The sequence below is a fragment of the Arachis hypogaea genome, chromosome 3, assembly GCF_003086295.3.
Source record: "Arachis hypogaea cultivar Tifrunner chromosome 3, arahy.Tifrunner.gnm2.J5K5, whole genome shotgun sequence".
NCBI classification, from domain to species: domain Eukaryota; kingdom Viridiplantae; phylum Streptophyta; class Magnoliopsida; order Fabales; family Fabaceae; genus Arachis; species Arachis hypogaea.
Window position 1 is genome coordinate 12,381,295 of NC_092038.1, and position 72,089 is coordinate 12,453,383.

Below are 72,089 nucleotides of genomic sequence, written 5' to 3' on the forward strand. Positions count from 1 at the left end.
ACATTCATATGTAAAGTTATTTTTTACTAAAAAAATAATAACAACAAAAATCTCATCATCAAATATAATTTGATGATTGAAACTATTAAAATTATTGAGATTTATGAGGTCTAATTTAACCTAAAAACTAGTTTAAATGGTGAGATATCTCATTCTTATAAATTTTATATATATTTTATTTTTAAAAAATTGAGAGATTTGTTGTATTATATCTTTCACATTTAAGAGTGATCATCTGGAAAGCGTGAACATTTGTAAGTTAGTAGTCTAATAATATTAGATTAGATAGATTATAATATCTTATTAGAATTGAGATGGAGCGAGTCTAACTCAATTTTAAAAGCTAGTTCAAAAAATGAAGGATGATTCACACTTATAAACTTTTTAAAAATTTTATTTTTAAGAAATGTGAAACTTAGTGTTAGAGATGTAACTATTTATTTGTCTCTTTTTATATATTAAGTTAAACTTTTGGAAGATTTGATTTTATGACATAGTATAAGAGTTTTTAGGACTTAAAAGATAGTCAATTCTTGTTGATTCGAAAAAAAAAGGCATAAAACTAATAAAAGGAGAAAGAAAATTTATAAAAAAAATTAATGCAAAATCTAAAAAAGATTCTTGCGTAAAAAAATATATTAGAAATATAAATATTTATATATTTTTTTCTATCTGTTTAAATTTTTAAAAAACCTAATTTCAAAACGGAAACTATTCTTTTACACACACAATTGTACGAGTTTGCTTCTGTAAACCATATTATTTTTTCTTTTTTTTCTTAAATAAAGTTATTGTAATTTCATGATCAATAATTTCATGACCCAATATCAAAATTTTCAACTTAAAAAAATCCTACATAAAGAAACTATGATAAATACAATTATTTATGTAATTTTTTTTCTATTTGCATTAGGGATAAGTACAAAAATTGATGGTACAACTACAATTAGACATATGTGTACGCCATAATGGAAGAGCATGAGGCCAAAAGAAATGGATAAGGAAAAGCATTTAACTATGGTGCGCCCTGATGATGGTGGTAAGTGCACTATATGCTTTGAATATAATGGACAATTGAAATTTGCCACTTGTTTAAGATAGATTTTTCGTTTTAAAAAACAAAATAATTCATTCCACACCTTAACACGATTGAACAACAAATAATTTAAATTAAATCAACTTTTTTTATCTATACTATCTTGTTCGATATGCTGTCTAATTTGGATTCGAATATTGCAAAAGCCCATAACATATGTGATCTTCTCTGATAAGGTCTTAGTCTAGTAGTAATTTTTTTGTCTTATACTAAATGTATTCGAATTTAAAGTTTGGTTGAAGTCACTAATGAGTTAAAACTCTTAATGTGGATATGTAAGTGTATAGTGTGCATAAATATTGTGATATCATAATACCTCAAATTAAAAATTGTCTAATTTATTTTTCTAAAAAAAATTTAATAATATATTATGTCTTATTAAATAAATATTTTATTCTATTGTCATTTTATAAGGTCTGAATGCAAAATAGATAACTAAAAGACACAAACCTTTATCTAGATAATAATGTACCAACTTATTTTGATTAATTACATTTCTAATGAATCTTATGGACACGATCATGATATATATGAATATAAAATCGTTTCATGAATTTATTACATAATTGAAATTCTTAATTTTTAACCTATAATTTTTATTTTATAATAATAATAATAATAATAATAATAATAATAATAATAATAATAATAATAATAATAATAATAATAATAATAATAATAATAATAATAATAATAATAATAATACGGACAATAGCAATATACTAGTTTTTTTTTTTTGGTGTATGGAAAGAAATAAAGCAATATACTAGTTTAATATTGAGCAAATATTCCTTTTTTAATGCATGGAAGATTTATTACCTTATTTTATATTTCATTTACCAATAGAGTGGGAGCAATACAAACTATTTATTTTTAATTTGATCTCCTTTCCACATGGTTTGATTATTTATTTTGAATTGTTGGTTTCATCCATATTACTATTGAAGCAGTATCCATCTTTAGAAAGATTTATGAGACAAGAAACCAAGTTTGAAAAGACAATAACAAAAGAATACAAGAGAAACGTTGTAGACTTGGATTTATATGCGAAGCAGCAATAATAATTGTCACACCTATACCCTAAGTTGACCTTTCCAATTAAAGGTTCATCAGTATATAGTCATCATAAGTCGTCAAAGACAAGAAATAATGGGGATTGAAAGCAATAATTTTCGGATAAAATTGTTGCGTATATATAGCAACCCTTCTGTAGTTTGAACCATTCATGTTATAGACTTGGAAAATAGCACAGTTTTTATGAGTTTTATTTATTTATCAATAATACTCTTGGGGGAGTGGAATGTATAGACATAACGTGACGAAGATAGTGAGTTAAATAAAAACGACAGTAAAGACATGAGAGTTTTATTATTGGTCACAAATAATTGCATAAATTAAAATTTTAAATTCCCATTTTTTTAGACTAGTTAACAAACAGACGGAAGATGAAAAAGGACTACAACATATATAGGTATAGAAGACAACAACATGTATGTAGCCCGAATTTGACTCCATGCCACTCCTTTTATGTGAACTAGAACGTTGATGGTTTTCCCTTTTATCATTGAGAGAGAGAGAGAGAACACAATGCTTTAAATAAAGATATCATGGTATACTACTTAATCTAATTTATAAGGCTCTAAAAATATGATAAGACAAGACACTAAGAATAAGACATAAATAATAGAAATATAAAATTGTATTTTTATATCCTGTTTAGTGATAAACTAAAACAAATTATAAATATCTAATTTATTTTAATTTTTTTCATTCAAAAAATTTGAGATGAAAAATATAATAATAAAAAATATAATTATAAAAAATTAAACAAAAATAATAAAAAAATAAAAAATAAGTTATATTTTTTATTAATATTTTTATGTTTTTTCTGTCAAAATAGATATAAAATACATTAATTTAATATCTCTTGACACATTATTTTTATTTATATCTCTTTTAATAAATATAATTTTGTGTTTGTATTTCTGTCTCAATATCCTGATAAAAAAGCGCAAGCCTAAATGAAGAGGACAGTGGTTACGTAATTTTAAAATCTTTGCAATGATACAAGATCTTAATTAAGGAAAGTAATCTTTACGTGCAATTATGTGTAAGGCACAAAATATCATAACGATGTGATGATTTTTTTTGTTTAAATTAAATAAAGATATGAGTAAAACTCCAAATAAATTTTTGAATTTTTTTTTTAATCGACCCCTACTTTAGTTTCTAATCTTTGTTTATAAGAATGTTTATGGGTATCGGTAATTTGATTAATCGATAAAATATTAATGCTGTCCGATTTAATTAGTTCTATACCTATTGGGTATTATTCGATGTCATGTATTATTTCTCTTAAAAATTTAAGTTGATAAAAAAACGTAACGTAAATAATTATATCTTTAATACTTAATTACATCCGTCATTAATTGATTTGATATCGGTTTTATGATTGCAAAATTCAAACTAATTCAATTACCCAAATGGTTTTATATTACATTTAAAAAAATAAAATATATATACCTTAAAGATCAGTTTTAAACTTTCAAGATTTAAAGTTTGTCAAATTATAAAATTAAATAATATTTATTTAAGTATAAATTTGATCGATGATATATTGTGATTTATTTTTTTCACTAGTACATATATTTAATTTTGAATCAAATACCTAATTATTCGAACTGATTTGATCCAGATTTAATCGTTTTATATTAGTTCAGGTTCACTTAAAAAAAATCTTTTACTTTTAATCCACTCTAAACCGATTAAATTTCATCAATTTAGTTATTATTTTTACTAAATTTGTAAACTTGAATCAATCCGACCCATGAACATAGATATCTATTTGTTTATCAAGAATTAATCTTAGAATTTTAAATTAGGAGATTAATCTGAATTGTTTTAGTAAATTTTGATAGTTTATAATTGAAACTAAAATATTTTTATTAGAAACTGATGTGTCTTATAATTTAAAAATTTAAAGCCTATGACTAAACAAAAAAACCCTAAAGTAATTACTCAAAAAATGTAAAGATCAATTTAATTAGAATTTTATTCTAAAAATATAATTCAATTTAAAGAACACTATAAATAATTGTTTTCAATAATAAATATAAAAATATATAATTAAATATTTGTATAAAATTTCTCTAATTAAAAATAAAAAATTTTGGAAGTTAATAGTTTTTAGTCATTTTAATTAGAATAAAAACTAAATTATCTTCAAAAATAAATTTTACCAATTTTTTTTATTTGTTATATATGCTCTTAACTAAGTGTTTGATTTAGTTTAAAACTAGATAAGAGAACTCATAATAACATATTGAAATTGTTATGTATGCTCCAACTAATATCATATCCTTTACTTAGATATTTTTGAAAAGATGAAAAACCAGTTTTATAAACCAGTTTTAAAAATTAGTTTAACCAAATTGTACTGAAACTCAAATAAACCAATTTTATAAGTAAAATAACTAAACTGATCAAACTACAACAGTTTTTATAAACACTTGGTATCTATATGTTGTTTATTCTTTTCGTTCCTAATTGATATAAACACTTGCATATGTATATGTTGTTTTAATGGTATTGTGATTAGAACACTTATTATATAGTGGTAGATTGCTGTCTCTATTAGTTGTCAATAGTTTATTGTTGAGACTGTTTAAGTTAATGTGTCTTTTTTCTCTATTTATATTTGCCTGCTGTTTGTTTATGGTGGAATGAAGTTTTATGAGATAAAAGCGACCCTTGACACAACGATGAAGCATAAAATCCTTGATTTCACATGAAAATATTTATTTTTTTAAATTCATAAAAAAAACATATATTTTGTTTATTTATATGTATTTTTTATTTGACTTAATATATATATATATATATATATATATATATATATATATTACCTTATTTTCTCTATATATCAATTTAATTGAGTTTAAATATTTAAATATTATTAGTGTATGTATGTTATATATCTTTTAAATGTTATATAAATTAAGAAAAGCAAAAAAAAAATTTGCTTTAGATGTAAAAAAAAAAAAAAGCGTAAGAAAAAATTAATAAGGTGTTGTTTTAGATATGACAAAAAGATAACTCTAAATAAACTTAGACAAGTATTGTTTTAGACATAAAAGAAAACAAGAAAAATTATATAAGTGTTGCATTAGATATATAAAAAGACAATTTAAAAAAATTTAGATAAGTGTTATTTTATGTATTAAAAAATACATCTTATAAAAAGTGCTGTAATACAGTTTTTATTGTTGTGTTAACATTGTGTTTAAATTCTCTAAGACAATCCTTACATGAAGTTGTTTTTTTAATAGAAAAGACAACGATTTTTAAAAGTTGTCACGAAAAGAGTTTTTTTTTATGCCAAAAAGCGTTATCTTAGAAAAAATTATCTTTAATCAAAGACATCATTTTTTTTCTATTATGGACAACGTTTTTAAAAAGTTACTTGTATTACCTAACTGCCTTTAACTGAGTGAGTAATAACTCGAAGCTTAAGACAACAGCTATAAGTTGCATTAAAAATATGCGTGACAGTTAAATTGTAAAGATAAACCCCTAGGGCCTTAATGTGGAATAATGTGAACATAGATTGAATAACTGTAAAGGAAGTGTTCCTTTATTATATTGTTAGTTCCTCTCTTCTTTCGGCTTCATCATGGACCTTCTGATCAATGTTTTCGATTCATAGTCTAAAAGCTCTTTGAATCGTACTTAATAACGAATCCACTTTTTCTATTTCAGAATCAAATCTTACCTCAGCATATAGTTGAAAATTTCAGGACTACTGGCCAAGCAATAATAGTGTGATGTTAGATGCATATTATTTTTTTTCAACGTTCTTCTTAATCATTCGTTTTAACATACTCCATATATATTTTCCATTTCATTTTGTATTTTCTCCATCCAACGGTTGACATGAAGGAGATGTAAAACAGTGGATGGATAGCTCAATCGCACCAAGTAATTATTGCTTTTTAAATTTAAAATAATAAATCAGAATGTTCGATTCGTATTTTTAAATAATTAAAAAATTATAGCATCCACAACTCGCATAGTCTAGTATTTTCATAATTTTTTATAATTAAAAAGAATGAAATCACATCTTCAGTTTCAATTATTCTAAATTTTGAAAAATAATTGCAAAACGCATCTTTTAATTTTGCTTTTTGCAAAACAGTACTTATGTTTTGGAAAAACTTAAAAAATGATAATATTTTTGTTAATCACTCATTTTGGTCGCATATAATAAAAATTATGGTTGATATATAAATTTTCTATGCACAAAATATATCTTGTAAGTAATATTTATAAAAATGGTTAGAGATATAAGTATTTACGTATCTTTTCTTTCAGTTTAAATTAAAAAAAAAAATTTACAACAAAAATAATACTATAAAAATTTTGATCTCAATACGTTTTTAAAACAAGAATTCAAGTATTCTTAATTAATTATCTAAATAATAGGAAGCTATGGTTACTTTATCAACTAAATATTGATTATGTTTAAGATTTTAGAAGCTAAGTTTTATGAAAATAGAATAAAACTTTTATAAGTTATGAATAATAAAGTCAACACAATATTGATTAAAATTTTCAAAAACATTAACTAATATATATGAAAGCAATAATTATATGAATTGAGGAGTTGATACACCTCATCACTAACAACAAGGTAAATAATGAGTATGATTAGAATTACCGTTTATGGCAGTGCAAGAATCCCTTTACACTAAAAATGAACACAAACATGATGATCTATCATTGTGTTTGCAAAAGTATGGATTCTACTTAAAAGTTAGAATTGCAAAATCAGCTTTTCTTTTTTTTCTTCCTTTAATTTCCCCCATCCTTTTTAACCTTTTGCAATTTCTCGTTTGACTTTTACACTTTGGATCATTTGTATTTTTTTTGGCATGATTCTCAAGTATATACATACACATATATATTAAATATATTATTATAGTAGTAGATAATAATCATTTTAACATCCCTACAAAAAACAAAGTCAAGGAGACACCATTAATATCCGAATAGGCCAGGCACTAGGTTAACATAATAATGGTGATGGCTAAACGCATTCGTTGAACTTGCTCTCTCACACAACACAAATTTTACACATGCTACTATTGGTATTTATGATGCAGTGACACTAATATGGATATGGGATACGATACGATATAAGACATGTAAATACATAAATTTTAAAATATTATAAGACAGGAAGACATTGAATATATATAAAATATAAAATATTTTTTAGATAAAATACAATAATATTTTTATATTTTATTGATATTAAATTATAAAATAATTTTTTAATTATTTTTAATGTCTTTTTTTAAATGTATAAAGTATTTAAATATTTTTTATTTTAATAAATAATAATATATATTATTTCTAAACTCATTTCAAGAATACATGTTAAGAATAAGACTGAACACGCTGACACGTGATAGAATTTAAGTGTGTTCAAGTGTGTCTGGAAATTTTTTTTTTTAAGACACGGTTGGACACGACAAACACATATATCGAATGAGTGTCGATAAATATCGTGTTTAAAATGTATTTGACACGCGAACACGACAATTCAATAAAATGTCCGTACTTCATAAATTGGTATAAAATTTGGAAAAGAATAAGAAGTTTTTAATATGTTATTATATATAAAAGGAGAGATTTATACACTATAAAAAGTTTTAACTACAGATTTTAATTTATACTACTATGTTTATGTGGGAAGAAAAAAACATTTATTCTATGGAGTATTTTATATTTTTTGTCCACAAATAATGAATTTTAATAAATTTATCAATAAGAATTATTTTTGTCATTAATACCTAAAAATAATTTGTTATAACTCTATTCTTTATCTATTTAAAAATAAAAAATTGGTATTTCATTTAATTTATTTAAGAATATTATATTTATATATATTAAAAGAAATTATAGACAAACATACAATGTGGAATTCCTTGTGTGGGGCACTGCTCATAGACGTGTTAGAGTGGGATACGTCTTTCAAATTGGAGCAGTCCATATAAAATATCAAAGCAATAATTTAACATCACATAGAAATGAGTGAGTTCACACCATTATAATGTAAGTAAATTCATATATTATGATCATTGAGATAAACTTTAGGAGGCTCATTCTTATCAATTTAAGCATTATACAATTAAAGGCCAAAGGACTCCTTATACATATGAAGTATTAGAGCTGACTCTAAAATGATTACAAAAGTAAAATATTACTATTTATAAAAATTAAAGCAATTAGATGTTACATTTAGGTTTAACTCCAATTATACTAACATGGATGTAAATGAAGCAAAACTTTATCTCAATAAGAAAAGAGTTTTTACTTAGAAGTACCGCGTGCACCATGTTTCAATAAGGTTAGAAATATAAATTTAAAAATATAAATTTTAGAAATACTTTTTTTTTTTGACTAAACAAAAAGAAACAAAGAAAAAAAGAGATTATCCTAAATCAACAAGCATAAGATGCTGAAGCTCATCATAAGGTTCCGACCAAATAACATGAGTTGGATTGGTTTTGACCACATATCTCGCCAGCCAATCTGCCACAGCGTTAGCATCACGGGTAATCCATTCAAAATCCACAACTCAAGGTCTTGATAGAAGCTCCTGTATCTTCTGAAGAATATCAACCACATCACAATTTAGCCCATTTGTCGGATTTTTTAAAATGTGCAAAATGTCAAGAGAATATGTTTCGCACACAATATCTCTCAAGCCATAATCCCAAGCTAAAATCAAACCCCCTCCAAACAGCAAAAAGCTCACATCTGATGATAGGCCCTGGAGGATAGCTACTAGAACAACCCGAAATCCAACGCCCATTAGAATCTCTAATAACACAACCAATTCCTGCTAGGTTCTAATAAGAAAATAGACTCGCATCACAATTAACTTTAAAAGTGTCACCTGTTGGAGGTTTCCACCTCCTTCGATCCTTGAAAGTTATACACTTGGTACTGGCAGACTTTCTTAAATCATTAGCAGTAATCCGAGCCATAGCAACAACCTTATAGTTTGACCACTAATCTCCATTATTGAAAATATCATTGCAACGATGCCTCCACACCCACCAAAGACCCGCCCCTACAATTGCCTCATTGCCCGGCATGACCTTCCGAATCCAAAATTCCAAGAGAGTACCTTCAAATGAATCAATAAGCAAAGGATCCAACATTTGCCAAATGCATCTTGATTTCTCACAATCCCTAAGACAATGCTCCATTGTTTCCAGATCTGCATTGCATCTCGAACATCTGTCCGAATCAGTTAAATGACGCTTGAACCGGAAGGCATTTGTCGGAAGCGCATTTTGTAGACCCAACCACATCATCATCTTTATTTTCTCTGGCAAATTAAGGCGCCAAATCCACCCACAGTTGCTATTTTCGATCGAATTCACTTTCTTTATCAGGAGCCAATGATAACCTTCTCGAGAGCTATAGGCTTTTAGTGATGCGGGCCACCAAATTCATCCGGGCTTCGATTCTGACATTAAAGGAGGCCCAAGACTGTGAAGAAACTGTTTGACCTCATGAGAAATTGGCGTTACAAGCTTATCCCCCTCCCAAGTACCATTGCTCCACAAATCAGCAAGAGAAAAATTTGTTTCAGATATGTGAACATAAGACGTAAGCTCACAAAGTTTGCCAAGAGGACTCCACTCATCATACCAAATCGATTGTTGCATATTTCCCATCGAAATCCTTCTTTTAAGATATCATAAGCCTTTAGAATATTCCTCCAAGTAGTTGAGGCATTGTGACAATGAATGCTGCCCAAGTTCTTGGAGTTCTGGAGGTATTTGTGAGTTAGAACCTGCACCCACAACTTGTTCTTATTATTCAGACAATCCCAAACCAACTTGCCAAGTAGAGCCATGTTCGCACAGAGAGTATCTCTAACACCCAAGCCACCTGCCTTCTTAGAAGTTATAGCAATGTCCCACTTGACCAACGGCAACCCTCTCCCATTCGCTTGACCTTTCCATAAGAACTGACGCATCAAAGAATCAATCTTGTCGCACGCATACTTCGGAAAAAGGAAAACTTGCATATTGTAAACCGGAATAGAAGCCATCACCGTATTCACAAGACAAAGTCTGCCTGCCTTGTTAAGCAAGCACCCTTTCCAACTAGCAAGTTTTCTCTGTATCTTGTCAATGACCTCCTGCGCCATCTTCCTAGAAGCCCTATCATGACCAATATTAACTCCCAAATATCTTCCCAGATCTTGACAAAATCGGATACTAGAGATCCCTGAAAGCACCTCTTTTCTTCTCGCTGAAACATTCTTAGAACATTGAGCCTTAGATTTATGGATATTCACCTTCAGTCCCGACGCTTGGGTAAACATATCCAGTGTCTTCATAACCTCTGTCACCTGAGTTTTTGTTGCTTTACAGAATAGTAAGAGATCATCAGCAAACATCAAGTGAGAGATTTTTGGGCCATGTCTAGAAACAGATACGGGGATCCAGGATCCTTAAGAGACTTTATGCGATATAAGACAAGAAAGATTCTCCATACAGAGCACAAAAAGGTAAGGGGACATGGGATCCCCCTGTCTCAGCCCCCTCATGGGTTTAAAGCTTTGAAGCCTATTACCATTCCACAGAATAGACAAAGAGGACGAAGTCACACAAGTCATGATAAGATTAATAGTAGCCACAGGAAAACCAAATTTGATCAAGGAAGTTTCAAGGAATCTCCAGTCTACTCTGTCATAGGCTTTTTCAAGATCAATCTTAAATGCCATAGAACCCTTCTTCGACTTGGTTTTCCTCATGAAATACATTATTTCTTGCGCAATTATTATATTTTCCGTTGTTCCTCTCTCTGGAATAAAACCACCCTGAAGCGGTCCAATGATCTCAGAAAGAAAAGGACGAAACCTATTAACAAGGACTTTTGTAATCATTTTGTAAATCACATTACATAAACTAATAGGACAAAAATCTTTCAGGTAAGACGGAGCTTCAACTTTGGAGATCAGAACAATGAATGTGTCAAACACAGCCGCACTGATGTTCTCACCTGCAAAGGCTTTCTTCACTAAGCCCCACACATCACTGCTAAGAGATTCCCAAAATTCTTTATAAAAGAGAGTTTGAAATCCATATGGACCCGGAGCCTTGAAAGAATTCATGCCGGACACAGCTCTTTTCACCTCTTCGAGAGCTATTGGTTCAACAAGCTTTTGGTAGGCCTCTCTACTAAGAGAAGGACAAGGGAATTCCCCCATGGCATCCAAATTAACTGCCTCCCTTGTAGAGAAAAGTTTTTGAAAGAAAGAGTTTGTTTCCGATTCCAAAACCGTCGCCTCAGAAGACCAAGTGCCATCTTCAAGAAACAATCCATGAATCTTGTTCCTTTTTCGCCTGATATCGTGTGAAGATGAAAAAATTTAGTATTTCGGTCTCCACATCTAATCCACTTTTCTCTAGATTTTTGGTACCACATTAGCTCTTCTTGGAGGAGAATAGAGTTCAGCTCCTCATGCAAACCTTGCTCTTTAATCCGCTGCTCCGGGTCTTCCCATCTTTCCAAAGACACTTGAATATTATTTAGTTGTCTTTCAAGCTCCCTCTTTTTAACAAACACATTTCCAAAAATCTCTTTATTGAAATTAAGCACATCCTTTTGGACTTCAAGCAAACTCTTAATAACATCTAGGGCTCCTTTACTCCAAGCTGTATGAACAATATCCCGAAAGAGGGGGTGGGTTAACCAAGCAGCCAGGAATCGAAAAGAACGGTTACCTTTCTTAGCAGTCCCTTCCTTCTTGCATCTAATGAGCAAGGGGGAATGATCAGAATGAAGACGCGCTAACACCTCATTATATGCCTCCGGGAATAAAAGGCGCCACTCTTGATTGATCACCGCTCTATCCAATTTTTTTGCTACCTACAGCCCACCTTTCACCTTTCGAAACCAAGTAAAATTTCTCCCAATAGCCTCCATATCAAACAAATTACATTCAGCCAAGGTTTCAGCAAACTTCTCCGATCTTGCATTATAAAAGGAACCTCCTCTCACCTCGTTCTGCATCAGAATATCATTAAAATCACCTAGCACAATCCAAGGGCCTTGAATCATATTAGAGACCCTGATCAAATCATTCCACAACCTCATACGCCGATGAACATGAGGATTAGCATACACAACACTACAAAAACTAGAAAAAGCACCCATCTGAATCTCAAGGCTAATACACTGATCAACTGCATCTAAAATTTTCACTGATATTGAAGGATTAGAACATAAAATCCAAATTTCTTTACTGTGACTACTTGCCTCTACAACACCAACATCCCGATAACCAAGCTTGCTCCAGAAATATTTCAAACGCTCAAAGAGTACATGAGTTTCCAGAATAATAAAAAAAGTTGGATGATATTTGCTAACTAACTCTTTGCAGTGAACTCGGGCCAATTTGTTAGAAGCCCCTCTAATATTCCAGAAAAGAAAATTGATATCTATATTATCCATAAAACTAAATTATCAAAAAAGACACCAACCTCAGGCGAGGACCTTTATGAAGAAGTAGACGGGCCGCCAGAATTTTTTGAGAGTCCTGTTTCTCCATTCCCAACACTTGTTCTCGAGCACTCCCCATCGCATTAGCCTCCTTGCCATGCAATGTAACCTCATCTTTCTCCACATAATCTGTAACTGACGTGGACAAATTGGGATTGTTACCAAATTCAAAATCTTTCTCCATTTGGTTTCCTAAGCGTTGGCCACTCAGATCCGTTGCCTTCCTCACCGCCCCATCACTGCGAGTCTCATCCCCGGACTTAACATCTACTGCCTCTCCCTTGCATGTGACTGCGGTATGGCCGAAACAGTTGCACTTCTCACATAACAACTGCAGGCATTCGTACTCCACATCATATTCATAGCCATCAACAATAATCTTCCGAACAACCGGTAATCCAAGATTTACTTGAACGCAGGCACGAGCAAATTTGCCTCTTTCTGCCGATTTAGTCGCTAAATCAATCTTTATGGGTTTACCAATAGCAGAAGCAATTCGCATCATAGCTCTCTCGTGATAGTACCATATGTTTAATCCAACAATTTTTACCCAGACCATCGTATCCCCAAAAGAGTCTTCGCATGGTCTAAAATCTGACGACCACGGCTTAACCGCGATGTAGTGGCCTAATATCAACCATGGACCTCCTAACAGGACCTTCTCTCTGTCCTCGTTGTGATCAAACTTGACTAGGAAATAACCAAAGTCCACGTCGAGAACCTCGTAGCCACCCTTGAGTCTCCATATCCCCTTCAATTTATGAACCAAGGCCGTATAACTGAAGTGTTTTCCCAGAACTTTAATCACAATAGAATTTTAGAAATACTTAAAAGAAAGAAAAGGCAAGTGTAATATTAAAAGACCTCAAGAAAAGTTTAATTTCTATATATAGTTTGCCGGTTTTTAAATAAATTTAAAAATAGCCAATAAATTAAACTAAATGTATTTTTTAGCCAACATGAGACATGTTATGAATGGAGTGGTATAATTTATACAAAAATCTAGGTGATTAAGAATTTTTTTTACCAATATATTGTTAACAATCACGTTTTGCTTTTCATCATTCACAAAAAGAAAACAGAACATGTTTATTTGTTTTAACTTATATTAATTATATATTGACTGCAAAAATGTTAGCTCTATAACATGAATTATTTTATTATCTTTTAATATTTGCCCCTAATTTTTAAATCTTACCAGTTTTCAACTCGTGCGATACAAGGGTAAGTTATGAATATTTGAGCGGTAAAACATCATAAAATGCTTATAATAGCACGTTTTATAAACTAGGGTAGCATTCAGTGTAATTATCGGAGAAAAAACAACAAATTAAAAACAATATACACGTGATTCAGAAGCGGTCAGAAGCAGAGTTTTACTTACAATGGTGTTTGTAAAAAGTCGTCTCAACATTTATGAATATTTCTAGTTTCGTGTCCTATATATGTATCTTCATAACTTCATATAATCATCCCCAAATTGTTCATGGAAACTGGAAACATCTAACACATATGACTGCCTATTTTAATTCTAACACCTAAGTTAGCACACGTTGGAAAATTCTATTTTTAGAATTCGATTAATATCATTTTAATAAATATTATATGATTTTTTACATTTAAAAACATTATAATTAATTAAAAAGTGTCAATGTTCTATGCTATCTGTTTTGCCACTTCAACAAATTTGGCCTACTTTGTGTGTAATCTTCAAATCTTATAATTAATATACAATAATTTACTAAATTTCTCTTGGAACATCAAACTCATTTAAACAATAAAACTAATCATTTTAAGGTATGGCATCAATTAATAATAGCATGTATATTATATTATTCAACCAAAAATAAAACAAACTCAATACAAGGAAAAGGGGAGAGGCCAATTAAGTATTCAATGAATGGAAAAACCCCAATATATAAGGCAATAAGCATAAATAATTTTTTTTTTAGTCAATGGTTATTGCATATACAAGATATAATTTGAACATCCAACATTTACTTAAACGTTCTAATAAGCTAACCATTATATCAACCAACTTGGTTAGCATAACTATTATTATTGTTGTTATATGTGTCCAAATTTATCCCAAGTTGTAACTATAAACTTTTTTTTTTATGGTCAACGTCCATTGGGAGGAACAAAAGGACAGTTAGAATAGAAGAAAAGGCCAAAGCCCAAGTCCAAAGCTTTGGTCAATAGTGTGGGCCATTCAAAAATGTTGACATGATTTGTGAAGGTTCCATGCTAACTTTTAAAAATCTTGTTCATTGTCTCAGCATTTAACATTGATAAATTAATGATAAATATTTAAAATTAAATATTTGAAGAAAATAGATATAAATAAATACTAGAATTAAAACAAATATCATGAATTTTATTTACAGGTAAGAAAAATAATTCTTCCTTTAATTTTCGTCATACCATTGTTATTTACTATACATTTGGTCATAGGATATTGAGTCTGAGTCTTAATTATCGGGGTAGAAAATTGTGTCTATCATTTTTCTTTCTTTTATTTTTCATCCGGTTTTTTTTTTTGGTCTCATATTATTGCCTTTACATATTTTTTATTCGAAGTCTGAATTTTATTTTGAGCCTGAACAGTTTTTTAGCTCTGTGGGGCCGAATAAGATGAGGTTGCGAAGAAGAAAAAAAGAGATGGGTTTTGTGGTATGGGCTGAATGTCAATCCTAATGGATAAAGACATAAATAAATTTGACCCAAAAAATGACATAAATAATTGAATATAATTCTTGGGCCTAAAGACTTCATATTTCAAGGAAAGAACTTTTGACACTAAAAAAGTATGTTTCTTGCTAAACAAAATAAACTTTGGCAGCCAATAGGGTTGGTCTAGTTGTTAACTCATTAGTTCACTTAAGTAAATGCAGTTTGGGAGAAGATTTCAAATTTCGTCTTGTGCATATGCAAACCCTTAAACAAAGCTCAAATAAGTGATGAATTAGTTTTTTACCGGATTAGGGGTTATTGCAGGAAACAAAAGAAATTAGCTTGGGCTACTACTTAACTTAATAACATATTTCATATAAAACGTAGAAAATTCGTTATTGTATAGGACAGTTTGGCCGAGTGGTCTAAGGCGCCAGATTTAGGCTCTGGTCCGAAAAGGCGTGGGTTCAAATCCCACAGCTGTCATTTTTCCTCATCACGTTTTGGTTTTTTATTTTTTATTTATTTACATATTAGTTTATATATATGTCCACACTTTCTAAAGCACGAGAACACAGTGTGACAAGATCCGCACTCCATGTGCTCTCTTACTACAAAATCATAAAACATTTACTAAAATTATTTATCTTAAAAATATAAATTAATAAATAAAAATATATAAATTATTATATTTCTAACAAATATCATAGATATATATATTTAGAAAAAGCAAATATTTAGCTAATATGTATAAGAGCACATATTAAAATTATCGATTAAAGTTTTTTTTTAATAAAAAAGTACAAAGTTTAAGTTTTTCATCTATTTATTATACATTTACTAAAATAAAGAATTAAAATTTTTTTGCTACTTCAGTAAATCCAAATAAGAATCATGCTACTACGCTCACTAATAAAACTGTTATACTATCAAATAAGATATATATATAATTCATATCAGCCTATGACGAATTACACTAGCTCACTTCCTAAACTCTTGCATGTATCAAAGTACTTACTATATATATATGAGTTAATAATAGTGATTACAATATATGCGTGTTGCTTAGCTCATATTTACGTGATGCGATTATTAATAAATAATGATGTATTATTAGATCATGATATGAAACGCGTGCAAAACAAACCAATTTTCAACAAATTAAAAAGTGAAAATGGATATGCTTGCTTTTGAATTCTCTTTTTAGAACTTTTTTTAAAAAAAATATTTTTAAGTGTTTAGATTAACTTTTTTTCATATATGAAAATTGAATTTTCCTTTTATTTTTTACGTCAAGAATTTTTAATAATTAAATGTGCTTTAATTTTTAAACTTATCTAAACAGGAAATCTAATAAAATAAGTACTTCTTTAATTAAAACTAATTCAAAGGTATAGATATAAGGTGTAGTCTATGGTGGCCACAAGTTTTGGTGCCTATAGCTATGGACTTCACAAATGATATTTTCAACCAAATAAAATAAAAAATTGAAGCACGTTTTAGTTTTATTAATAAATAATAACATGTTTATGAGTGTAAATAAAAGAAAAAATTAGATCATTTATCATATTTTTTGACAAAAAAAATGATCTATTGTTTTTTCTCGTCGTCGGAAATGAAATCGCTACCAATGCCCAAAATTTAAAAATGATAGTATTTAAAAATACTTACATTGCATTAATTTTTTTCTCACGTTAATAAATAATTATTTATATCTTTTATTTTTAATTAAAATAATCATTTTATTCTGCAATAAAAATTTTGAAGTCTAAAGTTACTGTTATTAATTAAATTTTAATATTAGTAAAGTGAAATTTAAAATTATTAGTTACAAAAAAGAAAAGTATAAGTAGATAATGAAAATATTAATGCAATGTAAGTATTTTTAGATACTATCATTTTTTAAATTTTGGGCATTGGTAGCGACTTCATTTTCGACGACGAGAGAAAACGATAAATTATTTTTTTTGTCAAGAAATATGATAAATAGTCTAATAATTTTTTTCTTTTATTTACACTCATAAACATGTCATTATTTATTAATAGAACTAAAACGTGCTTCAATTTTTTATTTTATTTGATTAAAAATATCATTTTGTGAAGTTTATAGCCACCATAGACACCAAAACTTGTGGCCACCATAGACTACACCTAGATATAATGTTCTCTGCTACTTTTTTGTTCATGCACCAATGTATATTGCTTACCAATTAGTCTTTGTCTCATATCATATCGAATGATATATTATATTGTTTTATTTTTCTCCTTTTTTCCTTGTCTGAAATTATTTAGCTTTACACTGTTGTTGACAATAGCTCTGATTTTCCACTTGCACGTTTGTTGTTAGGATAAGAAGATATAATATTATACATAATTAAAAATTAGAAAAGAAAAAGGAAGTTGTTTATTTATTGGGTTTGTAACGCTTTTTGTAGTTGATTGCTTTGCGGATTTAATGGCTTTCATCACTTCCGACCATTGGTATGTTATTTTTGTTATGCATCACGTGCGTTTTATTGGTATCTAAGTTTACAAAGAACATGCATTTTGATGAATCCAAGAGCATATGATCCTATAGTCTGCATATGCTGTTATATGCTTCTAAATTCAGCTTTATTCTAGGGATTTTATAAGAATTTGGACTCTTCAATTTCAATAGAAATTTTACGATTTTCTACTTCTCTAATCATCGGCAATTGTACGAATAAAGCTAATCTGGTTTAAGTCATATGGCTATTTGAATTTTTATTTTCTATTTTTTAATAAGAAAGACAACAAAATCAATTTAAATTATTTCATGTTGAAGTTAATTGATGGATCAAAACAATCTATAAAGACTTCTTTCACAACAAGCACGAAAGAAGACTCCTATTACATGTATCTTTATTCATTAATTTAGAGTGTATTTAGTATACAACAACATTGAATTGATTGGATCTTATAATCAAATTCTTTATTTAAAATTAAAAAATAGCAATTCAATTGAATTTACATTTGTTCCTTAGAAGTTGGGAAGCCACAACCTCTTTCTTACTTAGTGAGGATACCATCTTGTATGTGCGCCTCTTATCAGCATGCTTTTCACGCACCATGCTTCTTCTTTTATATATATATATATATATATATATATATATATATATATATTATTTTTTTTTTGTGGACATCGAAGGTTAGAGATCTCAAAAAAAAAAAATAGGGAGTAACAAATTAAGCAATTTCTCTCCATTTGAGGTTCCATAGCATCAAGGGTCAGAGGATGTGTAAATAAGGAACAATTAGAATATAAAAAATGTGGAGATCATAAAAAAATTATTGACCTTTTTTGGGTAATAAATCAGTCATACAATTAGCTTTTCGTAAGGTCTAGTTTAAATTTTGGTTTTAGCCTGCATAAATTTTGACATTTTCAACAAGAGAGTAGTAGGGTATGAGGAAGTACAATCATCTCTGATCAAGTTAATTATCACCGGAGAATCCGGTTCAACAAGAAGATTTTGAAATGCATTTGCAACAGCAATTTGACTCAAATGACCTCTATCTCAAATCTTAGCATGAGTTATGGAGCTTCTAATATTATAGGAGAAAGCTTTAATGAACCTACCAAGGTGGTCTCGAAAGATTCCTCCACAAATTGCATGATTATTACTACCATAGAACGATCCATCAATATTTATCTTAATGTAACCATCTTGAGGAGGCATCCATTTAATAAGGGAGTTCGAATATGAGTTAGTCTTTAAGTGAAGAATACTCAGCTTCAAATAATTATAAATCTCATTTGTCCTAGCTTTATGACAGCAATGGCAGACATCGGGATGGTAACTTTTTCATCAAAAACCATCTTATTGCAAAAGTGCCAGAGACAAGAAGTAGTAACACCAAATAAACAAGACCATTGATCTTTGGTAGATAGATTGCTAATAAAGCAATCCCTGCGGTTGTGGATGAAGAAATTATTATTCTTGACACGAGGTATCAGTGCTTGCCAAATCACAGTTATAAAGGGACAATGCCTTATAATATGGAGAGTAGTCTCTTTGTTCCAGCCGCATTTTGAGTACCTTGCTGATAGGCTCATATGTCTTCCACGCCTCTTTGCATTTGAAAGGATGGCATTCTGACTTGCTAGCTACATAAAAGATCTAACTCTCTCCGGGACCTTCCAATTCTAAACCAATTTGAACAAACGATAGCTTTTTCTAAAGAATTGTAAGCAGTCTTCAAGGTGAAACTGCCATTTGATGAGAGATCTCAGGCAATCCTATCCAAGTTCTTCCAAGGAGACGGCAGAGAGATGCACAAAATTTGATCAACCAAATCAACCAGCAGCGAGCTCCATAGACTATCTACATCCCAACCACCTGAAATGGATAAGAAATCATTTAGAGATAAATTTAAATAAGTGGAGTTTAGAGATTGGATAGCATGCTTTTTCAGCTCTCGAACTTTGAGGATTCAGTTATTCTCCCAAAATTTGATCTTTTTAGCATAGTCCCCTCTCCAAAGGTTAGACTCATCCCTTTTTCTTCTTGTGTCTAGTACAATGTGATTTTCACATTTGTAGTTGGCTCTCAAAACTTTAGTCCACAAGTTTTCCCTTTTCTCCCCTATCCCCCAACGATTTTCATCATGAAAGCTCTAATGAGAGAGCTAGCGTGATGAATGCCTAAGCTATCGGTAACCTTCGGTCTTGCCACCTTCGTCCAACTTAGGAGATGAACTTTCTTAGACTGCTCTAAGGTACCCCGCAGAAAATTCCTGCATTTTTGATCAATAATATCACAAGTAGACACAGATAAAACAGCAGTTTACATAGTATAACTAGGAATAATAGAAAGGATAGATCTCAGCAGGGTGGTTCTTCCTGCAAGGGATAAAGAAGAGGCTTTCTAATTATTGAGCCTAGAGTTCATAATGTTGATGATCCCTTGATAAGTATCTTTGGTAACCTTAGAATGCAAAAGAGAAACTCTATGATATTTTTCCAAATTATCTGTTCTCGCAAACTGCAAAGCTTCATTAATCTCAGTTCTAACATTATGACACACATTATCAGAAAAATAAATTTTAGTCTTCTCATTGTTAACCTTCTGCCCACAAAAAGCTACCAACACCTTGTTTATCACCTCTGCTTGATCTACACTAACTTCGGACAAAATGATAAGGTTATCAGCAGAACATAAGTGTGAGAGGTTAGGACCATTACTTCCTACTCGAATTGGCTTCCAAAGATTATGCTCAACTGCCACATTAATAAGTTGAGATAGTCGCTCCATGCAAAGTACAAAAATATATGGTGATATGAGGTCTCCTTGATGAATGCCTCTTGAGGGAGAGATCTCATCCACGGTTTCCTTATTTCACAGAACCCTCAATCTAGTAGTCGTAATGCAAGTGTAGACTAGTTGGATAAAAAGTTGGGGAAAGCCAATATCTTCTAAGGTATCTTTGATGAAACTCCATTTCAGTCTGTCATATGCTTTTTCAAGGTCAATTTTAATCACCATCCACCCTTTCTTGCTCCTCATCGAGTGAATAACCTCTTGAGATATGATAATGTTGTCAGAACCATGACGACCTAGAACAAAGCTACATTGATTAGGTGCTACTAGCTTCTCCATCACCCTTCTAAATATTCTAAACAAGATTTTAGTAATAATCTTATAAGAGATATTACACAGGCTAATCGGATGCATTTGCTTTAGGGAAGTCACATGTTCTAATTTCGGGATAAGAGTAATAAGAGTTTTATTTATCTCTGCTACTCTTTAGGGATCCCTAAAGATACCTTTGATCAAAGCACAGAAGTCGGCCCCCACTATGTCCCACTTACTTTGATAGAAGACAACTTGGATACCATCTTTATCCAATTCTTTAAGGGCCCTATGCTAAATAACGATTATTTGATCTTCTCAATGGAGACGTTGGCGTTGAGGGCAGCAAGCTCAACCTGACTAAGAGGAGGAAATACATGCGTGAGGACAAAGGGAGCAATCAACACATCATCCTTATATAAATTAGTATAAAAGATAGTGGCCATCACTTCAGTAGTCTTTTTTTTCGAAACCCAGTTACCATGTTTATCTTGAAGGGATTCAATTTTGTTTCTTCGTCTTCTAGCCATAGTTGTACTGTAAAAGTACTTGGTATTCCTATCTCTAAACTCAATCTATTTGCATCTAGATTTTTGGAACCAAAGTATCTCCTCTTTATCAAGAATATCCTTATACTCTTGCCATAAATCCATCTGAAGTTTTTTCCAAAAATGATTATTGTTCGTATTAAGAGTATTGGTAATCCCATGGAGCCTTTTTAAGATACAGTTCTCCTGCACTGTATATTTCCAAAAACATCATGGTTCTAAATCATCAGAGCTTTTTGAAAGTCATTTATACAACTAACTCAAGAGTTTTTGTACTCTCAATTTTTTTCAAGAAAGTCTTCAAAGTTAGGATGATTAAGCCAGGCTGCTACAAAGTTAAAAGGTCTCCTACCTCTATGAGGTGCAAGAGTCAGAGCAAGCGAGAGAATGAGGGAGTATGGTCAGATTTAAGTATAAGAAGATGTTTGATTCTAGTCTCAAGGGAGACAGTTTACCATTCCAGATTACAGAGGCCTCTATCTAGTTTCTCAACGAGATTTTCCCTCTTCCAGGTAAAGAGCCACCCAACATAACCCAAATCAAGCAAGCCATAGTCAGAGATGCATTCCTTGAAATCAAGACATACCCCATACTGCTGCCCAGTGGCACCACCTTTTCTTTCATAGTCATGCATCAACGTATTGAAATCGCCCATCAGGCACCAAGATAAGTTGATATCAGACTCGAGAGTTCTCAAGCTATCCCACAGATTTTGCGCAAGAGCCTTTGTAAACTGCCATAAATCGCAGTGAAAAGCCAAGGAATAGAAGAACCACTAGCAACTTTAAGGTGAATAAACTACATACTATGACATAAGACTTCAACATTCCAGATATCCTTATCCCACAAACACCATGTACCACTTGACCGCCTTCTGACTTCCACTATAAAACTATCATCCAAACATGTTCTATCACAAACAAATTTTTCTTTATCACCACTAATGTGGGTCTCAGTTAAAACAATGAAACTGGCACTATACTCTCTTTTCAAGTCTCAAATAAGAGATGAAAAATTCTTTCCCCTAGCACCATGATAATTCCATACCAAAAAATTCATGATAACTAAATAAAAGGAGAAAGTGCGTCAAAAAGACCTAACCAAATTAAGCATTAACGATCACCTTTCTGGCCTTACCCCTTCTCCCTGGAGATATCCGCTCCTTTCCCTTATTGGTGGCTCCCATTTTCATCGTAGCTTCATCCGGAGGTTTCTCTAGTGAAACCTTTTTGTCTTTTACCATCACTTTACCGATTGTCTCCACTTACTTGATAGCGTTGCTGGTATCCTCCCACACAGGAACTTGGTTCCCAGGTTTAATTTTCAGCATATTGACTACTTTGAAAGCTTTCCATTGTTGTTCTTATATAGTCCGCATACTCTCAAGCATGGCTGCTTCCATGGCTTCCATTTCAGGGTTTTTGGAACGAGATTTGTGAGGGAGGGGATTAGAAGTAAAAGCTTCAGAGATCATAGAAATTTTCTCTACGACCTTCTCAATGAGTTTTTACTTGGGCTTAAATCTTTTCTCTGAAATAATCGGCCCCATTTTAGTACTCATTAGGATTTTCGACCCTTGAAATTTTTTTCCTGCTCCAGTTATTTTTTGTATAGACATTATATTTTTCATTCTCATTTGGGCCTGTGTCTCAACTAGCCCATTATGCATGTCCACATCTTCATGGGATTCCTTCTGTTTCTCATTCACATTCACGTCATTCCACATGATCCTCAAATAGAGCATTGAAATGCAATCCGCTTTCCAAGCTATGATTAGGTACCAATTTTTTCTCCTCCCTAATATGATGGGTTTTGATCTTACTCAAAATCACCTTTCTATCTGGAATACATCTCTCTTGCTTCTTCCAGATGTATTGTTTCACTATCATCCAAGGCCCAAAATAAGGAGATTCTTGGTTAATGCTAGAATTACGACCCGAGTTGGGATCCTTGATATTGTTAATCCCTTCATAATGAGGACATGATCCTTACTAATTTTATTCTATTCGTCCTCAACGGTCATCTCCTCCTCCCAGTGAGTTGCTGGGCTAGCCACCACCTCACTACACAGTTCAGAACGATGGCCATACTTCCCACAATTGAAGCAAATAAGATGCAACCCTTCATATTCAACATTGAGAGTGCTCCCCATCACCGAAATCCTTGTCACTAATTTCTTAGTTAGGTTAATTTCAACACAAGTTCTGACAAATCTTCCTTTAAAATGAATGAAGGTAGCATGGTCTATCTTTAGCATGGTCCTAATCGCAGATCCTAGCTACCATAAAAAGCGTTGGTTATAGAGTTTAATGGGAAGGTTCAGAATACAAACCTAAGCCGCTATCTTTTGAACTAAATTCTCAGTAGGTAGAAAGAATGGTCTCCACCTCTAAACAACTAGATAGTGTCCCGCAATTATCCAAGGTCCTCTGAGAAGCGCATGAGAATAGTCATCCTTATCTGAAAAATAAACCAAGAAATAATAATGATCTATATCAATAACATTAATTGTACCATTTTCACCCAATCTCTATTGAGTTGCTACTCCAAAAACGCCAAATCCACTCGTTTTCCTAGAATTTTAACAATAAGAACCGCTTGCCAAGGCTTGTACCATTCATCAAATTCTTTCTTAGAGACAGGAATCACAGGACAAGGATCAAACGGTTTGTCCTCATCTTCTTTATACCATCTGTCTTCCGGGTTTGGATAATTCTCATCCTCATCCTCACATGACAAGGATCAACCCCCTTTTCTAGGCCATTAAGAACCTTCATCCTCTTTGTTCGACTGTCATCTCCCCGTATTCAAGAAAATACCCCCTTATCCCAATGTTTCACACTTCTTTTTTGTCTTCTTAATCAGACCACCCTTCTGCTTGTACTGCCCGTGGCGCCCTTGAAGGTAGTGGAGCTCGCAGAGTTTGAGGTTGTCCATCACGCGCCACCAGCACCACCATTTTGAAAACCGTCGATGCGGCTACAGCGCAGGACACATGTTGTTTGGCAGAGCTTTGTCCACCTTATTCAATTTTTTTCTAGCGACATCTACATCTCCTAGTTGTGTGACCTCTTCTTCTAGGTAAATTTTAGTTTTTTTGTTTTAATTTCATCAATGTTTCTTTTATTATTTATTAAAAATTTTTATGAAATTAATGAAAAGTGCTGATTTTTGGTGATTTTAGTGATTTGAACATTTTTTATTTTGTTAAGATTTGTTACTGATTAAGTAATTGTTAGTGATTTGTCACTTATTTGGGAATTTGATTTCATGTATTAATGTTTAACCAATAAAATATACATAACACATAAATTTTTGTGTACAACATAGATATTTTGGTATACAACACAAATTTTTTAAGGATCGCATATCCAAAATATTGACTCACTCAATCAACAAAATATATATATTCACAGTAAAAATTTCTATGTTATGTATAGGCGTCAGCCCCCATACATGGTCTTACGACTTTGCGGAGACCTGTGTTTTTGGTAAACAGTCGCCCGGGCCTGGTCACTGCGACCCCCTTTGTGAGGGGGCACCCCTTCTCCCGAAGTTACGGGGCTATTTTGCCGAGTTCCTTAGAGAGAGTTTCTTTGAATATTATTCTTTGATCAAAGGAACGGAGTGTGCCCGGGCTCCGCTGGTAGCGCGAATGAGAAAAGGTATCATTTTTCTCTTGAAAAATTGTTAAAAAAAAATTTCTATCAGATTTATGAGTAAATTTTTTAAATCTTTATTTTGAATGACATGACGTTTATGGTTTTATACTGTATCAATAAATTTGTGCTATGTACAAAAATTTTTGTGTTATAAACAAAAAATTCTATATTATATCAATAAGTTTGTGTATTTTTCAACAAAAATTTTTATATTGAAGAAACACAAAAAAAAAAAACAAAAAATTGATACATATGTGTGTTTTTTTTATTTTTTTTATTTAAATTTGTACCAACTTAATTGGATTTAGTTATCATAAAAATACTTGTACATATAATATTATTATAATTAAACTATGATTTACCCTAAAGAATAATCTTCATCTCCGATCCAGTTTACTTAGGCTGATATTTTTATTTTTTTGAAAATAAATTGTATCGTAGGATAAATAGTAGAAAATGTGATTACTGACGTACAGATATTTTTATCATATGAATATTATAAATAAACTATTTAACACATAAGATATTCATATCTTCATCGTCATTTTCACACACATTACACATTATAGTAGGCATCACTAGAAAGATATATTACAAATTGCCACCAAAATTTTGTTTCCACCACAAGTAAAAATTGACCAATAATAATTATTTTTCCCTTAAAAAAGAGTTGCCCTGAAGAAGATAAACTTTTTCTACGTGGTCCGATCCCCCACCCACTTTGACAATAATGCTATGTGATCAATCCTTGCCATGAAACCCTAAGCTAGTAGAACTAATTAACAGACATGAAGCTAACTCCAGGTGCAAAAAGGGTTTAATTACTTAATTATCAATGCAAAAAAGTAACATATAAAAACTACTACAACAAATCATATTTCGACATCAAGCAAGCCATCAATAATTATATAGTAGAGTGCTAATAATTAATCAAGCTTTCCTACTTTAGACTCAATTATAATAATTATAACTAACACTTACTGAAAAGATGATTTTGACTTTGAAGAATGAAGGGCGTGAAAGAAAAGCAGGATGGCGCATGGCCTACTACTTGTGTGTATATATAATTTTCTCTTCACTCATTTCACTGTTTTGGATAGCTAGGGTACAATGTTATGTGACTTGCCCCAAAAGGCACCAATTTACCTTCAACATATACTTTTCCTATTCCTAATACCCCAACTTCCGCTATACTTTTTATCCATTTCAATTTCGTATCAAATCGATTGGATAAAGCTATATATTATAGAAAAATTTTCAATTACTTTATTGGAACTTCAACGCTTCATGTAGGATTAAGTTGCAAGTTGATTTTTCTGTCTTGTAGTTATTTATAAAAAGATAAAAAATAGCCCTTTAATCATAAAGAAAGAAAAGACAAAAACAGTAATATGTAGAGAATTGTATTTCTTTATTTATTACAAATTATGTTGTTTGTGAAGTCTCATAAAAAAAATTTGTTTAAAAGATTCTTAAAACTAAAAATACTTACAATAATTTGAGGTAAACGTATAAAAATAAACAAATTTATTAAAAGAAACAACATTTTTTATATTCCAAAAACTATATATATCATGTTATTTTTTATTGATTAAATAATTATATATGTATTTTATATATTATTTCTTCATTTGAGAAGTTATAATTGACACATTAATTTTAATTAAACAAATTAAAATTATAAACTTTAATCTTATCTCATACATATATAATATATACATGGCACAAATTATTAAATTATTTATAAAAACTTAAATTTAACATTTACAAACATGACAACATTATGTTGCTATAATTTAATTACTTTTTTATAGCTCAAATAAAATGATTCAATTATTTTATTTTATATTTTTTATTTATTTTCTAAGAAAATAAAGTGATATTGTAAAAATTATTGAAATCAGATCACACTAGTTAACAATATCACAAAAGAGAGAAAAGAGGTAATTTTCTATTACTGAAACAAACCGTTACGTACTTTATCATCATGTACTTTATCATACTCCCCTGTATTCAATATATATAACTACACTATAGCATCAAGAATGTAGAAAGATCCACACTAAATAATAAATCTTAAGCTAAATATCAAATAACTGTTCAAACTACTAACTAAGTGTTATCTTTATCAGCCCCCTCAAACTGATAGTTGGTCTTGGAACAACTCTCAGTTTGCACCTAAACTTGACAAAAGAGGATGCAGACAGGGGTTTGGTCAAGACATCCGCAACTTGGTCATTTCCTAGAATATGAACAACATGCAGCTGCCTCTGCCTAATCAAGTCCCGAACAAATTGGATATCAATTTGGAAATGCTTAGTCTCTCCTGAAGAACTGGATTTGTAGTGAGAAGAACTATATTGAGATTATCACAGAATATTGTAGGAGTCGTAGCCAGGCCAATTCGCAGCTCATCTAGCAAATTTGTGAACCAAACAATCTCAGCTCCGTAATCATCTAAACTCCTGAACTCAGTTTTAGTGGAGGATCTACTGATTGTACTTTGTTTCCTACAAGTTCATGACAGAATATTAGTTTCCCAAAATACACAAAAGCCAGACACCGATCTCCAATCCTCAAGATCTGAAGTCCGGTCAGCATCAGAAAAATCATAGAGCCTGAAGTCCTAACATTTATGAAAAATCGGGCCTTGGTCCTTAGTTCCCTGCAAGTACTGACCCGCTTTACTGCTTTCCAATGAGCCAGTTTAGAAGCATGCATAAATTGGCTTACTTTACAAATCTGGTCTAGTAATAGTTGCATAGTGAAGAGATGCAACTACAGATCTATACAGTTTGGGATCCTCAAAATCCTCGAAGCCTTTGCTTGTGAGCTGCAAAGAGGACAGCAAGAGAGTTGGCATAGGACTAGCACACTGCATACCTACTTTTGAAAGAAGATCAGTAATGTACTTAGATTGAGACAAATAAAACTTATCAGCGGTCCTCACTACTTCGATGCCCAAGAAATAGTTTAAATTTTTTAAATCTTTCAACGAAAATATTTTATGCAGTTTTTTAATCATATCATCAATTTCAATAGCATTATTACCAGTGATAATAATATCATCAACATAACAAAGGATATATATAACAGAATTAAAGGTGGTATGAATAAATAATGACATATCAGACTTTAAATTGTAGAAACCAAAGGTTTGTAAAGTAGTACTTAATTTTAAAAACCATTCTCTTGGAGCTTGTTTTAGACCATAAAGGGATTTATTAAGCTTACAAACCTTTGTCCCAACATCCATTTCAAATCCCAAGGGCTGTGTCATGTAGATTTCTTGATGCAATTCTCCATTGAGAAATGCATTATTGAAATCAAATTGTCGAAGTACCCAATATTTAGACAAAGCAACACTAAGAACTAATCTGACAGTGGCTGGCCTAATTACTGGACTAAATACCTGTTCAAAGTCAAAATCTTCACTTTGATAAAAGCCTTGGGCCACCAAATGAGCTTTATACTTTTGAATCTGTCCATTTGGCAACCTTTTGACAGCAAACACACAATGGCAACTTATGGTCTTAGCACCTTCTGGCGGAGACACAAGTGTCCATGTGTTGGCCCTAATCAGTGCTTGATATTAATCTTGCATTGCTTGAAATCAATAAGGATGCTCAAAGCAGATTTGGCATTCTTAGATAATGCTACATCAATAACTTGAGAGTTCAGACAAGAAAAATGTGCTTTAAGTTGATGAATGCCTGCCTTGGACCTAGTGACCATTTGATGAGTGTTTATAGGGGCAGGGTCAGGCTGAACGGGTGGTAAATAAATTTTTATGCCAGATATTGGAATTGGTTGCAAGGAAACACTGGATGGAGCTGTCACAGCAGTATTGATAGGAGATAGATTGAGAGCATTAGTGGGCATATTAGGGACAACATCACTAGACTACAAGGAATGGATGGAGTCATCTCGCAATACAGGATCAGGAGGCCTAAAGGCTAAAGGTCTAGGAACATATTCATTAGTAGAAGTATTAGTAGTACTTCTAAGAGACTCAGAGTTTCTAGGGAATAATAGAGGATATGGATATATATTCTCATCAAATAACACATTTCTTGAAACATATACTCTACCAGATGGTGATAAACACTTATACTTTTTATAATTCTGAGCATAACCTATATACACACATGGGTAAGACCTATAGCTAAACTTGGTTTTGTTATATGGCCTCAAATTAAGATAACAAGAACTGCCAAAAACCTTTAGAAGAGTATAACCAGGTTTATGACTTAAAAGGACTTCAAAAGGTGATTTATTGTGTAAAACAGAGGTATGTAGTTTATTAATAAGGAAAGCAGTAATTAAAACTACTTCATCCCAGTATATTAATGACATATGTGCAGTAGAGAGCATGGCCAAAGCCATCTCAGTGAGATGGCAATGTTTTCTCTTTGCCCTTCCATTCTGCTCATGAATGTAAGGACAAGAGAACCTATGATCAATCTCAGACTGCTATAGAAGGGAAGAAAAGGAATTTGAGATATACTCCTTACCATTATCAGATTGTAAACACTTAATATGGTGACCAATCAGCTTTTCAACGTAAGCCTTATATTGCAGCAAAGCATAAAAAACTTGAGATTTATTCACTAATAGATAAAGACATGTATATCTAGAGAATTCATCAATAAAAATTACATAATAGCGATATCCTAAATGAGAAATCATGGGGCTAGGTCCCCAAAAATCAGAATAAATGAGCTGTAAAAGAGAAGTATAAGAAGTCAGTGAATCAAGAAAATGTAATTTGTGTATTTTGGCACAGGCACAGTTATTACACAACACAAGTATAAAATCATCATTTTTATTAGAAAATTGTATAGAGTTACACAATTGAAGAACATTTTTAATAGTGTTAGAAGTGGCATATCCAAGTCTCTTATGCCACAGCTGAAAATTGAAAGAGGAAACAGAAAATAGAGCAGGTGGACAGTGTGTGGTGAGTCTTGAAACTGCAACATTGTGAAATTAATAGAGCCCTCCAGTATTAAAACCTTGAAGAAGAATCTTCTTGGTGTGCTTGCACTTCACAAAATAAAATCATCATGAAACTAAAAAAATACTGCATTATCTTTTGCAAATTTAGAGACACTCACCAAATTTTAGTAATATCAGGTGCATGAATTAAAGATTGCAATTTGAAAAATCTTTCAAAATCAAGGGAATGCAGATAAAAATCTCCAATATGTTTAATATGCATACCTGCTCCATTGCCTATATGAAACTGTTCATGACCCGAATATTCAGAACACGAGAACAAATTTGACTGATGAAGAGTAATGTGATGAGAGGCCCCAGTATCAGAAAATCACGTTGGATCAGAAACAAAGGAAGGAACTGCCATATAGGTAGAGGGATTATGGAAAGATGATGATGGTGGGGGTGGAGTTGCGAAATACGAAGAAGAAGCAGAAAAAGAGGAGGCATTGGGCTGTGAAAATCGTGAGATCTGAGAAAGGGGAGGGTGTTCTTGATTGAATTGTTGGAAGCAATACCACACAATATGACCAAATCGGCCGCATACTTGACATTGAGGGTGATTATTGTTAGCAAAGGAGGCACGACTACCTCTGAAGAATTTTCCACCACGCCAGATTTGTGAAATTTCTCAAGCATATCATCATAAGATAGAATGGACATTTCAACCTGTTGAAGAGAATACAGCTCAGGTTTAGTAAAAACGATAGTAATTAGGTTTTGGTAATCTTCATCGAGCCCTTCCAAAAGAGCATCAATATATTCATCAGTAGTTAAGGAAAAATCCAAAGACGCTAAAGAATTAACAATCCTTTTGATTCTTGAGACATAGTCAGCAGTAGGAAGACCTTGTTTCTTTATAAGCTTCAGCTGAGTTTCCAGCTGCTTAACCCTATATTATCGAATCGATTTTGAGAAATAATCTTCAATTCTATTCTAAATATCATAAGCAAAATCACAACCTATCATTTTGTTCTTGAAGGATTCATCCATGGAAGTAAGAAGTCAGGAAATAATATTATAATCTTCTTACCTCCATCGTTTGTAATCGGTTGATAAATACCAACAGCTCGATCAGCTTCAGACACATACTGTGAGGGCATTCTGTCAAAGTATAGATGATTCTCAAGGACTTGCCCAAAAATTACAGCCAAAGCCTGTTGTTGCCAAGTCTTATGATTATTTTCATTGAGTTTGTCACCTATGGGATAATCAAAGGATAGTAGAGTGAATGATGAATTAGAAGATGAAGAGGTGACTGAAGAATATGAATTAACAGCACTAGTAGCCATAGATCATGTACAAAAACGAGGCTCTTGATCGATACCATATAGAAATTATTAAAATCTGATCACACTAAGTAACAATATTACAAAAGAGAGAAAAGAGGTAATTTTTTATTATTGAAACAAACCATCACGTACTCTATCATACTCTCCTGTATTCAATATATATTGATATACTATAGCATCAACAATGTAGAAAGATCCACACTAAATAATAAATCTTGAGTTAAACACCAAATAACTGTCTAAACTACTAACTAAGTATTATCCTTATCAGACATGATTATTTATAATTTTGACTTCATTTCAACTAAATAATATTTTACTTATTTTTTCTTCAAAATGTGTTTTTTTTTTCCTTTTTTATTCTACAATGTCATAAGCCCATTTAGAAACTACTAATAATGATTAAATTAATAAAAAAATGTTTATATCAACAACCAAACCGATCAAAGGAGCATTTTCAACAAATAATTTGAGTATCTCAATATCACTAAGTGTACTTAATAAAACTAATATGAGTTGTTTTATTTATACAACAATATTATCTACATCCTGTTGTTTTTGTTAATGTGCCTACTATTATTTTTCTGAAATAGGTGTGATCTATACGTTGAGCTTTCTTGGTTTAAAAAATTGTTTTTGTTAATGTTTCTACTATTGTTTTCCTAGAAGGGGTGCGATACTATACGTACAGCTTTTTTGGTTTAAATGAATTTGTTATCATTGAAAGAGATGGTAATTACTCATATGTAGTCCAAAGAAAAGCTTTAGAATTAAAATAAAGCTCATATATAATTGACCATAAATAATAAGAAAGTAAAGTTTTAGAATTAAATCTAAATAGATAAAAATTATACTGAAAGATGTGTTATTAGTAAAGTGCAATCTTATAAAGTGTTTTTGCCCTAAATTGGAATGACGATGAGCATAAAAACCTTGAAGGAATATATAAATGTAAATGTAGAGGAAAATTAGGATTTGGATAAAAAATAAGATTTGAAAAAAAAAATTAAGATTAAAAGGTATAAATTGTAATTATTAATTATGATAGATGATATACCTGAGAAAGAAAATAATTAAAACTTTTTTACTTCTACTTTTATTTAAAAAAATCAAGGTATTATTGATTTTTTAAAAAATTAAAAAATTTATTTTTTAGTGAAAGTTTTTTTTTAATGTTCTTAAACATGTTGTATTCTATTATTTTAAAAAGTATTTTTTTAAAAAAAATTAATCCAAACAAATACTTATTTTTTTTAGATTACTCAATATATTTAATGCTTATACTATTTTTCTTTAATTTAATAGGTACAGATGAACTAAACAGACAATTATACTTACATTACATATGATGACTTCTTTTTTATATGATAGTATTTAAATATAGCATAAATATATTGCTTTAAAATATTTTTATAATCTATTATTAAAATTTGTCTTTCACTATATTATTTTAATAAGAAAAAACAAAGAGAAATAAAAGAAAGAAACTGATGATAAATGTTAAATAGATCTCTGCTATGATTAAAAATGATTTCTTTTTTCCTTTACCTTCTTTCTCATTTTTTTTTAATTTTCTGTTTCTTTACTTTTATTTATCTACTTGTTTATAATATATCAAATGGTGAAATTAACTATTGTTATATTGAAAAACTGACACATAATGTAAGTCAACTATTGCACATATATTTTAACAGTGAAGTTGACATATTTTTTTATATAATTTTTTTTTCATTCATCTTTAATTTTCTAATATTAAGATCTTTTTTCTTTCATTTAATTTTCTTAATTATGATAGAGTATGAAAAAAATTAACAGTAATAATAATCGTTCTTATTAAAATCTAAATTAAAAAATAATTATTCTAAATAGATTCTAAAAAATGAAAATCATAACAAAAGAGTTCATATATGCTACTATTTGTTTCTTTGATAAGAATTATCTTTTTTTTTTATTTCTTTCCAATAAAACGAATTAATAACACTTACCTTATTAGTATATATAGTACTATAGTATCATTTTCTATTATCTAATGATGCAGTTTTAATATATCTACCCAAACTAGTTTAAAGACAACTTGGATAGAAAAAGACATTTTCAAATCAAATAAACTGTCTAAAGATATAACGGTTGCATGCCCATCATGTACTTTCATGGTGAAGGTCTACAAAAAATTCTTTTCTTAAATCTAGACGATTTGTATCCTTTTTTATATTAAATCTGGTTGGATAAAAATAATAGAATAACCATATTTTATAAAGTCCGATCCACTGAAATAGATAAACAACTTCTTATATTATTATATGATGGAGTTGTTGTACATATCCAGAGTTATGGTGATTATATAAGTGTTGATAAAATTAATTTTTTTATATTTTAATAACACTTTTTATTTTATTTTTTAAATTATAAAAATATCATTAAATAATAAAAATTATTACTTTAATTTTAGTAATATTTTATTAAAATACTATAGTCATTATAACCATTGTAACATTAGCACTGTAATATGCATAATATTTTTAAGAAAAAGAGAAATAATTTTCATTCGTTCATAAATAAAAAATAATCTTAATCTTAAATCAGACTAATTTTATAGTTCGATTTACCGATTTTTCGATTAAACTGGTTAGTTCGGCTCAAATTTTATAATTATTATACGAAAAATACATTCAATTTCACTTATATACACATTATTATTATGATTAGGTAGATAAATTCCAAAGCTAGCACATCTTTTTTCTATGACATGCATGTATATATGATATATCTATATATAGTTAGGTCAATTCAAGGATCGGACGGCTAGTAGTAGTTAATAATAATAAGCAAGGGTTGTTTTATTCTTTCTTTGACGCACTTTTTCTTGAGGAGGAGTATGCGTGTTATTTCACATATAATTACTATTTGATGTAAGACTTGGATTCCATACTTTATGGAAGGGATTTTCTTATTAGCACTATTATTATTGGGCGTTTCTTGTACTTTTATGAACATTCATTCGGAGCTCAATAATGAAAGACATGCCATCCATATCCATATGCATGGCCCGCTATAAACGACCATAACCGCATTGATCGGAACTATCAGTGCCATCAATTTTGTTTGCATTGTATTATTATGTATACACACGAAACTTTCTTGATTCTCATGCCTAATAGTTCATTCATTAATACATACATATGGCATCAAATGCAATGTTGAGACAGCATGATTTATTTGTCCAATTTCTTCCATGACTTAATAGGGTGAGTGATGAGAGTGTTGCTGGTTAGAAGTTAGAACTTTGTGAAGTCTCGTTCATTATTAGATGAATTTTAGTAATTGAAAATTGCTTATGCACGTAGAACACTAGTCCTTGTAATTTGAAATGGTGGATCCAGATTTGTTAGTTTTGGTAAATAACATAAATTGTTACCGATGTATAATCATTCGTGTGCTACTACTTTTATCATTTTAAGTTTTTGAAAAAAGTAATTTCATAATATAATATTAGAATTTCTATTACTTAATTAAAGAAATAGAGTTGGATGGTTGTTAATGCTAAAGAAAAAACTTAACATAACACAAATAAAAAAAATTTATACAAAAATTCAAATAAACCTAAATAAAATTTTTATGTGCAAACCTAAAAGAAATTCTTGTGTAAGGAGACATATTATAGTTAACTAGATTTGATTTTTTTACATTTTTATATTTTATTTGTCACATTTTTAACACTTTGCCTAGTAATGTTTCTTTAGACTTTTCACTATTAAGGTGGGCGTTTTTTGAGTAAAATAGTTGTTTAATTTTTGGTTGGTGTTATTCTTTTTATTAATTAAAGAAAAATAAAGAGAAGCACAAAGAATATATATCAGCTTCAACAGCTCAAATCCAAAACAAAGGCCAAAACGAAAACTTTATTTGAACATACATTAAGGCTAAAATTAAACAAAACAAAAGAGTTTAAAGCAAAATTAATACTAAAATTTGGGCTTTATCAATTCAAACTCAAAAGTCAAAACAGTAAAAAAGCAAACCTAAATTAAAATACCAACATTAAAATCAAATTTAGAAACCAAGTTGGGTTGATCTAGTGGTTAACTCACTAGTTCACTTAAGTAAGTGTTGGAAGTTCGAATCCCGCTTTGTGTATGTAGCAATCCATTGGCCAGCGACAAACCCTTAAATAGGGTTTGGTACCGCAACAAATTAGTCATTGTCCTGTCGGGTTGAGGGATACCGTGGACAAAAAAATATCAAATTTAGACATCATTTAGTAATAAATAAAATGTAAATTGACACAATATATACATTTATCTACAACGCAACTTTTCTTTTTCTTGCAAAAGAACAAGAAGGAATAGAATATAACCATATATACTTGCGTGTCTATGGAAGCTTGGCATTGCCGTTATGGATTTTGACGTTGACATGCATGGCACAACACACACACACATATATACACATATATATATGAAATGTTAATTGTTTCATAGTTACTCCCAAAAATATAAGAAAGATATGTATTTTAATCTTATTATATATATATAGTCTGAAAATACACATTTAATTTGTTCTTTTTTTTTTCTATAGTTGTAATTCATATATAGTTGTAAAAAATTAGTTACTTATAGACATTAATTAACACGTTTTTGATAATATATATATAGACCCACATACAATTCGTAGCTAATAATGAATGAACGAATTGAACAACTATGAACTACCCCATTATTATTGTGGTCCAACAGCACAACTACGCATTTGAAGGCACTGTGTCGGAGAAAATGCTCCTTTTAATTAATTTCCCTCTTTGTATGTCCGATCCCTATAGCTACCTCCTATATCCCCAATTCATCAATTTCTCTTTTGACTCACCCTTTATTATTATGATTACACACTATTCACCTTATCAAATATATACATGATATGATGGAAGGCATGTTGGTGCTTTTTTTTTTTTATAACATAAGGTAATAATAGCGATGGATAATCAAATAATTGGAAACTTCTAGTTAGAAGTCAAGATTATGATGAAAGTATGTAGTTGGGATTGAACAACAAATTGTTAGTTAGTTAGAATGGTAACTACTATTTTTTAATTAATTTTGAGTAATTAGTATAGAGAGAATTATGCTTTCTAAGATATTTTCAATAATATTTATTCAAAATTGTTATTAAATAGACAAATTAAAGTTAGAAGATAGAGTTATCTTTTCTGTAAAACTTTTTAGACAACAAAACAAAAAATCTTTGTAGTTATATATAAAGATGTACACATATTCAATTTATAAAATTTACGATCTAATTCACACTTAAATTTTGGATAAGATCTTGACGATTTTAATCTCGTAATCTAATTCGATCGTATTTAATAATGTTTAAATCGATTGAATTTTCAGAGACTATTAGTCTCTATTTTTATTTTCTATTTATAAATATATCTAGAAAGATTGGAGTTTGTTAGAGTTTGTTATTCTATTATATATAGTCATGCATAGTTATTGCACACAATGAAATAACAATCTGTTTTCTCTTTTCTTTCTTTGTTGTTTGCTCTTCGTTTAATTTTGATATTTATCATACACTACACCACATCTGTCAGTTAGTAGCGGTTATGGAGTCGGATAGCAGCAGTTTTTAACCGTTGCAGAACGGATAGCAGTAGTTGCCAACTTGCTGAAAGATAGGGTATGACAAAACCTATAGCAGTGGTTAATAGTAACTGCTAGAATAACCGCTGTTAGTTGATATTTTGCCGCATATTGTTTTGGCGGCGGTTCTAAAACCACCTCTAAAATCACCTCGTTTTGTAGCTCTGAGAATAACCTGGTGCATTCTATGCCACATTTGCCTGTATGAACGATTCTGATTTTCTGAACCCCTCCAACATACTTTCATGAGTCAATAATAAAGCCTCTAGTTCTCCAACTGAAATACTCACTGGTCTTGCCACTACTGAAGTGATTATCTGGCCATATTCTTCAGTTAACCTGTTAAGAATAGCATTAACATGATCATTTTCACGCATCGATTCTCCTACTGAAACTAAAGCATCAATTGTTCTTTTATAGGCTAATACATACTTATTTATTGAACTTTCTATTTTAATACGAGTCAATTTATTTTTCAACTACATTATCATTGCTCTAATTTGTGACGAGAAATGATCTTCTAACCTTTTTCAAACCTCATATAAATAGATGCATACTGCCATTCGAGTAGTGAAAGGCTTGGTCATTGAAGCAAGAAGCCAAGACTTGAGCAACACATCCTGACTCTTTCAAGCAGTAAATTCTGGTGTTACTTGTCTCGATCCATCAAACCTCAGTGGAATTCCCTCTCTTGTGATGTGATAAAGCAAATGTGACATTCAATCGTTGATTCTGTTTGATCTTTCCACTATAAGAAATTACCGTCGTCAAGTTTCATAGAAATTAGGAAAGAAGTAAAATTTAGAGTTGTGTTTGATTGATTCACTGAGCTTTCAGCTCGTGGATTACTTATCTCCCACAACACAAGATCATCTGGCACCTTGTGGTTAACAACGAATACTTCATCACGATAGATGAGAAAGGCGGACAAATGGACTCCAACAAAGTGTCTTAACTGAGTCACCAGTTTCACTACTTGTTGTACGGTTATTTTTGGTGTGATTATGTATTCAAGGGGATAGCCATCATGGGCGATCACTGATAATGGCCTAGTCGCTTTTACTAAACCTGCATTTCACCAAGAGACATTACAATTTCAGAAGCATTTTATTTAACAGATGAAGGGATAAAGAGAAATGAAATTCATATACAAAAAAGTTGATATAGTTCAAAATCAAAATAGCAAAAGAAGATGCAGTGTATCTAATGACGAGTAAATGGATTTCAACAACAGAGAGAGAATAGCAAAAGTAGGATTTTAGAAGAATTTTAAGAGAGAAATAGAATTTATACACAGAAAAAATGAAATAATACAAAATTAAAATAGCCAAAAAAGATGCAGTATATTTAATGCCGAAGATAGTAACAATAGAAAATAACCACAAAGAGAAAATAGCACAAAAGCAGAATTTTAGAAAGATTTTCCTTAATTTGGAGGGATAAAGAAATGAGAAAAGAAAAAATTATAATAGAAAAAATTATATTAAGATCCTTATGCCTTTTATTTTTTTAATTGATTAAAAGGTAAATTAATAATTTTATATTTATTTATACATTTTTTTTATTTTCATTTCAATTCAATAAAATTATTTACACATTTTCCTTTATTTTATCTATGTTATTATTATCTTAATCTTTAAAAAAAATAATTTTGTAACAACGTATAATATCAATAAATAATAAATGAATGTATAAATATAAATATCTTTATTATAGAATAAATAATGTTGTTGTTTAATGTCTTCCTCTCAACTAAGGAGTAACACTCCACTCAACAATGAATATATACTAGTTTATCTAATAACAATAAAACTTCTTTTTATTGTGCAACCTAAGCTACCTAGATTCTTGGAGCGAGGTTGGAGTAAAGTTGCAATTACATTTTAATTCAGACCTAGTTTTATCACCCGTGCGATGTACGGGTAAGTTTAATCTTTAACTTCAATTAACATAAATAGTAAAAAATGTGTGCCATTGATATAGGGGTTTATAATGGTAAATGGTGAATATTATCATAAAGATTTTATATATTATAAAAGTGTTATTTTTTTAAAGTGCGGCTAAATAAATAAAATATATTTTTTACACAATTTTTTTATAAAAAAATATTTTTAGCATCTCTATTTGAATAGATAATATAATTGTAAATAGACTTATAAAAAACTAGCGATTGGATAGAGATATATGTAATGTGCACTAACATATCATTTTTGTGAGCCTCTTAGATATTATTATTATTATTATTATTATTAACTTGGGTGAGCAACATATGCACCTCAAATTTTTGTTGACCCACTGTACAAATGTTACAAATGATTATTCTCGCACATGCAAAATGTCATTTTTAGGTCAGTTGGAGAAGCACTTTGTTATATACGGAGCTATCCATAATCCACAAAATCAGGCACATATATGCAACAAGGTGAAAAGTATATACAGTCATTATTACCTTGCTTATGGCATGTATCACATCCAAAAATGCTATATTAGTACACTCATATAAACATCATAGGTTCATCATCCTCATCACTTATTTATATCTTGTAGTTCTTATCAATTATTAATTTTATAATTATTTGGTTTTTTTCCGTGAGGTGACGTGAGTTTTTTTTTTCTTCATGTTTTGAGAAATCAATTGCAATTTTTTATAAATATTACCAAAAAATATATATTGAGCAAAATTTTATCAAGTATATATTATAGTAAAATTTAAAATTATTCAATAAAAAAATTATTTTTCTAAGATAGTTCGTATAATTGTGATTATAAATTTATTTATTTCTTCTTATAAATTTATAGTTTTAATTAGTTTCAGAAAGTAACATCTCCATATTTGATTTGTTAGACAATTCTATCATCGTAACTCTAGTAAAAAAATAACACAATATTCGATCCCATTATTGAGAATACCATCATTGTAGTGTCCATAAATGGATCAAGCATACTCATTTTACTTGGGGACTATATCATTTTTTCTATAATCACCATGTGTTTTTTATTCAATGAAATTGTAGTTTTCATTGTCTACACTACAAAAGAAAAGGAAAATTGCGGCAGTTTATTTAGAGATTTGAGGCGGTTTTAAACCGCCGCGAAATAAAATTCCAGCGGTTCCAGGAGCGTCGCCTATTAGGGGGTTGTAATATGATTTTGTGGCGGTTCTAATGAACCGCTGGCACAACCGCTGCAAATCAGATTGACAATTTTGCGGCGGTTGCAGAACCGCTGCTATTTCGGTATTGGATTTAAAAAAATCTGTTGCGGTTTTGAAACTGCCGCAAATTTATGTTATTTTTTTAAAAAATTGCGACGGTTTTGATCCGCCGCAATTTCATACACAAGCTTAAAAAATTAAAAAAACTAACCAACTACTTTATATGTAGTCAACAGCACATTGAACTTAATAGGTTATGCTAAATTTGCAACATATGAACCTGCGCAACCAAACCTTTAGCAAGTTTTGCTATTTTGCAATGTTAGAATACTAAAATATTAAAAAAGAAAAGTAAGAGTGAAGCGATTAAATTCTGTATGCAAGGAGACTAACAATATAGTTCTTCATCCTTTAAATAATGAGCACTGCACTAATAATGACACTAAGATCAGGTTCAATAAGGACAATATTAGAAGCACTTCTAGCAGCATCTGTAGCATCAGCAACAACTCTAATTTCTGCTCTCTTTAATGCAGCGGGGTCATTGACACCATCACCTGTCACTCCACATATATGCTTCATCTCTTGCAGCCTCTTAACAATTTCATATGATCATTCTACAATGTCACAGGGAAAAAAAAGGAAAAGGTTAAAATGTTGGCTAGTGTCAATTTGCAACATAGTTATAGTATTGTTGGAAGTGTAGTAATTCGAACCAATGAAATCAAATAATCCTCTTGCAAGTCTTGATTCATGTGAAGAGAATTTTGATAATCTACTTTTCACTAGAGACTTCATGATAACTGGATAATCTTCTTTTCTCAATGGATCTATAAACCTGCACTCTCATTCTTAGTTTGATTCACCTTTCTTCTTGCAACGAATTAAAATCATAAAAAAGTATCTAGATTCTTTGAATCTAAAATTCAAGACTTCAATAGCTCATTTACCTTAATACTCATTGATCATTCAAGAAAGCTGTTTTGAAGATGAAGAAAGAATGCAAACAACAATTGATAAAAAATTGTCAATCAACCATTGAATTGAATTTACTAACCAAATAGAATCAGGGATAGATAACCAAACATAATTATGTTAATTGCACTGATTGCATACACAAATAGTTCTCACCTTTATGATCCAAAATGACTTCTTTCTCTGATGAACAAAGTACAAGAAAGGCAAGAAATACAAACAAAAAAAGGTATTAGTATACTAATATTTCTCATTATATGTAGCAACAACATTATACATCTGATCTAGAGCCAACAACAATTCCAAGGATAGAAGATTACATGGGGCACATGTTGCAGAAAACATGATGAGAAATCTAGAATACTTATAAATGAAATTACAACTATAATAGAGGATGCAAATGGAGGAAAATGGCAGATGGAGAGGAGATGAACTAGGGCACGATATGGTGGTAACAAAGAAAGTAACACACAGTTAGCTTTATATACTACTCCACATTAGGCAAAGGTTATATACAGTTAAACACCTTCACCACCTTACTTGTTTATTTTTTACACATTATACAAAGTTTACGTTTAATAGTAATTGATTATTCTACAAATAAAATACTCTAAGATTGTGCTACTGTTGCAAGACATGCATCAACAAAGTAAATTAATCTTGTCCTCATGCTTTAATCCCAGCTACAATAGCATTTACAAAAATAATCCAAAAACAAATGCTATAGCTACCCCAGCATGGCCGTATTAAATAGTTACAAATGGCCATATATACATATAAATTGTTAACGTATGTAATCATTACAACATATTCTAGAATCAGATCAAGTAAGTAAAGAAAATATATATTTCTTACCCTCATGAATGAGACAATGGAAGCAATAAATCAATAAGGTTAAGCTCAAATTCTTGAAATTGTATGTTAACAGTGGTGTTGTAAAGCTATTAAGGATTATATATTTAGGTGCTTTAAATTTATATCAGTACTATTTAGTATTTATAATATTCTACATTGCAAGACTTAAACTTCTACATAAACATGCTTCTATTTACATGATCAATTGATTTTCCAAAAAATTTAAAAATAAAAAAAAATAAAAAAGAGAAGATAAAGGTGGCACAATGCACTAGAGTCATATCAGGATATGATAAAGATGCAGCATGGGCTATGGAGTCTCACATTTTTTAAACAAAAAACAGTGTAAAATAAAGCTAACCTTGTAAATTAACACAAAAAATAGTGTAAAATAAAACTAACCTCGTAATGCCTTGGAGAAAGGAATTAATTGAGCAGGTTACGGAAACTAATCTACATTTACTGAGAAATGAAGAAGGATATAGGTATAACTAAATCACATGACATGACATACAATAACTATATCTTATTTACATTCAAGGAGGCATTTTAGAACTTATGTTTATCACAAATTCCTACAATGCTGAGAGGTAGGTTCTACTTTCAATTCTTCTCTTGCAACTTTACAAATTAGCATTGGCAACATTCATGGTTTAGCAAATCATTTTCAACACTGGATGGTGCATCACATGCCATTTGGTTGGTTTTACAAGGACTGCATTAGTGATATTGTACGAGAAAAACACTTCTTCACAGCTGAGCAAATGATATAAGGAGTATTTGGGGTCTTATTATTAAGGAATTTGACTCATTTTTAGCATATAGTAATTATTTTATTTTTCAGTGGATATTGCACTACTATTATTATACAGTATAAACACAAAAATAGTTCATTGATCTTCTCATCATTACCAATTCAACATTCATGCAGATGCAATTGTGACCAAATTCTGTAGTACTAATATATTTTACTTGTGCTTTTGTTCTTTAAGTTTCAAATTTAAACATCATTTTAACATTGAATAGTAAGAAAAATAAGTCCGTTCAACATCTTTTAGCCCTCCAATCACTTTATCAGTTCTGAATTTGTTAAGGGCATCAGATTCTAAGATGTTTGTGCAACAAATTTTCTTTGTGTTTCTTTTGCCAGTTGCTTTTAAAAAGTCAAAACAATATTCATTGAAGTGCTAAATTGAAATCAAGAAGAAAAAGTATTTTGTGAACCAAATTGAAATCTGAAACGAAAAAAAAACTGAACCAAATTGAAAGGAAAATTTTGAGAGACCAATAATCTGAACCAACAAGATGAGCATACCTAGGAATGGGACCAGAGGGAGGAGAGAGCAGATCAGCGGTGGATCCACCAGCATGGGGAAGCGCGACGCAACTAGTACTGACTGACGGTGCTACACGGCAGAAGGGATTCGCGCTTGGAGGTTTGTCTCGATTCACGCTTTTGCTCCCAATCCTGTTACGCGCTCCCAATTCTGTTTTGCACGAAGAAGATATGTTAATCTGATCAATATGCTTCCAATTCGAAGAAAATCAATGCACCAAATATACATTATGTAATATGAGTCTAACTTCACAGAATGCAAAATTGTAAACTATGCAGAAGAACCCTTGGATTTCATAGAGGTTTCTTTATGATAATTCACTTAAGTAGGATGTGATGTGAATTTGGTGCAAAGCTTGTGGCTTTTCTATGGGGTTTCGCTGACTCCAACGAAGAACAAGCTAGAACCTTACTAACGAAGAGGGATTTTGTACATACTAGTAATCTAAACGAAGAACCCATCCGCAACGGGAAGCACGATGCAGTTGGTACTGACAGGCGGAGGGAAACGGCGGCAAGGATTTGCACGCGGAGGTGCGTTTCACGCCTCTGCCCTTTTGTGTTTGCGCGAGGAAGATAACAAACTACGAATCTGATTCTGGGAACGGTTGACGGCAGTAAGAGAAGGGTGGATCGGCAGCCACGCAACTCCATGGTGATACAGCGGGGCACGGTGAGCGGGGAAGAGTTTCGCGCTCTGCACTCTCCTTTGGTGGGTTTCTCATTTTCTTGATTTAGGGTATTCTGCATTGGATTTGGGTAAAATCACTAGATGGATTGGGGTTAGCGACGGGTTTCGTGGATTCGACACTAATTCAGTACGATATGATTTGGCGTCGGATTGATGATTTGGAAAGGGATCGCAGCTATCCTCTCTATTTTGCTGCTATTGGAGAGACGGCAAGCAATTTGCCGCCGCTATCCTCAGCCTCTGTTGTAGTGTCTGTATAGTCTTTTCTATTATTTTTCATGTTGAAAGCAATTCCTTCACACAATCCTTCTTTAGGTTGCTTTGTGTGCCAGTTATATCTTTTGATATATATGGTGCGTGAGAGTTTAATTATCTTGTTAAAAATATAACAATTAATATATCTCTATTTTTTAATTTAAAAAGAATATTTTAAAGATAGATCTAGCGGCAATTATAAATCGCCACAAAAATAAACTAAAAATTTCACGTTTTTAAATTGCGGATTTAAAAACTGTGGCAATAAAATGACAAATAGCAGGATAATATGTTGTGGCGGTTATAAACTGCCATAAAAACAAACGGATGCATTCACCCAATATACCGGCGGTTATGATGTAGGTAATTTCTAGTGACAAAAAAAACTAGACCCGAGTTTTGACTTTTGAAGGTAAGTTCTAGTTTGTGTAGTTATGCATAAGGAGAGGGAAATTATTATAGTAACATGCCATGTAACTCAAATAAAATTGGTCCAACATGATAATTATTGTTATTAGCTCTAACTACAAAACGAGCTTTTTGATCGTTTAAATGGAAGAAATTGTGATGTTTCAAATTGGTATATATATAATAAACTACTTGACTGGCCATTTAGCTAGTAATATGATATGGCCTAATAGTCATATCTTTGTTCATTTAAGGGTTGTACTCGAATATTTTGAGTAAGCAAGTCCTTCTCGAATTTCTAGCCTCCATGTTTGGACGAAATTATATATTTTGTCATTAATTATTGTGTGTGAGGTACATCTATCTCGTTGATTAACTTGGGAATTTTATTTAGTCCAAAAAGGTCGGATAGTATACTAGTGTTTGAACATTTGATATGTGATTACATGCATTGTTAAAAAGTATCATCATCATCTATCATTAATCATTAATTAGTAGGATAGGGTTAATTAGATCTAAACTCCAAGTTTCTTCTACGTACATACGCATCAACATGCATTGAAATGTAAATAAAAGAGGTGGCAGCTGCTTATCATTATTATTATACTATACCAAGGTAGATATAAAAAAAAAAATAATAAAAAATACTATACATCAGAGTTAAGGTAAGTAAGGAAAATCATAAGGTGTAAATATTTGGTTCTCTTTTATTTTTCTCCTTTTAGAAATTTTAGTTGCCTTTTGTTGTCTTTTATTATTATTATTATTAAGCTTGTGGTCCGTATTATATATTTAGATCTAAAATAATGACGTTGTGATATTATTATAAAGATCAATATAAAAATTGTAAAAATACTTATAAAATAAATTAAATATATTAATTAATACATATAACCATCAAATTTATAGTGATGAAAAAAAAAAACATAAGAGAAAAAATAAGGACTAAAATCAAAATTAAAAATGTCATAAGAACTTAAAATATGCAAGCCACATAATAAAACTAAATTGAATATGTGCTAATGCATATATATATATATATATATATATATATATATATATATATATATATATATATCATTTAAAATTGACGAAAAATTTATGTAATAGGCTAGCTGCCTATCCTAGATCTCACAAAATTTTATTTTTAATAGTAGATATGTTGACAAAATTTCTCACACTCATCAATAAAAATACTCTAAGAAAAAGGTTTTCACATTTCATCTCCTATAGGCCTAATTTCTTCGTTGGCACATTAATCCGAGTATTGGTTATGATATCATCTATATAATATATATATTCCAACCTAGTCTATATATTCGTAGATATTATCCAGATTGACATTCCATCCCTTACAATTTTGTTTTCGATAATAGCAATGATGGTAAAAGGTATCAAGCTCAAACAAGAGAAGCAGAAACGGAAGAGAGTCTGAAGAGGCAAGAGAGAGTGAAAGCAGAAAAAGAGAACTGATTCTGGATTCAGTTTTTGGTAAAATAAAAAAATTAATATAATGGTAGTTTAATTTTAGCTACTTATAGCAATTAAGAAAGTGCCAGCTGTCTTATTGTAAGTCACATAAGCTAAACTAACTAATTTTATACGTGTTTGATTACAAACTAATCACAAACTAACTAACATCAACACTAACCAATTTTGTTTAATACATGAACAACAACACTAATTAATTCTGTTAAGTTTATTCTGTCATGACCCCTATTATTTGAGTTAAACCCCAAAATAATTTTTGAGATTGGCATTTTGCACTAAAATCGTTTCTGAGATTTTAATTACACCAATTATATCCCTGAAATTGAAAAAAATGCACCATATTAATCCCTGACCTATTTTTCATTAACGACGTGATGACATGGCATGATGACATAGACGGTAAGTGACACGCGTCACTTCATGATTTGGTCACATGTAATTGTATGATAATGTGGTGACCAGTGACATGTGGCATGCTGACGTGAATGGTTGTGCCACGTGTCACAATGTTATTTGGCCACCTGTCCGATTGTGTCACGTGTCGCAACAGTATTCATCCACGTGTCATCCATTATGCCATCGTTGTATATGCACCAAATTAGTCCCTCACTCTGCATTAAGTTACTCATTTTAGTCCCTGAAATTGAATGTCATGCACCAAACTAGTCCCTTCACTAATTTTTTCTCATTTTTTAAAATTTAAAATTTTAATATCTTGGATACACTAATTTCAATTCTATTTTTTTATATATCGTTTAAATACAAGTGCTTTTATAAAAAATTTTAAGATTTTAGTTTTAATTATATAATTCTTTTAATAATTTAACATTGGTAAATTTTGTAATATATAAGTATGTTATTATACAAAAAAATAATTATATGATTTATTAGACACATTTTTTTAACAAGAAATTAATAATTAAAATAAATATTTTTTGTTATGAAATACATGTTTTCATTATGTATAAATGAGCTAGATTGAAGGAACTTCAAGCACCCTTACTACCACCTTTGACCTTTGCAGTCTAGACGAAAGAGGTCGGAGATGGTAATGAGGAAAGCTTGAAATGCCTTCACGTCAACTCCAAGACGGCGGCTATTAGAGGTATCCGCAAGAAAAAATATTTTATAAAAGTAGTGAAAGAGGTCGGAGATGGTAGTGAATGTGTTTGAAAAGCCTTCACGTCAACTCCAAGTCGGCGATTAGGGTATTCGCAAGAGAAAAAATATTTTATAAACTCCAAGTCGGCTATTTGAAGAACATGTGAAAAAATAGAATTGAAATTAATACATTTAAAAATACTGAGAATTTTGAATTTATAAAAAAAATGAGAAAAAACTGGTGAAGGGACTAGTTTGGTGCACGACATTCAATTTTAGGGACTAAAATGAGTCATTTAATGCAAAGTGAGGGACTAATTTGGTGCATAAACAACGATGGCATAATGGATGACACGTGGACGAATACTGTTGCGACATGTGGCACAATCGGACACGTGGCCAAATAACATTGTAACACGTGGCACAACCATCCACGTCAGCATGCCACATGTCACTGGTCACCACATCATTATACCATTACACGTGGCCAAATCATGAAGTGACACATGTCATTTACAGTCCACGTCATCATGCCATGTCATCACGTCGTTAATGAAAAACAGGTCAGGGACTAATATGGTGCATTTTTTTCAATCTCAGGGACGTAATTGGTGCAATTAGAATCTTAGGGACGATTTTAGTGCAAAACGCCAATCTCAGGGACCATTTTGGGGTTTAACTCTCTATTATTTAGTTGTTCTGCTTCTACTATTACATTTTAAAATGTGTTTTTGATTCTTCATCATGACTATTGTTGCTCACTCTTTTTGAATTTTTATATCTCTTTGATTCCTCTTTGTGATTTTCTCTGCTGAGCCTGATTGTGCTAATATCACCATTATATTTCTTCAAATCTTCAATCATCAGTTTTGATCTAAACTCCAGAAAAGTAGCAATTGACAATGGTTTTGTCAACACATTAGCCAACTATGCAGTTTCAAGAATATGACTCACTTGAATAACCTTCTTAATGACATAGTCTCTTACAAAATAAAGGTCAGTCTCAAAGTGTTTTGACTTTGAATGCAGATTTGGATTTGCTGCTAACAACACAGCACTCAAATTATCACAATAAACTGATGGGGTTGTTGAGAATGCAGCTCCTATTTCAACCATAAGGTTATTGAACCAAATTAATTCAGCAACTAAGTCAGCCATAGCCTTGTACTCTATCTCAGTACTAGACCTGGCAATAACACATTACTTCTTCGAACTCCACAATATTAGATTGCTTCCAAGAAAAACAAAGAAGCCTCCAGTGAACTTTCTATCTTCTGGGTCTCCTGCCCAGTCAGAATCACTATAGGCTTTAACATTTTGAATATTTGTTTTGTACAAATGTAAACCAAAACTAAGTGTCCCATGCACATACCTCAGATCTCTTTTTACTAACTTCAAGTGTTCATCTAAAAAATTTTGAATGAATTGTGAAGCCTTTCCTACACAGTATGCTAATTCTAGATGAGTGACTGTAAGGTACTATTAACTGCCCACAACTGACCTATAGAGTTTAGGATCCTTGAACACTGAACCTCCAAAGGCAGAAAACTTGAGTAAAGAAGGTCGAGGTATATGACAAGGCTTACAGTGCTCCATATATGCTTTCTTAAGCAAATTCCTAACATATTTCTCTTGTGATAGTACTAGACCACCACTAGCAGTCTTAGTAACTTGGATTCCAAAAAAAATAATGGAGTTCGCCCATATCTTTCAATGCAAGCTTGACATTCAACTGCTGAATCACCTAAGAGACTGCTTTATCAAAGTCTCTAATGCTGATTATATCATCTACATACACCAAGACAAACAATGAAGAGTCATTTTTAAACCTGGTAAAAATAGAAACATCAGACTTTGTTGCATTAAAATCAAGATGCCAGAGAGATAGGCTCTTGGTGCGTGCTTCAAACCATAGAGAGCCCTTGTGAGCTTGCACTCTAAACTACCATCTCCAACCTCTTAATCCTTCGGTTGCTTCATGTATACATCCTCAGCCAAGTCACCATGCAAAAAGACATTATTTACATCAAGCTATCTAATCTTCCAATTCTTAATGCCATTGTGAGCACAATACGGATTCAAGTAGGTTTCACCATTGGACTATACATTCCGGTGAAATCAAAGCCTGGCCTTTGAGAAAAGCCTTGAGCTACTAGGTAAGCCTTGTACTTTTGTAAACTACATTGGAGTTATATTTAACCCAAAAAATTTATCTGTTTCCCACTACTTCTCTATCATGAGGGAGGGGAAACCAATCTCCAGGTCTGATTTTGCATGAGTGCATTGTATTCTGCATCCATTGTAGCCTTCCATTTTAGTTTGGACAAGGCATCTTTGACTGTCCTTGGCTCAACAATAGCTAAAAAGGATACAGGCTTAACTATTTCACTCTTGCTTATTGTGGTCATAGGATGAATGTTTGAAATGTGTGGTGATGGAATTAAGTGTTCATCAGCAAAGGGAGGTAGAATTTTTAGGTCTGAAATGGGGATTGGGATTGGTGTGGCTGATGGAGAAAAATTAGGGGATGTGACTGCTGTAGATAAAGAATTAGTATTGGTTGAGGCTGTTTTTGTCTGATAGTGGAGTTGAGGAAGATCTTGTCTATATAGTATTGTGTGAGGGTTATGTAAGTTGTATACTTCTTGAATGGTTCTACACAAGTCCTTGTGAATGTGAACTAGCATTGGATACAGCTAGGGTAGGTGTGAGTGTTGGATTTGGAGTCTTGAAGACGGAACTTTTGGGAGTATTGGTAGTGTTGTGTGAAGGCTGGGCTGTGTTTATCTTTAGTAATGGGATGATTGGAGCTAAGTGAAAATCAAAGGGTAAACTAGGTTTATCTATTAATAAGGGTGCAGAATTTCCATTTTTGAAAGGAAATTGTTTCTTATAAAAAACCACATTACTAGAGATCACTACTTTGCCTTGTGCAATGAGGCACTTGTAGCCTTTGTGAATTGCACTGTAACCCAGAAAAGTGCATGGTGCAGATTTAAATTTCAATTTGTGCCTATTGTATGGCCTCAAATGTGAAAAACACAAACAACCAAGAAAACGCTCTTAAACTTCTTCTCAAATAGCTTATCAAATAGTGACTGACCTTGCAAAACTTGTGTTAGCAGTCTATTTATTAGATGAATTATTGTCATAAAGGTCTCTCCCCAATACTTAATTGGCATTTCAGCTCTTATTAACATTGCTAAACCTTTCTCCACTATGTGTGTATGCTTTCTTTTAGCACTACCATTTTGTTGATGGTAATATGGACAAGAAAATCTGTGTAATACACCTTCCATCTGTAAATGTTGGCTAAGCTCATATATTTAGCAGCATTGTCAGATTGAAGCATTTTAATTTTAGTGTTCAATTGCAACTTAACCATTTGTTGAAAATACTTAAAAGCTAATTTGATTTGAGAGCAAGTCTCTTAATAAGATAGAACCAAGTGTATTTACTGTAAGCATTAATGAAGACAACAAAGTAAAAATTTTTATTTAAATCAAGAATGGGGGCAGGACCCCAAATGTCTGTGTATACTAACTGCAAAGGAACATTGTACAAAGAATTTTAAGGAGGATAAGTATGACTGTGAGACTTTCTAATATATCAAGGTGCAAAGAGATTTTTATTCAAAGAAGCAACAATATTACAAAAATTTAAGAGAGAAGAACAACACTATTTGCAGCATGACTTAATCTATTGTGCTACAAGAGAAACTAGTCAACAGTGGACACGGTTGAGACAAACGTAACTGACTTATTTGATGGAGTAAAATTGTTCAACCTTTTCATGCATGACAATCTGTTTAGTTCCTTGAGATTTCACACAACAACGATTAGAGTTAAAATTCAAAATAGACATTGTTATCACAACAGAATTTATACACTGAGTAAATTCTTTGTGATGTTAGGGACATACAGTAATTTATACACACTGAGTAAATTCTTTGAGTTTGAGCCTTCATATTGAGTCCTGGAACTTTCTACTCTTTTATATCTATACCAGCATGTCTTGGCAGTATGCACAAGCTTATCATATACTTGGCAAACAGGTGTCACTATTAAACATTCTTGAACCATTATAATGCTGCCTTTCACTGTTAAACATTCTTGACCCTTCAGTACCACCAAACCTTAAGCCATCACCACCTCCAAACCTTGAGTCATATCTTGAATCACTGTAGAATTGAGTTCCAAACCTGGAACTATTGCCACTAAACTGTCCATTCTCCTTAAACCTGGAATTGTTTCCACCAAACGATCCACTCTCGTTATAGAAGTTTCGACCACCTCTCATCAGTCTGCCACCACCTTTACTCCTATAGTCTCCTCTAAAACCACCTCTTGTGTTGTAGTTCTGAGAATAACCTGGTGCATTCTGTGCCACATTTTGCTGTATGAATGATTCTGATTTTCTGAACCTCTCCAGCATACTTTCATGAGTCAATAACAAAGCCTCTAGTTCTCCAACTGAAATACTCACTGGTCTTGCTACTACTAAAGTGATTATCGGGCCATATTCTTTAGTTAACTCATTAAGAATAGCAATAATATGATCATTTTCACGCATCGGTTCTCCTACTGAAGTTAAAGCATCAATTGTTCCTTTTAAGACTAACACATACTCATTTACTGAACTTCCTATTTTAATACTACTCAATTTGTTTTTCAACTGTATTATCGTTGCTCTAATCTATGACATGATCTTCTAACCTTTTCCAAACCTCATATGAATAGATGCACATTACCATTAGAGTAATGAAAAGCTTGGTCATTGAAGCAAGAAGTCAAGACTTGAGCAATACATCCTATCTCTTCCAAGCAGCAAATTCTGGTGTTACTTTTCCCGATCCATCAAACCTCAGTGGAACTCCCTCTCTTGTGATGTGATAAAGTAAATTGTGACTTTCAATCGTTGGTTATGTCTGATCTTTCCACTATAAAAGATTATCATCGTCAATATGAAATTGGGAAAGAAGTGAAATTTGGAGTTGTGTTTGATTGATTCACTGAATTTTCAGCTCGTAGATTGTTATCTACCATTGAATTGAATAGAAAAAGTTCTAATACCAAAAAAGATATCAGACTCGAACAAGAGAAGAAGAAAAAAGAAAGAGAGAGTGAAAACAAAAAAAGAAAACTGATTTTGGATTCAGTTTTTGGTAAAGTGAAAAAATCAATACAATAGTAATTTAGCTCTAGCTACTTATAGTAAAAGAGTATCATCTGTCTCATTGTGAATCACATAAGCTAAACTAATTAATTGACACGTGCTTAATTACAAACTAAGCACAAACTAACTAATAGCAACACTAACCAATTCTATTTAACATGAACAACAACACTACAAACTGATCACAAACTAACTAATAGCAACACTAACCAATTCTATTTAACATGAACAACAACACTAACTAATTCTGATTAGCTTATTCTGTCAGATGGCAAAACTCCTTATACCCTATCTATCAAAATGAGTACACAAAAAAGAGGTGGATCTTTTATATTCTTATAAGGCACATTTCATTTCTTTTTCTAACTGATGTGAGACTTCACACATTCCACTCTAATAGGGCCCAACATCTTCGTTCACATTAATTTGGGTACTGGCTTTAATATTATCTATAATAGTCTATTTTGGCACTCCAATACTCACTATTCTGTTTTTGAACTGTAGAATGTTAGCAAAATTCTTTGTACTCACCTATCTCATATCTACAAGGGAGAGGACTCTATATTCTTACATGGACATATTTCGTTTTCTTCTTCCGTTGATGTGACATGTGAGACTTCACATTTGCTAAAATGGACAATATCTACAAGCGAGTTGCGTCGTTACCATTTATGTATGCTTGTATAAATAAAGGAGTATTATGTGTTTTATCTATATATCTTCAGGAAAAATCAATGTTATTTAACCATGAATAATAAAATATTTTGGGAGATAGAAGGCACGAGAATAGCCCTTTTGTTAATTAATTTCCACAAGGAAACAATTGAAAAGAAAAAGAAAAAGAAATTTTTTTCTTTGTTGCAAATTCATATCATATCATATCTTAAATAAAGCTGCTTAATCGTTAATGATACGTTAAATCAGATTCGTGAATATGTACATGTTTATGATGCTTGTCGTAAGGTGTAGAATTAGTGTCACGGAGAAATGATAATAGAAGTGATTTAACGAAGGAAAAATGATAAAGGTACGTTGTGCCCATCATGGGCACCCAAACTTGAAAGTTTTCAGATTAAATTATGCTAAAGTAGACCCTTAAGTCTCTGGTTTCAATCATCATCCACCCTAATAATCCACCCTTTTTAATAATTCCCAATGGATTCCTTGTCTTAATTAGCTTCTTGATTAGATATTTGCAATTAAAAGTGATGTAAACAATGTTGATAGATCTATAGTGAATCACACCTGTCGTCAACCCATTCGACTTCATGACATCAAATTATGCATTATTTATTTATGTATTTATTAAACATTTATTTTGTAAAAGAATTATTTAGCCTTTAAATATTGTCATTTCATTAGTATTAGGTAGTATTTAGAAGAGGGACAGAAACTGAGAGATTGAAATTGAGAGACAGAAACTTAAAGACAAAAATTGAAATAAGTCTCAATATTGTGTTTGGTGTAAAATAAGAAACAGAAACTGAAATAAAAATGAAACTCTAATTTAATTTACACAAAAGGTAAAGTTAGAATTAATTAATTAAAATGAAAGTATTTTAGGTATAAAATGTTATTAAAGTTTTAGTCTGTGCTCTCAAAAATTTCAGTTATTTGTGTTTCCACTTTTTAGAGGTACTGAAATACTGAAATTTTGGAAACAGAAATTGAAATTTTAATACCAATTTTTGGACCAACAAACATAATATTGAGCTCTAATTTTTCAGTTTTCGTCCTAATATCTCAAAACAAACGCTACCTTAGTATACTAAGTAACTATAAATCTATTTTTCTATAAATTAAGTTTGTATAATAATAATAATAATAATAAACTTTAAGTTAGTAAAAAATTATTAGATAATTTAATATATTTAATTAAATTATTTAATATATATATATATAATAGACACTAACATTTTAATTATTATTTTAATATAAAAATATTTTCATGTAAATAGTCACTTAGTTAAATAGTAATAAGCTTTTTAAATTTTATCTAAGAAATGTTAAATTGAGTAAAGTAAGTTTATTATCTTTAAAATTTTAAAAAATTTTAAATATATTTTAATATTTAATTTTATTCTTAATATTTAAAATAATTTTTAATTTTTAACTTTTAATTTCACAATTAAAATTTTAATAATCAATAATTATTTTTTTCTTCCAAAATTACTCGTAAAGCTACCACTACCATCACTCATTTTCTTTCCTTCTTATCTTTATCCTTTCTTTTCGTTCTTCTGTGTGAAAAAAAAAAAAAAAAACACTGACCAAGTTAATATACAATTTTGCTCTTCTCCAATTATATTGCAAAACTTGTCATCATGGTCGTCACCTTTCTTTTCAAATTATCTTTGAATTAATATTTAAAGGTCAAAACAATCCTTTTAATTATTTAGATTCAAAATGTCAGAATAGAATTTTCAAATACAAATTGAGTTAGTATAATACATGAATATCGGTATTAGAGATGATATACACATATATGAGATAGCATTTTGTATATTCTAAAAGATGGTCGAGATGCACGGTATGTTTGATTGGATCCCTTGAAAATGTTGAATTTGTTATTTCAATATTTTTTTTGGATAATAAAAAAAAACAAAAAAATAAGACTTCTCTCAAACTTCGAAAAGCAAAAACAAATACAAATAAAATAAAATACGTTTTTATTGTGAATTATGAAATGATTAAAAAATATTACAATTCTAAATTTTAACACTAAATCCGATTTTAAGATATTACACTAAAATGATTTTTATGTATCAATTTTTCACCTCAATTAATATTATAAAACAAAGGAAAGGATTTCAAATAGAAATGGTTAGAAGTTTATTGGTTTTAAAAATGAATTTGATTTTCATTTTTTATACTCCAAATCAAGGTTTGTAAAATCGCGAGTTAACTCGTGAAATCGCATGAATTTATGGTTTTATTCTCTTTTTCTGTCTTGTTTATATTCTTCGAATAAGAGGATGACATTTGTGCAGAATCGTTGGAAAAATTTTTAATATCGCTAAAATCGTACTTCTGTAGGCGAGTCACGTTTAAGAAGAAATCTGAGTTCAGAAGAATATTTTGTTGGCCCGTTGCAAAAACCCAATCCAAAATAGTAGAGATAAAGGCCAGGCCTCCAAAACCCCAGTCTTGCTTTATTTTCACTGTTCCTTTAGTCTCTACTTTTGAAGTCTTTCTGTTGCATTTGCCTCTAACTAAAGTTCTATTCTTTCTCATTCCATCGTCATCACTTATGGCATTCGGTCTCTCCCCTCTATTTTTCTATCAATATTGGTAATCTTTTTTTGCTCTTTCACTACAAGAAAAACACTGAGTATCGTCGGATTTACCGTCAGAACATATCTGCCGGTATAAACCTCGTTGGTAAACGGGTACCATCGAATTTATTGCGCCCGACGGAATATAGTAAAAACAAAACGAATCATTCGTCAACGTTACCATCGGAATAATCTGACAGTAACATCTGGCACCACTTCGTATGATTTCCCGCCATATTACTGGCAGATTTATTCGACGCTGATATCGACGGAAATGTTATTTAAACTTTTTAAAAAATAATGGTATCGTCGGAATATTTTAATGGTAATTCCGTCGGCAGTATTTTTTTTTTAAACTTTAAATTATCTTTTCCCTCCATTTCTAGTACCCTAATAATTAATAATTGAAATAATGCTTCAAACCTGATGTGACGTGCGAAAAATTTAAATTATGAATACCAAATGATAATAACTGAAATATCTGAAATAATACTAACTATATTACATTCACAAAACTATGTTTACATTCACTGAAACATATATTACAAATACGCAAAGTTTCTTAAAAAATACCTATCACAAAACTATATTTAGATTAACCTTATCAGATTCATCTTCTTCCTCTGGTTCACCATCCTCGTCTTCCGATGTAATTTCTTGATTATCATCAAACTCGTCTTCCTCTTCTTCATCGCCATCGACCCCGTCTTCCTCTTGAAGATCGTACTCCTCTGTTGGAAGTGCGTCGACATCTAGTCCAAGGTCAATGATGTCATCGTATACATAACAGCAGACCGAAGGTAGGGAGATCGGCTCACTGGTATCAATCACTATTTTCGAAGGAGTTGGATCATCAATTTGATATTATTCCTGACCCTTTATCATATCATCAGACTCAACACAGCCTCTTGGCTTAGTCTTAACCACAACCATTTAACTAGACTTGCATGAAACTGGATAAGGTAAATACTAAATAGTATACTTGACGTACATTTTGAGGTAGAATAAAAGGATCGTAGTGCCTATATTTTCTGGTTACATTTACCATCTCATTTTATCTCTCTTGGTTAGTCTCCTAAGTTATTTTATCCATGTTTAGGTCTCTCACCCCCCGAACCCTCGTTGATTTACAATTAGACATATTCAAATTAAAGGTAGATCGATTTATTCCCTGCTTGTCCACTTCTCCGTATTCCATTCACATCCAATACCCATCTTTGAACCTGTTACGATAGAGGTGAAGTGTTATGTTCGCAGGTTCTAATCACGTCAGCCGACACTTTTGACACAGACACCTAGAACCCCCTTCGAATATAAATGGTTCTATATTGAAAACATGTGCAACAAATGCGTCAACCCCCTCAAAGAATTCGGGTTTTACACCCCTCATTCATCGTTAAACAATTTATCATTTTATTTTCTGACAAACCAAACACGTTTTAGATAATTTAAACGATAATTCGGCAAAACTTCTGCTTAATTTAGCGACATCCATGAAATAAATACAACAGTTTTCATATAGAAATTAAAACAGTTGCAGGTATGAATCTTAACATACAGGCATTCAATAAGACTCAAATCCTAACCGTTCTAAGGTACAACCCCTTATAACTCCATAATTTTCTAGCAAACAAGGGTTTTGAGAAGGCGTCACTATGCAAACTTCTCCCACTTCCGTCCTAAAACACTATCCTAGAAAAAGTAAGTCCAACATAAAATTTAAACAATTCATTATATTTTGAGATAGATAACAAACCTCAAATATTACTACATAGACAACAAAAGAAAGAAACTCCAGTTGAGCTCAAAGAAAATAGCACCGTCCTAAAAAAAAGAATTACTTATTAAATTTACAAGCTGAAACTAATTCAAAAATTAACTTAAAAGAATAGGTAAAACCCATTACTCTAATTAATTAAAACCTAATTCTTAATTCAACCAAACTAACAAGAGGCATCACGAATTTAATTTTTACTTATATTAAAGTAACACAACAACTCCTAATAACATAATTCATTAAGAAAATTTAACCACCGATTTAGCAACAACTCTAACAAAATATTAAACTTACAAGGAAAACTAATTTAAAAGAATAGGTAAAACTCATTACTCTAATTTATTAAAACCCAATTCTTAATTCAACCAAACTAACAAGATTTAACCACAACTATAACAAAATGTTAAACTCACAAAATAATATGAAAAAACATAATAACCATATCAACAAACGAATCTGATGATAGTAATGGTGGCTCGTGGTGACATAGGTGGTGGTAACGGTGACGTGAACAACAACCGCGGTGGAGGATGCGACGTGGACAACAGCAGATTTGATGAGCACTTACAGCGGCGATGGTAGCTGGAGCTCCAGTCCGCGGGAAGCTGGCGGCGGCTACGATGACTATGGCCGTCGGAGGAGTGACCAAACGAGGAGAGAGAGAGAGAGAGAGAGAGAGAGAGAGAGAGAGAGAGAGAGAGAGAGAGAGAGAGAGAGAGAGAGGCCTTTGACGGTAACGACTTTGCATTCCCAAAACACCACGTTTCTCTAAACAACGGTACCGTCAGATTACTTCGACCCTAAATCCGATGGTACTGAGCATGCCAAAAATTATTTTTTCTCTCCAAATATTACTGTTAGTGTTATTGTCGGAATCTGTGTTCCGACGATAATATTTTAGGAATACGAATTTATTTTAGTCCGACGGTAAATTCGATGAAAATTTCGTTGCTATTTTTCAACGATAATTTTGATGGTACTCAGCATTTTTCTTGTGGTGTTTCCTTTCTCCTTTCTCTTCTCCTCTCAATATTAGTGTTTTATTTTGCTCTCTTTTTTGTTTTTGCTATGATACATTGATTGATTGGTTTAGGGTGTGGCACGCCAATGCATTTTGGTCTAGTACGTGGCATGTTTGGTCTTCATGCTTCAGGGCTTGGCACGCCCCTGTTTGGCTGTCCAGGGCGTGTCACGCCTCACCCTCTCTTCTCATGCTAGCTTGATCTTACGTGCTTGGATCTTGATTCTTCATGTAATGCTTTACCTCTTGATTAGCCTTCCTTTACTACTGGATTTGCCTTCCTTTTAACTATATTTCCTTAAAAACACTTAACAAACACCTTAGTAGGAAAAGAAAACTAAAAAGTAATGAGATTAGAAGCTGAGACTATAATTAAACCTAAGAAAACAATAATTAAAAGCAAGAAAAAACAATAAAAGATGCGAACACATTATTCTTCTACTTCCTGTTGACTAAGTCACTTCAGACGCTAGGCGCCGGTTGATGTTGGGCGCTAAGCACCTTCTTTTCTCTTGTATTCTCAGATACTCTTTCATACTTGACACCCCCTCAAACTTATGGTCATTTTAGACAAGACCTTGAGTTTGATTTTGAATTTCTCAAAGCTGTGAAGGGAGAGAGGTTTAGTAAGGAGGTTTGCTACTTGATCAATTGTTGGCATGTGCACTACCACAAGTTGTTTTCGACTGACTCTTTCTCTAATTGAATGAAAATCTAAATCAAAGTGCTTAGTTTTATTGTGTAAGACATGATTGGCATTGAACATTACAACACTAATATTGTCACTGCAAATTACTGGAACATGAGTGCATTTGATCTGAAATTTTGTAAATAGGTTAAGGATCCAAGGAACATCTATTTCTGCAGCTGCAATACTCTTAAATTCATCTTCGGCACTCTATTTGCTGACTGAATGTTGCTTCCTACTTCCCCAAGAGATCATATTGGATCCTAAATAGACACAAAAGCCTGTGGTTGATCCTCTATCATCTATGTACAAGCCCCAATCTGAATCTGCAAAGGCAAATAATCTAAAGGCAGTACATAGTTGAAAGAAGATCCATTGATCCTTGGTACTAACCAAGTATCTTAGAATTCATTTAACACATTTTCAGTGTGTCAAGAGAGGATTGTGCATATATTGTGAAAATTTATTTACTGTATATATTTATACCCAAACGAGTAAGGGTGGCATATTGTAAAACACCAACTATGGATTTATAAAGAGTGGGTTTATCAAAGGCTTCCCCGGCATAAGCTTAGAGTTTAATGGTAGTAATCATAGGAGTACGCATTGGTTGAGAGTCATGCATATGTGCTCTAATTAATAGGTCTTGTATATATTTTGTTTAAGATAAAATATATGATCCATTTTTAGTTTTGGAGGCTTCCATGCCTAAGAAATGTTAAATTCACCTAGGTCTTTTAAAGCAAATAAAGAGTGTAACTGATTCATGAGCACAACAATTTCATTTTCATCATCACAAGTTACTAAGATATCATCCACATATATGAGAATGTGCATTGTTATTTTGGATGTTATTCGAATAAACAGAGAAGGGTCTGACCTTATATTTGTGAAACCAAAATGAGAAAGAGTTGTAGAAAGCTTAGTAAACCAAGATCTTAGGACTTGTTTTAATCCATAAATAGAGTTTGTGAATCTTGCGAACCTGAGTTACTCGTCCTTGAGGAAAGGAGGGTGGTAATTGTTGAATAAACACAGCCTCTTGATGCTCACCATTGAGGAATGCACAAAGTGATTCAGCTACACAAAGTGATTCAACAATATTAGTTAGTCAGAATAAAATACATTTGAATACAGTTAATTAATTCAATATTATTGGGTTCTTACCGCCCACTTCTGAAATTATTGATCTCTGATCTCAACCGGAATCTATGTGTAGGTCAGCCACGGCTGGTCGTACAACGACTTAATGATCTCGGAGATCTCTTGTGTGCAAGCACTGGTTTTGGTGCAAAGCTATTAGAGAAAAAACCTAACATTAACAAACACATAAAAACACATAAACTTAAGATTAACAAACTTAAGATTAAAAAATTATATGTGCTAATGCCTGTATGCCATCGGGCTAAATTCTCAGCTAGATGATGGGTGGTGGTAGAGGGGCATCCTGCTAGGGGAACTAGAGAAATCACCCACTGCGGGCTCTGTCACTGGATCTGTAGGGGGCGTAGCAGAAGGAGGCACGTAGTTTGACTTTGGGACGATGATGAATTGTTGGTCTACTAGACCTGCCTGTGACATCACAGGGGTCGACAGGGTAGTTAGGATAGATGACAAGGACTGAACAGTCGCAGGAGAATCGATGGAAACTCTCCCTCTACTACGACCACGAGACCCACTTGGTCTACCTCTACTACTTGTCATTATTCCTGCAAAAATAATGCATTATTAACACTAATCAGCACATATTAACCACATGAATCATTCAACAAAACTCCCCAAAAGAATTGGACATAACCTCCCCTAAAATTGGACATATAACCACCTTTACAGTTTCCACAAATCCAACTAATCTCAACCCACAACATTAGTCAACACACAATAAATTTCATAAGAATTAAACTCAACTAAATATGGAGCCTTCATGATTCAAATCCAAAGCAATAAGATGTGACATACATAAATCCAATGCAAAACCAATATGCAAAACTTGAAGTAAATTCAAAAAGGGCAGAACTGATTATTGAATGATTAATCAAACCATAAAACTAATTATTGAATATTAACAGATCCTATGTCATAGATAGTTAGAAAATTGAATAAAAGCTTATGAAGAAGAACTATCTAATATAAGTGTGCATCAGTTGTTTATGTTCCCATCTTCAATTATTCTTCCCATAACCTTAGGAAATATAATATGACAAAATTAGCCATAACCCATAAAACGGACAAAAAATGAAGACAATGCAGCTTGAAAAGAACAGAGAATAGATTAGGCAAACAAAAATCTATTATAAAAGGAAAAACAAAATAAGAAATATAATATGAAGAGTGATCCATTTAGTCTAGTTGCTGACTTTGCTTTCAACAAGGCTACAATGATGCAAATTGTGATGAATATTGAGCTCGCTGCTTTCATCTTTTTTTCCATCACCTTTTCTAACTACTTTTATTAATTTTGGAGAGTGGAAACTACAAACTTAACTTAGACTACTAAAGTACTAAACCATTTACTTAGAACCAATTAAGGAATCTCACTAATTTATTAATTTTCTATGCCCATTTTCTTTGATCAAAGGTCCACCACTCAAAGTAAACAAATCATATATGCATTAATATATACAAATATTTTTATCACAATATTCTCTATTTTAAACCTTGCAACCTGATGTATATATGCTTTATTATTCAAAAACCATTAAAAATGGAAGAAGCTTGCCTACATAGGAGCGCATGAGCAACCGAGATTTAGTAGTGTTCCAATTTCAATCTATAAACTTCTAACAACAATATCATGTGACATACACTTAGAGTTATCCTATTTGATAATCTTAATTTTTTTTGGAGTGTATACCCATTTTGGTCCTAAAAGAATTTTAGATTGGACACTTTACTCCCCAACTAAAATTAATTACTCGATTGGTCCTTAACAATTAATTCCGTCAGTCACTTAGGTTCTTTATTCTGTTAACTATAACGGAGGGCAAAATAGTCCCTGACAATTCTAACAGGGGACAAAATAGTCCCTGGCAACTCTAACAAGGGACAAAATGATCCCTGACTCCTTTATTCGAAAATGACACTATTCTTCCCCAATTTTTATCATATCTCGCATAACCCTAACATTCATACTCTCATTCTTCACCTTCACAATCTTCTTTTCCATCTTTTCCTTCCTCCTCTTTAGCTCCAAGATTAAGTCATGGTGTAATTGTCACACGTGTCGCACCTACCTTAACATGTCATGGACCACACACTTCTTAAATCTTTGTGACTAGTACATCCACCCCCTCTACACTTCACCCACCAAAAGCATCCACTTCCACGTCTTTGATAACATCACCTCCAACCTCGACACGTCCACGACATCCTCAAGACCAAGTTCCATAACTATTCCAAGTGTACACCTTTCTCCACTCTCCGGCAAGCAATATAGATTGTTGGACATTAGGACATCATGAGAAGATTCTCCTTCGACATCATATGAAAATTCTCATTTGAAATAGACACCGAATGCTTCATTCCTTCTTTTCCAGAGTCCAAGTTGGCAGACAGCTTTGACCTCACATCCAAGCTATCAGTACAACGAGCAATGTCGTCGTTGTCGCTCATACGGAAACTGAAGCGATTACTAAACATTGATTCAGAGAAGAAGTTGAAGGAAGCAATCGGAGGTGGTGGACAATATGGTCATGGTGATGATAGGGCAGAGGAGGAGGGAGATGGCAACGACAACGACGAGTCTTAACAAATCAAACTTGCTGTCAAAATTCATGGGATCCATCGAAGACGATAACTAGTTGAGAGACATAAGTATTAATTTCCTGAATATGAATTGGTTGAGAACAAGTTGAGAATTTTTTTCTTGTGAATATTAAATTTATAGAGTGTGCATTGTGTAGTTTGAAGTTACAGTGTTAGACTGCTAGTGTTATGCGAGATATGATGGAAATCGGGACAGAACAGTGTCGTTTCCGAACAGAGGAGATCAGGGACCATTTCGTCCCCTGTTATAGTTGTTAGGGATTATTTTGTCCTCCGTTAGAGTTAACGGAGTAAAGGACCTAAGTGACTGACGGAATTAATTGTTAGGGACCAATTGAGTAATTAATTTTAGTTGGAGACTAACGTGTCCAGTCTGAAATTCTTTGAGGACCAAAATGGGTATATACTTTTTTTTTGTCATGCTTTGATAATTTTGTTTAACACAGCTAAATGATTAACGAAAACTATATGAAATTAAAAATTTTCATATATTGACCAAAAGATATGTGTGACTTACAAACTGTCAAAGCATATTGCATCTCCAACACTTTTAAATTAGATAAGTTAACCAAATCACATTTTTTAATGAAAAATAGGTTAAAAATAGGGCAAAAATTAAGTAAGAAAAAATGAATTAACCTGGACCTGGCAGACGACGACGAAGCTGGACCGGCAGTGGATGACGAAGCTGGCGATGCAAAGAACGACGCTTGTCGGCGGTGAGAAGAGCGGTGACTGCAACGGAGGCTAGGGTTCGCAATGGAGGCTACAATGGAGACATCACGGCGAACGGGAGGTACAAGGAGAGGAGGCAGGCATCGTCGTCGGTGGCGGCAGTAGGGCGGACAACGTTGGCAAGGTTCAGATGCGACTAGAGAGAGAAAGGGAGAAGAGAGGTTAGAGAGAGAGAATAGTTTCGAATTAAAGGGGGAGAGAGGGGTTCGCGCTTTGAATTTTTAGGCTCATTACTGTCAGGTTTACAGGTGGATAAATTCGACGGTAACTCGTTGCGGATGACCAAAACGTAGCGTTTTACTAAAATGGGTTTATCGACGGATTGCTTCGACAGTAAATTCCATGCAACATTTCGCACCTATTTCCCCATTTTCTCTCCAAGTATTACTGACAAATTTACTGTCGGAAATCGAAATCCGCCAATAATGATTTGACCCAACGAATTCCATGTCAAAATCGTCGGTGAATCTATTAGTAAAACCGACGCTAAATCTAACGGTATATTTGCCGATATTCAGCATTTTTTTTTTTGTAGTGATTGTCCTAGACTTGTCAATATTAACCTTTATTTCAGATGCTTTACAAAAAAGTATTAAGAGCATTCAAAGTAAGTTAGACATAAGTCTTCTTAGTTTTGTATAACAGTAAGAGATTATCAACGAACAACAAATAAGATAGATGATGACCTTTTCTAAAAACTGTAACTGACTTCTACAATCCATTTATAAGAGGAGAAGAAAAGTATGCAAAGACCCACTTGAGCTAAGTAAGTTTATTACCTCACTCACTATTATTTTTAAAATAATTTTAAAATATTTGCAAGATACTATACCATACTCGTATTAGTTCTATCAAATTATCAATAATTTTGACTTTATATAAAGCTTGAAGTAGTCCCTCATTGAATTGAACTACTATTTACATGATAGTGAAGGAAATCCAAATAATTAAAGAGTCTAGACATACTCAAATCCACACAATAATTAACGTATTGCTGGATATTTTAGAGACCGACAATGCAATTAAGTGGATGTGGCCCTAAACACATCGTAATTAATTGAAACCAACTTTTTATTTTACCTTTCCATGCAAAGATAAGAATTCATTGGTGGGTGTGTGGCCGTTCATGGAGAGTGACATAGACATTTTGTGGGGACAATTATATTATATTATATTATGCAGTTCATGTGTTTTTTTTTTTTTTTTTTGGTGACTACACAGTTCATGTATATGCTTGAACAATTATATATATTAATTTTAATTTTCCAAATACATATTTATGTGGCACAAATAAGTTGCTTTAGTAGTGGTGTCTTTACAAATATGTTAGTAATAGTGCATCAAATAAGTTGTATACGCCTTGAGCTAACTGTTTTTTTTTTTCCCATAAACTTTTCATATCATCAATCAATAGAAAAAGGAAAAACTAAATTAATTAGTTCACAAGTTTAAGCTGCAGATGAATTTCTAATTTTGTATTTTTTTTCCTTTTTCGTTCCAAAAATATCTTCACATTAAAGGATTTAAATGATGGAAGGACAAGAGTATAGCCGAATACACGATTGAGAGTTTAAATGTCACGTAGAAAATTTAATATTAAATTCTATTGATTATTTTCTCCCCTTATCCTAAATAATTATCTAATTTAATTTTAGTATGCACATGAATTATAAAAGTTAAAACAAATCTTAATTATATATAAATTAAACCAATTAATTTATAAAATTTCCATTATCAACTACTCTCATTTTTTTGGATGATTTATTGATTAAAGTAAAAGTGAAATAGTATGCATGGATTGTATAGAACTATTATACGTATTTTATTTGTTTATATCTCTTGTAGGTCATGTTTCCAACCACATAATAATGAAAAACGAGAAAAGAACATAGACTAAAATACTAGGAATTTTGAGAAAAGAGTAAATGTGAAAGGAAAGTATTAGAGAGCAAAGAAGGGGAGTTATCACCCTCAAGGTTCGATCAATATATATATATATATATATATATATATATATACACCCCATATCCTTGCTACTTGCTTGCCCAAGTCTTCCATCTCGTACCCCACTTTCGATATTTTCTTGAAAAATTATTTTCGCTACTCTCTTTTTTCTTTTTTCTCTTTCCAAATTGATTTTTTTTTTTTTTTAGCGAAGACTTAAGCGATTGTGTCAACTTAATTGAATAAATCCCTATTTCCTTCAAGTGCGTGTCGGAAGCAGATACCTGAGGTTATTTGTTTCATTAATTGCATGTTGATTTTTTTTCATTTTATCGTGTTAAAGACTAATTTGTTGTGAATTTGAGTTCTATTTAAAGATTTGTTATTGACTAATGAGTGGGAGACAATGATTTATTTGTACAATATGTACAATGGACTATATAAGTTACAAAATGAACATCCCTCTACTATCTAAAATAATCATCTGAGTACTAGGAATAATAAACATCTTCCCTTGACCTTTCGGATCTAGAACTCTAATACCATGTTATGATACCACTCATTCCAAAAATTTCAACTGATTAAAAAAAGTAATACTAATGATTATATATCTATTATTCTCTAAACTTTCATTGTACACATTGTATAAATATTCTATTGGTTTCTCGTACTTTCCCTTTTTTAAATAGTAGATTGATACTAGTTAAAGATTCCACGTATTAAATGAAAATTTTGTAAAAGATACAAAGTAGATATTCGTTTTGTTTTAAGTTTTTTATGCATTTAATATATTAAAAAATGAATTTCTTTTCTTATTTACTCTCTCAACCAATTATATTTTTTTTTTAATATTTGTCATTCTTAAAAATTGTATGCTAATTCAAAATTTAATATTCATAATTGATTATAAAATTGTTTATTTAATTTCTGATATACAAATATTGTATTGTATTATTACTGTGTCAACAATTTATATATAGAGTACAAATAAACAAATCACCACCACTGGCCTTTAGCAGCAATAGAAATAGTTACTAATATATATTTATTGACAATTAGATATTAATCATCTTATACTTTATTGTTAAAAGATTTTAGTTATTAACATCTTTGATAAAACTTTTTTTAATGGTTACAAAAGTTCTATAACTTTTAATTATAATATATGGTAATAGTGCCATATTTATAATTGTCACAAAAAATAAATTAACAAAAAAAAAGTGACCATAATACTATTAACTACTAAAAGTAGTTTTTTATAGTATACTACAATAATAGGAGAATATGTAAATAACAAATATATTAAACTTCTTTTTCGAAGCGAAAGATATTGTTAATTTAAAATTATAACATAATGAATCTTAACATAAAATAATATGATAACTTTCATAATAAAAAATATCTTTTAAAAACAAGCTGAATGACAGAAGTTTATAAAGATCGATTCAATTAATCAATAAAAAGAAATATTTAAGACAGAGATCAAGAAAAGAAAAGTAATACTAAAATTTAAATGGTGGATGATTAATTTATGATATATAGTAATATAGGTAAGAGTAATAGAGTGTACAGCAGAACAAGAAAATAACTTGCGAGCTGTATGTCTATATTATTGCTTAACAAATACAAGTAGTTGCTCAGTATATATAATTTGCCAGTTCTATCATATTTTTTATTATAATATTTACCATGTTTATAAAAATAACCAAATTTTTTTTTATCTCAAATCAGAAATATATATATATATATATATATATATATATGGTATATCATTGTTTAATTTTATTAATTGAATCACTAAATAAGTATTAAATATTAATTATTAATTTTTAACAAAATGAAGCTTTTTATATTTAAAAAAGTAAAAGGTAAAACTGTATGTATATTAAAATTTAAATATATAATAAATTATTATTATTATCATTAATGAAAAGAAAAATTTAACACAGTAAATAGTGGCAATTTATTGAAAGTGCTATCATAGGTGGCAAGAGGAAGACAATGGTCTTGTAGGTAGTTTATGCATGATAAATTTATAATCAAAGACATAGTAGAAGTCTCTTATAAAAATCTCAAATTTAGATCCGCTAAAGAGAAAAAGTTGGTAAAGTAATAAAATGAAGAGTTAATCACTATTAATATTGTATTTTTTATGAAATGTGTGTCTTACTATATTAATTTAAAGGTAATTTTTTTTATATCCAATTAATTTAAAGGTATTACTTACCCTTCTTACATATTCTAATTAATTGGTGACATGTGTATTCATTAATTTCAATCAACAAATGAATTTTTAATTTTTAAAAATAAACATTAATAAATTTAATACATGTATAAAATATTGTATATATACATATCTTAATACACTGTACAAGTTCGATTAAATCAAACCATCATACGTGGTAAACCTTAAATAAATTATTTAAAAAAATTAGAATTAAACCGTTGTATATGTTGCTGGAGAAAGAGGGAAGAACATAGAACCTAATTCTTTTCATCTAATTTCGTTTTTTTCTCTTTTCTATATTAAAAAAAAATCGTTTTCGTCTTCTGTGTTTTTATTGAAGAAAAAAAAGAGAACAATAAAAAGAACGATTGATTGTTCTGGGTTACAGCAACAAGATCGATGACTTTCGAAAATTAGAAGAAGAAAAAAGAAGGTATATCCTGAGAGTGAAGGAGAGGAAAAAAAACGAAAACGAATTTTTTTGTGAATATAGAAAAGAGAGAAGACAAAATTAGATGAAAAAGATTAGGGTTCTATGTTCTTTCCTCTTTCTTCAGCAGTATATACAACAGCCCAATTCTAATTCATTTTTTTTCTCTTTAAAATAATTTATTTAAAGTTTAACACATATGATGATTTGATTTAACCATGCTTAAATGTATGTACAGTATATTAACTATTAAGATATGCATATATAAAGTATTTTATACATATATTAAATTTATTAATTTTTATTTTTAAAAATAAAAAATTTATTTACTGATTGTAATTAATGAATACACATGTCACCAATTAATTGAAACATGTAAAAAAAGTATGTAATACCCTCAAATTAATTGAGTATCGAAGAAATCACCTAATTTAAAAAAGATTAACTCATCATTTTATCAACTTTTTTATTTTAGAGAGTCTTGATCTAAAAATTTCATTCGTGGTCGAAAATCTTACTTTTTTTTTCTCCATTTGTTAAAAATTAATTACTTTTTATGGGCAAACAAAATCGCAAACGAAAAAATTAAGGCAAAGAAAGAAAAAACCAAAATAAAAAAATGTTGATTAATTGTTGTATGGAAAATATTGGTTTTCAATTTTTTATTTTATTTTTGTTTATGGATTTTAGCTCTTGACATAGATATGTTTGGGAGTAAAAAATTAATTCCCAACACCTTTAATTAGCAGGTTAAATGCAAAATCTGTTGCATATATATAATGCCCTTAATTATTAACCCTAATAATATGACATATAAACAAACTAAATAACTACTACTTAGTGTTAGATTTTATGGTTCTAGTCCACCTTTCTTAATTATAACAAATTAAGAAAATTATTAGGGTAGAATGTAAATACTCTTATAATATATGTGGTTGAAATTATCAGGTGTCTCGTAATAAACTAAAAATAATTATTTCTAAAATTTGAAAACAAATTTTAAATTATACACTAGATCAAAAAAGTAGTATTAGTATCCTATAGATTTATAAAGAATTTCAAAAACCTTTCATAAACATATATAGAAAATAATTGTTGTATATTTGTATATATTTATACATATTAGCTTATATATTTTTTAATAAAATAATTAATAAATTATAAGAATAATCTATATTTTACAACATAACAATCAAATTCTTTTAATAATACATATTCTTTTAATATATATAATAAAATCAGAAAAAAAAAAGAGTTGGAGGAGATATTAGGGAATAGTTGAGACACATGGACTACATTATCTATCAAAGTATGGAAAGAGAGCAGAAACCTTGAATCTCTCTGTGTGGAATAAAAGGGTGGATAGCTTTATTAGAGAGAGAGAGAGAGAGAGAGAGAGAGAGAGAGAGATGGACACTTTGTCTAGTTAAGATAGCACCTTTCTACCTTCCTCTCAATCCTCAAATCACCACGCTTCTTTATTTTCTTTCCCATTCACAAAATGGTACGGACACCTTCCCTTCTCAACTGCTTCTTCGTTTTTCATCAATCACAACATGAATCACATCAAATTCAACCTTCTCTCTTCTTATCTACTACTTTTTCAATTCTTTAATATGTTAGATTGGTTTTCAGGATCTGCAAGTACCACAACAAGTGATGAGATCCAACAACACAACTACTGATATTCTAATCATACACTACTTGTAGTGTTGCCAAATCCAAACCAAGCTAAGGTGTGTGCACAGATCAAGACACAAATAAAATACAATTATCTTTATATAAAATTAATAGTTAAAAATCATTAGATAATTCGATGAATTTATTAAAATTATTATCTAATAATTTTTAATTATTAATTTTATTTAAAAATAACTAATACACATAAATTTACACTCGCAGATAAATAAGCAAGAAAAATGATTTTCTATTAATATCTTTTTTTTTTCCATCATGATTTCTGTTATTATCATCATGTCACAGCAGGTTCTGTTTCTCTGTCTGGCTTTCCGTACAGAAGAAGAAGAATCACAGAGAACAGAAAAAGATGGCAACGTACTTTCATGGCGGCAACAATAACAACAACAGTGGCAGTTCGGATATTCATCATCATCAATCTTCCGCAGAAGGAGGGGGATTGCAGACACTGTTCCTCATGAATCCAAACAACTACGTACCTTTCTCCTCTGACACCGCACAAAATCCAACACCAAACATGCTCTTCCTCAATCCCAACAACAGTACTACTACTCCCCACGCGCTCAACCTTGCAAGTCTCTCTCACGCGCCGCCCCAACAACAAATTATCGGAGTTGCTTCAAATAATATCCTAGGACCTGCCGGCGGTGGCAATGAGATCTCCGGCTTCCATGGCTTTGTGGGGCCCACACCACGTGTTCATCACTACAATTGGAGATCCATCATGGATCAAACTGATCTTTCTTCTTCCTCTTCTTCTGTTGTTGCAGCAACCGTGACTGTTCTTCCGAATAATTATTCGGAACATACAGTCACAACTGCAACAACAGAAATGGAATTTCATAGAGCGAGAGTCCATCAATCCCATCATCATCCGCAAGGGTTGTCACTTAGTCTTTCCTCTCAACAACTTCCGTTTAGGTCTTTTTCCAACGCCGGTGGGGCTTTGAATAGTGTTGTACTTGGATCCAAGTTTCTGAAAGCGGCACAGGAGCTTCTTGATGAAGCCGTTAACGTGGGTAACGATAATAAGGTGGATTATTCCAACAATAAAGAGAAGATGAAAGGGAATAAAAATGTTGAATCCACGTCTGATGGTGGCGGTGATGATAATAGATCAAGTGGTGGCGGCAGCGGCGGTGAAAATAGTGGTGGTGACAACAAGGAAGGAAGTGAACTCAACACTGCTCAAAGACAAGAACTTCATATGAATAAGTCCAAGCTTGTTACCATGCTTGATGAGGTAATAATAATAAGTTACATGCATGTATATAATGATTGGATACACATGAATTTATAATTGTTTTTATTTAACTAATCTCTAAATGCTTACTTTATATCTTAACTGTAAAATTTAGATACAATTAATTTTATATAAAGTTGATAGTTGATTGCCATCTAAAGATTATGAGTTATTAATTTTATATAAAATTAATTATACTTAAATTTTTATCTAATAATCATCATAATACACTTAAATTAGTTGTGTAGTTAAGTATTGAAAATTTGAAGTTTGTATTACATATACAACAATTTATCATTAGTGAATGACAAATTAATTTTTGACGGGGTTAAACCCTAAAAAATCTTAAAAGGTGGGTAAAGTGTCGCGTAATTGTGCTGTGGATTGTTTTTTATCATTTGTTCCGGGTTGTGTTGGTTCAATTTCTTGGAAATAATTTATGTATGATTCAACTTGTGAAGGGGGTCCCTCATTAATTTCGGGTAAGTGGGTAACCAAAGAAGAAATAATGATAATAGGGAATGCGACAATGCAATAGATAGAGCCATAGAGAAGTGTGAGATTGACATGAATTAATAGTGACTATAAGTTCTTTTACTTGTTTTTCCTAAAAGAGTGTGTAGGGTAAATGAAAACGATGACAAGAATTAAAAAGAAAAAAATTGATTAGAATTGGTGAATGTCAGAGAATAATTTTTGGTTTGGGCCCATTTGGGTCAGTTTGATGATTATGTAAAATCTCTGTACCATTATT

At 31.3% G+C, this 72,089-nt stretch overlaps 2 protein-coding genes and 1 non-coding gene across 12 annotated transcripts in view; 2 read left to right on the forward strand and 1 right to left on the reverse strand.

Moving 5' to 3' along the window:
• Nucleotides 1-9,174: 9,174 nt before the first annotated feature.
• On the reverse strand, nucleotides 9,175-22,746 carry LOC140183145 (uncharacterized). Its single transcript, XM_072231167.1, has 9 exons — nucleotides 22,627-22,746; nucleotides 22,310-22,387; nucleotides 21,959-22,236; nucleotides 12,670-13,467; nucleotides 12,060-12,479; nucleotides 11,607-11,939; nucleotides 10,679-11,529; nucleotides 9,726-10,546; nucleotides 9,175-9,555 (listed from the first exon to the last, which is right to left on the reverse strand). The coding sequence occupies exons 1-9, from the start codon at nucleotides 22,744-22,746 to the stop codon at nucleotides 9,175-9,177; spliced, it is 4,080 nt and encodes a 1,359-aa protein (XP_072087268.1).
• TRNAL-UAG (transfer RNA leucine (anticodon UAG)) lies at nucleotides 15,768-15,847 on the forward strand. Its single transcript has one exon. It is a non-coding gene; the product is annotated as a tRNA-Leu (tRNA).
• Nucleotides 22,747-69,648: 46,902 nt separating the features above from the next.
• Nucleotides 69,649-72,089, forward strand: part of LOC112789535 (BEL1-like homeodomain protein 1) — a 7,421-nt gene continuing 4,980 nt past the window's right edge. For 2 of the 10 annotated variants that reach the window (XM_072232396.1, XM_025831467.3), the window contains exons 1-3: nucleotides 69,649-69,898; nucleotides 70,030-70,130; nucleotides 70,381-71,335. In XM_072232396.1, coding sequence (XP_072088497.1) covers nucleotides 70,442-71,335 — 894 coding nt within the window. In that variant the 5' untranslated portion in view covers nucleotides 69,649-69,898; nucleotides 70,030-70,130; nucleotides 70,381-70,441. Of the gene's footprint in view, nucleotides 69,899-69,992; nucleotides 70,131-70,377; nucleotides 71,336-72,089 lie in introns of those variants that run through there. The other 8 variants (XM_072232395.1, XM_025831468.3, XM_025831466.3 and 5 more) reach the window with 7 other exon arrangements.

Excerpts from the sequence above, each read along its gene's own strand:
- LOC140183145 (XM_072231167.1), bottom strand. The coding sequence starts at position 22,746 with ATGGTAAAAGACAAAAAGGTTTCACTAGAGAAACCTCCGGATGAAGCT. Across the intron at positions 12,480-12,669 it reads CATAAAGGTCCTCGCCTGAG|CAAGCTTGGTTATCGGGATG; the intron begins GTTGGTGTCTTT and ends ATATTTCTGGAG. Across the intron at positions 10,547-10,678 it reads CCCTTACCTTTTTGTGCTCT|CAACAAAAACTCAGGTGACA; the intron begins GTATGGAGAATC and ends TATTCTGTAAAG.